At 37.7% G+C, this 72,089-nt stretch overlaps 4 protein-coding genes and 1 non-coding gene across 5 annotated transcripts; 2 read left to right on the top strand and 3 right to left on the bottom strand.

Moving 5' to 3' along the window:
- Positions 1–4,131: 4,131 nt before the first annotated feature.
- On the bottom strand, positions 4,132–22,193 carry LOC116010508 (protein virilizer homolog). The gene is made up of 28 exons (XM_031249943.1): positions 21,990–22,193; positions 21,293–21,381; positions 20,533–20,656; positions 16,998–17,654; positions 16,459–16,827; positions 16,160–16,264; positions 15,902–16,081; positions 14,953–15,094; positions 14,601–14,782; positions 14,304–14,407; positions 13,868–13,916; positions 13,538–13,604; positions 12,910–13,391; positions 12,720–12,819; positions 11,416–11,549; positions 10,885–10,952; positions 10,547–10,763; positions 10,208–10,423; positions 9,522–9,677; positions 9,314–9,367; positions 8,991–9,205; positions 8,842–8,911; positions 7,796–8,115; positions 7,446–7,623; positions 6,039–7,355; positions 5,052–5,894; positions 4,871–4,942; positions 4,132–4,577 (listed from the first exon to the last, which is right to left on the bottom strand). The coding sequence occupies exons 1-28, from the start codon at positions 22,062–22,064 to the stop codon at positions 4,557–4,559; spliced, it is 6,606 nt and encodes a 2,201-aa protein (XP_031105803.1). The 5' UTR covers positions 22,065–22,193; the 3' UTR covers positions 4,132–4,556.
- Positions 22,194–32,988: 10,795 nt separating this feature from the next.
- On the bottom strand, positions 32,989–33,062 carry TRNAI-UAU. The gene has a single exon. It is a non-coding gene; the product is annotated as a tRNA-Ile (tRNA).
- A 9,863-nt stretch (positions 33,063–42,925) lies between these two features.
- On the top strand, positions 42,926–45,800 carry LOC116006576 (protein SYS1 homolog). The gene is made up of 3 exons (XM_031247011.1): positions 42,926–43,462; positions 44,388–44,614; positions 45,356–45,800. The coding sequence occupies exons 1-3, from the start codon at positions 43,239–43,241 to the stop codon at positions 45,361–45,363; spliced, it is 459 nt and encodes a 152-aa protein (XP_031102871.1). The 5' UTR covers positions 42,926–43,238; the 3' UTR covers positions 45,364–45,800.
- LOC116006565 (probable sulfate transporter 3.4) lies at positions 45,664–49,112 on the bottom strand. Its single transcript, XM_031247000.1, has 9 exons — positions 48,637–49,112; positions 48,321–48,531; positions 47,741–47,912; positions 47,576–47,641; positions 47,344–47,457; positions 46,969–47,212; positions 46,612–46,898; positions 46,327–46,517; positions 45,664–46,214 (listed from the first exon to the last, which is right to left on the bottom strand). Exons 1-9 carry the CDS (start codon positions 49,043–49,045, stop codon positions 45,884–45,886), a joined length of 2,025 nt encoding a protein of 674 aa, XP_031102860.1. The 5' UTR covers positions 49,046–49,112; the 3' UTR covers positions 45,664–45,883.
- Positions 49,113–64,267: 15,155 nt separating this feature from the next.
- On the top strand, positions 64,268–65,935 carry LOC116010996. The gene has a single exon (XM_031250483.1). The coding sequence runs from the start codon at positions 64,268–64,270 to the stop codon at positions 65,933–65,935; it is 1,668 nt and encodes a 555-aa protein (XP_031106343.1).
- The last annotated feature ends 6,154 nt before the right edge of the window (positions 65,936–72,089 follow it).

The following is a 72,089-nucleotide window of genomic DNA, read 5'->3' as shown; positions in this document are numbered from 1 at the left end:
GTCCCCGGGCTCTGATACCAATTGAAATTGTATTGTGGGTCTTGAATGTACAATTTTGATAAAGGTTCCAACTTTATTTTAAAAGAAATATTTATCTGAAAGAAATCAAAGAATTAAACTATAAAAACAGATAAATAAACAACAAGAAAATAAAGCGATAAAAATGGAACCAGACACCAGAATTGATCACGCAGTTCGGAGCTCCACTCCTACGTCTGCGGGGCACTTCACGTCAACCCAATCCACTAGATGATCACAAGGGTTACAAGGAGTCTAACAACAACCATCCTACACTAATGGTTACAAAAATAATACTCCTAGCTAAGCCTTCCTCATCTTGGAGCTGACACTGTGCAATACATCACGATTCACCAACACGGCTGAATCTTCAAGCAACCAGAATAAGAACACGTGAAGAACTGTAGAAAAATCAATATGAAATCCTCTTATAGNCGATTTCGTCTGGATCTGGTACAGTACCCTGTTCGTCAGCTGTGAAGGCAACATTCTTTTGTTTTCTAGAATGGTCAGTCAATATTTCCATCTCATAAGTTTTGAGGTTCCCCATAAGTTGAGCCAAGCTTTGGTCTTCCCACCCGGAATGTTCTTGTATAGCAGTTACCTTCATCCTGAACCGAGGCGGGAGAGAACGGGGAACCTTTTTGATTAATTTTTGTTGTGAAAATGGTTCACCCAGAGTGACAGCACGGTTGGCAATCTCTTGGACTCTTTCGTTGAAGCTTACGATGTTTTCATCCTCATTCATACGTAGGTCTTCAAAATCACTCTGGACTAGTTGAAGTTTGGACTGCTTGACCGAAGTCGTGCCTTCATAAGTGGTCTCTAAAATTTCCCAAGCTTCTTTAGCAGTATCACAGTCTGTAATCAAATTAAATTGACTTTCATGTATTAAAGAAAATATAATATCCAAAGCTTTAGCGTTAAAGCTTGCTGTAATAGTCTCTGTAGCATCTCATTCAACTTCTGGTTTTAACACCTTTGGATCTCCTTCTTTTTCACCGTCTTTGGTAGGATGAACCCATCCAGATAGCACTGTTTTCCATACACCTTGGGCCCTCAGATGTGTTCTGGTGCGAGCTTTCCAGTACGCATAGTTTTCTCCGGTTAGTTCTGGAGGAGGTCGGTGCTTATCCATCCTGGAGTACTTAACACACAGTGAGATGAATAAAATAGCGTATAGCCAAAACAATAAAGCACTGTGAAATTGTAAGTTCAAGAAACACAATTTCTTAGCCAGATCGGTTAGACTAATAACTTAAGTCCCCGGGCTCTGATACCAATTGAAATTGTATTGTGGGTCTTGAATGTACAATTTTGATAAAGGTTCCAACTTTATTTTAAAAGAAATATTTATCTGAAAGAAATCAAAGAATTAAACTATAAAAACAGATAAATAAACAACAAGAAAATAAAGCGATAAAAATGGAACCAGACACCAGAATTGATCACGCAGTTCGGAGCTCCACTCCTACGTCTGCGGGGCACTTCACGTCAACCCAATCCACTAGATGATCACAAGGGTTACAAGGAGTCTAACAACAACCATCCTACACTAATGGTTACAAAAATAATACTCCTAGCTAAGCCTTCCTCATCTTGGAGCTGACACTGTGCAATACATCACGATTCACCAACACGGCTGAATCTTCAAGCAACCAGAATAAGAACACGTGAAGAACTGTAGAAAAATCAANTGAAGAACTGTAGAAAAATCAATATGAAATCCTCTTATAGAATCTGATTCGAAAGAATAATGGAAGTGGGATTTAGAATAGTAATTGGCGTGTTAAGAATCCCATGTGATTGAGCTATATTTATAGCCAAGCCATTAACCAATCTTCCTTTAATATTTGCAGCTGAAAACCACTCCAAATAAGGATCATCCATAAGATTAGATCTGAGTAAAATGAGGATCATGATGACTGAATTCTGATTTGAATAAATCCCGTCCACTAGACTGCTCGCTGGCGCTGCTCCAGAACTGTTCCAGCGAACTGACAAAACCACCTAATAAAATAACCTATGTTTTTGACTTATAATTAAGCCAATTAAAGGTGGTCCAAATGTGTATCATTTGTACACTTACAGATTTCATGCTTAATTATGGAAGGAAAATAAATTCCAAATTTCCCATGTTTATCAGTTACTTCATGTGAAGGTGTAACCCGCTTTTGGTTAGAGATTTATTTGGAGATCCTATCTCCCTCGTAAATTTTTCTTCATCACTTGGCTGGCGGCTCATCAAAGGCTTCCCACGAATGTTAGATTTGATTTTTTTTGTATTTTTATATTAACACTGATTGCTCTTTGTGCATTGGCGATAAAGAAACGACTAAACACCTCGTCTTTAATTGTCATTTTTCTTTACAAGTTTGGAATCAAGTTTGGGAATATTTTAGATTCCACAAAAGCACTATTGCAATTAATAGTTATATTAAGTGGATCAAGGGAATTCACGGGGGTGCAAGATTACACTCAAAGGTCATTTCCATTGCCTTGGTTTGTACTGTTTACCACTTATGGCGCAATCGAAATGCAACCCTGCGTGGGGAGGACAAGGCACTGATCTTGGGTCTTGTAAAAATCATTGCCCAAGATGTGTATAAGGAAATCTCTCTTTACCCACTTTTCTGATGGTGGTGCTTTTTAGCATTGCTTGGCATCCAATGTTGATATCTTTATGTCGACTTTTCGGTCTATGCATCATTTGTGTCAAAGCCGGATTTGTTGCCTACTTGCTTAACAGTAGGGATGGTAGTCTCACTACCCAAACCATGTGGGAACTAGGCACATGGTTTGGTTTTTGTTTTGCCTCCCCTAGTCTTTTGTTGACTCCCTTACGGATCTATTGCCCAATGTTTAATTCTCTCTTGGGTATTTTTCTTTGGTGCTTCTTAATTAGTCTACTTTCCCCTTTGGAACTTTTTGCGACTTCCTTTGAAGTTTGCGCTTCTTTGAATGTAGAGCTTAGCTTTGTTCATTCAATTCTCATACCTACTTCCTTCCCCATTCTGTGCCTTTAGCCCCACTTTTTCTTGGGCTTTTCCCCTTGGACATGCTTCTTACATAGGCCAACTTGTCGAAAGTTGGGGTGGTAGTATGCTACCCCGTATATACTGGCGGATTGCAGTATACTAGCCCAGCCTAATGGTGATCCGGTAAAGAGTTAAATCAAATCCATTTATAGTTGTCCACTGGCTAGTAGTGGGGATGGTAGTTCGGACTGCCCCTGTCCAAGTCATCCTGGGGACTTGGATTTGATTTACCGGAAATTTCTTGTTGGCTTTTTGGTGGTTCGACTAGGTGTTCCAGTTCAGTTTCTTGGGGCTTTGTTTTCCCAGTATGATCCAAGTTTGATTTTGCGCACAAAGTCAAGAAGGGTTGCTCGTGCTTTTGCTCTCTTTAAGCGGTCCAACCAACAAGGGACGTGAAATATTATGCATCCCATAGGTATTTCTTTTTGGCTACTCGGAGTGGATCACGTTTGGAAGGACCCCCATTTCTCATCTTGGATATGTTGGAAATGGCCTCCTTCCTCATGATCTTCAATTTGATCCTGATCTCCATTGCTCCTTTTTAATGTAGTTTCTCATTGTTTTTAGTTTTCTCTTGGTTTCAAACCAGCTCTTAGTATCCATTGTTGGAAATGGCCTCCTTCCTCATGATCTTCAATTTGATCCTGATCTCCATTGCTCCTTTTTATGTAGTTTCTCATTGTTTTTAGTTTTCTCTTGGTTTCAAACAAGCTCTTAGTATGTATTGTGCAGCTTGCTTTCTAAACTCTTTTTTATGAATTGGGGTGAAACTCGTTTATTTGTATATTTTTGGGTACATATATACCCTTTACATTTACCCGTAAGGTGTCTAAATGGCCAGAGATGTAGGAATTCGATCCAAGAGGTACTTTAGTTGAAGTTTCTTATTGTGAGCGAACCATTTTCTGGAAATATAATGGACTTCTTGATAGAATTGGCCAACTTACGCTAGTTTTAGGCAGACTAATGATTCAAAATTCCTGAACAGATACTATAGATAGGTTAAAGTGTATGGTCATAATAAGTATGGCAAAATATAATAAATATACTATGAATAATAAATTTTCAAAGAAGGTTTGTGTGGAAACTCGGTTAACCCAAAATACGTCTAACTTGTCCATCCATACTTGCCTTACAGACAGTAGTATTTAACAATGTTGAGAGATATCTCTACCTTACCTCTGATCTATTTTTAGTTGGCTCAAACTAAATCAGGCTAAGGTAAAGTGTGGAGAACACATGCTTTTGTGCAGAATGTCTAGGTAGTAGCTACCGAAAGTTAACAGTAATGTACATGCTACACAGAATTTACAGTACATTGAATCAAAACTTTAATACATCAATTAATATATGATAGATATTTGATACAACATGGTATAGACAACCCGCAGAGAGTTGAAACCAACAGGGGATTTGGCAGTGCTGAATTCGCTCCAATTTGAAGACTGCCCGCCCTTTGACATTCTCAAGGCTCTGAATTTGAGCAAATAAAACGTACGCCTACAATTGGCCTAATCTATCCTGAAAATTTCAGAGAATTACAGCACATCAATGAATTTAAGCAAACAAGGAAATCCCAGTAACAGGACCTTCCAGTCCTCTGAGATTCATGAATGAAGCATAAATTGAGCATCTCTATAAGCCAAAGAATACAGGCATGCAACTGACTACTTAAAAATGAATTTTATGAATCAATAACACAGTCATTAACAGTTTCTAGTAAAGGGAAGAACTTATTAAACACATTAAGCAAAACTAAACACGTGCACTTGCATATGTGAAGGAGAAAGAGAGATCTTAAACAGTGGTCAAACCTGAAGCATCTGCATCAGCTTTGGATGTTGTTCAAGCAACTGGCAGAGTTTGTCCCTGTCACTCAATAGAGACTGCAATAGATAACAACTATAATGATCAGTCTCTCATCTAAAAAGAAAATTCCAACTGCATGGAACTAGATTTTTCATGCTGATGCATTGACTGATTAGTGAGAAGTACCTGAATAGCTTCTGGGGATCTAAAGAAATCTTGTAATGACATCCCAGAATCTTGTTGCTGGGAATCACCTTGTTGACGTGAACCTTGTGGCAGAAGATGATCATGTTGTTGTTGTTGTTGCTGCTGCTGCTGCAGTTGCTGTTGCTGTAGAGAATGTGAAATATTCTCCTGTGGTTGGGGGGTCTGATAATATACATGACCTGGAGAAAGTTGGGGTTGATGTAACATCTGTAATGGTTGCATTTGCATGTGCATTCGGCTCTGTAACAATGAAACTCCCTGGTCTGACTGCAGTGAACCTGGCATGAATGGTCTGAGATGCTGTGATGGTGGACGAGGAAGTTGTGGTGGCTGCAATGGCTGCAATTGAGCAATAGATGGTAAAGAGTGAATGGAAGGCAAGGAAGCAGGAAGATTTTGTGCGTTACTGGGTAGGCTTTCTATATGGTGTGGAGCTGAGTTACTTCCATAGGGATTAACAGGGATTGAACTGGGTCTACTGAAAAGTAAGGGAGGTGCTAAAGGAGGGGGAGAGAAAGTGGTCAGTATGGGCCCAGAAGCTGCAAGATTAGCCAGTCGAGCATCGCTTGCTGAGGTCTGCTGAAGCTCAGTTGTACCAGAAACATTCTGATTATAGACCGGAGACTGTGAAGCGGAAGGTTTTAATGAGGAAAAGCTAGTAGGAACTGCAAAAGGAGGTGGTGTTGGTGGAAGTGGTGGAAAAGGTCTGGTGGATCCACCAGCTGAAGAGAGTGTTGTACGACCATACTTGGAATCTGGCAAAGGACTGGAGGTCGTAGAAGCAGAATTGCTGTTCCGTGCAGACAAATAGTCTGGTTGAACCTGAAAAAAAAAAGAAGGAAGGTCACGTATTAAGCTTCTTGTAAGTATGAACAGAAGAATATTTAATTTACACGAAAGCCAGGCAGCAGTCGAGGCTAAACATCTGCTGCAGAAATAGCAAATGGAGAAGATGGACGGTCATACAGTGTGATCTGCAGGATTTGAAAATACAGATGAGGTTGTTGCTAGAGGTGGCATTAGAGGTAAAGGGGCCTGACTTGGTGGTTGTGATTTCTGATCATAATATCCTTGAGAAGCAATAGCGGGATTTTGTCCTCCAGTAGTTCTCGTATAAATATTTGCTGTTGAGTGAGAGTCAACGGTTGTCTGTAGAGGTGAAGCAGAAGCCTTGGGAAATGCACCAGTACTAACAGCTTTTCCCAGAGAATCGAACCCATTGGAAGTTTTTACCGTGGAACTCCTTGGTTCCTCAGACTGGTCGCTGAACTTCCTATCCGAAGAAACACTTGGCTCTCGTGTCAATGCCATCTCAGGACGAGAAACTGACATCCGTGAAGAAGAAAATTCACTGTGTGTATTTTCATCGGCGGGGTTAGATACCTTGGAAGTACCCACACGAGAAAACTGTCTAGTCTCATTCACCTCACTCACAGTCTCTTCAACAATTGAACGAGGAGAATTTTGGTCAACAATGACAGATCCAGGTTGTTGTAGATGGTCATCTGGCTGAGGGAAAGGCAGTTTATCATCAGGTTCAGCCTCCTCAGCGTCAAAAACAATTTCTATTCCCTGAAGGTCATCATCAAGAACAGGTTTCAACTGGCGAGGCATAGTTGATTTCTCTACATCTGCTTTATTCTCAACAGGAGCCAGTTTCTCTTGTGCAGCAGCAACATCAGTAACTGGCAACCCCACACTATTCTGACGCTCCCTTTGTCGGGCCATGAATTCATCTACATGAATAGATGGTGGTCTCCCACTAGAAGATCCAATTCTTGGCACAGCAATGACATTAGAATTGTTGGACCCATCAGCATTTCTTTCTCTTGCAACATAGTCATCAACATGCATGGAAGGAGGTCTGCTAGTGTTGGGCTTTCGTTGTCTGAAAGTATCTCTTCGAGTAGGGCCAGAAACAACAACAGGGGGTACAGACCCCCTTGAGAATGCACCTGGTGCAGCAGTCTCGGCTGAGGAAGCATCTCCCCTGGCACGCCTATTTGACCCCTCCATTGAGGAGATTTTCCTTTTACTGGCAAGCCCAGTTTGCGTCAACCTATCTCGCAAATTTTCAGGACACTCCCACAGAAAATTGTCTCCATGTTCATCTAAGCTATCGTCCTCTATTCTTCCAACACTTCCATCTACAAGTTTATGAATCTTAGAACAAACTGTAGTATCAATAGGTGAAGTGGAAAGGATGCTGGCAATTTCATTTGCCTTCACAGTGCCAGTAGGTCCATGCAACAAAAGCATTAGTGACCTTGCTAACTCCTTGACCTGCAGACCCATAAAAACCATCAAAGATGTTCACAAAGAACTAAGGGATAAGAGATAAAATAAAGATATAAGGAGAAAACCGATTTGTACGTGGTCCAGATAAGCCTTGTCAAAACCCACAGAATACATATCATCATTTCCCATTGATCCAAACAAACTGGTATAGTTCTCAAAAGATTTCATGCTCTCCTCACAAAGTACCGGTGGGCTACTCCCATTCTTAAAACCAACAAGGTACTGCATTGCTTCAACCCTCTCCAGGTTCACACTGAGGAAGCAATAAATATCTAGGGTTAAAATCAAATTATACAAAATTTATTATGCTGTAATTCCCAGATTAAATGAGACCAAAAGAAGAATTAAGTCATAATGCAAATATATCTATTCATATTAAGAACCTAAAGAAGCCAGTTACATAAAATCCCCAAACGATGACAGACCTGTCTGCATCCATGCAGAAGTACAAAGAACCCAATGATAGTGTTCCAATAGCCTCAACAGTATATGCGAGAGAAACATTCTTTGAAGCAACTGAGCTCAACACCAAACGCCAGCAATATTCCAATGGAGGATAATCCTTCCAATCAAATGTGTTGATGATGTCATGAATATTTGCAAACCGACTCTCAGACTCACGATCCTCATTACTTAACAGAATATGCTGACAAATGGAAAGCAAAGAACTTTTTCCTCTTGCAGAACAACACAATTCTTTAAAAGCTGAGAGGCAGGCGAGCAATTCTTTTCCAACTGGCAGTATCTAAACACAGTGGTAAAAAGAAAAAGAAAAATTCTCCATTTAGATAAATGCAAAAGGATGCATAATCACATGATCCAGTTAAAACCAAAAAATTTGAAACCTCAGATCTTAGACACAAAATTAAGAGGGCTAAAAAGAGGAAAATAATAAAATAAAAGAGAAATAGCAAGATCGAATGATGAAACAGAAATAGCCTCAATTAAAACAGAATTAAGACACTCATCACACATTGGTAAACAATTATAAATGAACCTAAATACAGGATTTTTAAAATCACACACACAGACGTAACATGCAAGGAAAAGAATAGCACCAAACACAAAAATATTAATGCTTCAAAAGAGTATTCATTAGTTCTTGTGAAAAAAATAAAATAAAAATAGCAGCTGTACAAAATGTCAACGAATAACAAAAAGAGACTTAATATTGGACCTGTAAAAACACTGAACCAGGTAGAGATGCTAACAAGCAGTACTTCGATTGCATTATAACAAATAATGCAGTTTCAATCCCTTATTATGTGTTTGTTAGGCCCAGCTGGAAATTATTTTAAAAGAGGCTACTTTGAAAAGCCTCAACTTTGGAACTTATGGGTCTCCTATCTAGCCTTAAAAGAGTTTATCTTTTGAGAGTTCAGCCTACTTGTACTTTTTGGAGTGGATAAGTTCCGATAAGTCATAGGCCAAAGAAGCACCATCAAATTTATGCATATGAAGAAAAACGTACCTTACAAAATGTGAGAAGATATGTAAGGACTAAGATACATTCCTTAGCTGTAAAAGTTTCAGAGATGTGCCTGGAAGCAAACAATTTAGAAAATCAAAATCATAGGATGAGAAAGCAAATTGCTTATAATCTAGGGAAGAGTTGCTAACCTATCAGGAACTGAAATACTTTGTCCATGTGTTCTACTATCACAAATTAGTGAGATGGACTTGAAAACTGGGATGCACCAACTGACTACTGAAGTCACTTTGCCACTAACATTTCTGTTCTCTAGGAACACTTTGGGATCTAAACTGACAACAGCTAAACATTTCTGAAGCACTTCACTTAGCATCTGAACAGCACCATCCTTTAACATAATTTTCTGATGAATACAAAACAAGCAAGCAAGAAATTAATATGTTTTGCCATTTATTTCATAGATGAAGTTGGTGAAATATGTACAAAAACAAAATTTAAGCACAAGGAGCACCTTAGCTTGTGGATGCTCTAATAGAAGAGAGAGAAAAACAAGCAGGTGGTGAACCTGGAAAAACCAAAACAGCGAAATAAAGAGAATAAAATACAATGTCTAGGCATTGAACAAGTATTTATAAAACAAAAAAAAAAAAAAAAAACAAAACAAAAAAAAAAAAAAACGACTCATCTGGAGAAAAAGACTCACTGTAAGGGAAAAATACCTTGTAGGTATCCACTTCTGACAATATTGAGTGGTCAGAAAGATGATCATGGATCTTCAATATAATAGGCCGTACAAGTACTGAAGCATTATCAGTGCTTAAGTATGCGATACGAGTAATGAAGACTCGCAGCATGTCTTGCACCACGATCAATGTCTGGTAACAAGTGTTAAACCATCAGACCAACTGAAGGATTTAGAGTTGTGTCACTATCAATGCTCAGAAGAGAATATATATAACTACCATTTGAGATAAATGTAAAGAATTGGTGAATCCAAAGACTACAAGGCCTGTATTCTAAGAATTCAAGGACTGTCTAGCCATGTAACCAACCTGATATTTTTATACTATTTAATGTGGAATGACTTTTAAAACTAGTTGTCATTTGCATTATTATTAAACTGCAACTGAGTCTTCTTAAAGAATAAAAAATAAAGTGTCTATTTGCTTAACAAGAGCTACCAATAGCATCACTGCATCACATTTCAATTCATTAAGCCATCAAGACGATCATGACATGAGAAGTTTCCTTAGAGAGTGATAGAAAAATGGGAGTATATTAACAAAAACCAATTAGATAAAATCCAAAAAGGGCAGTTCTCAACCCAAATTTTCAATTGGTATAATGTCTGGAGATAATAAAAAAAATAAAGTGAAATAAAACATGTTGACCATGAGCCACATACACTAACACAACAATGCAGAATAATCTGAGCGATTTTGCCAAGTTGTGGTGTCAACTGGGCAAGTAGTTTCTCACTGTGTCCAGGCTGTAGGTACCAATTAACTTCTTCTTCCTTCTGAGGTCCTAACAGTGTCCTTACAGCCAATGCCCTAAGTGTAGCCAACATGGGTGTTCCATCTTTCCAAAGCCAGACACGTTCATCTGGAAACAGATCATTCTTGAAACAAGCATATGGCTCAGTAAGAATTGTAAGATCCCATACATACACCATGCCAAAATTAGATAACTTCCAACACACTCTGATTCCAGAAGAACAAAATGACACATGAAATTCACATACCAGAAGACACAAAAGGCTGCAGGTTTCCTTTGGACCAAGTGCTACAACTGAAGTTGCATTAAGACTGTCAAGGAGGAAATGGAAAAGGCCAGGAGTCCACCCATAAACAGACCAACAGGCTAATGCTGATGCAAGAAGATGGCAAACAGCTCCAAGACCAAGTGCCAATTTGGGACAAGGGCAAGATAGATCTGCTGCACAGGCAGCTAACTTTGGGCTGCAAATAATGAATTCAACAATTTACGAATTTTCTCTCACCAGAACAAACAGAATAAATAAATAAAGAGAAGGGAAGAGACTACTGATCCTGGGAGGAAGTTCTAAGATGCCTCCATTACCTCACTTCTCGATGCAACTGTACAAGGGAATTTATTAGTTTTGTATTTCTGTGCTGCTCCTTTGCTTCCTATAAGTAGAGTAATAAAAGAGGTCCAGCTTAGAAACTTGATGCAAAAAGGAATTTACTAATAAAGGATCCCAACAAAAGAAAAACAGCTAGCAGGCTGACACAGAAATAACTCTCAGACAAAGGCAGAGTTTAATCATCTTCTTCCATCTTTTGAGTGCTATGAAGCTAGCTTTACACTGGTGCAAAGCATCCCTGATAATACTATAAAGGTAACACCAAACATGTTAATTAGTTTTCCCCGTAAAGTTATTCCCATCAAACATATTCTTTGGAAACATTTTCCTGGGAATTTAATTGATGGGAAAGTACCAAATGGCCCCCAATAGTAACCAAAGCCAAAATTATTTCAAGGTAAAAGAACTATAAAATCCATGGCAGTCAGTTTCAAAACCATGGGAATAGGCAGTTATAGACAGGTGATGTCCAAAATGTAATAGACAACAGAATGGTCTCTGCAAACCTGTAACTTCTGCAAAAGATTAATCAGCAGCACCAAAGAAGGAATGAGTAGATCAATTAGGCTCTGTTCACGATTACGCTCAAGCAATATGTCCGAAGTTGAATTGCATTCCGTACTCTCATCAACAAGGTAATCTGGTCAAAATAGAAATCATACTATGGCATAAGCATACGCACTCCAAGAGGGTATAAATGCACAAAAGAACGTAACCAAATTTCAAGACCAGCATGGCCAATACGAAAAATTTTAAATGAAAATGACAAGGCATGAAATCGGGATATTCTAGAAACAACAGGATTTTAGAAGCTCAAATAGATAGGTTCAATTAAAGAAAAATGTTTTAAATGTTAAGTAAAACATGTTTGCTACAATTAGATATCATTGGGAGGTCAAGTTATGAACAACAAATCGTATGGCACATTGAAGTTGTATTCTCTTCAACACCTCATTATGAATATTTAAGGGAACCAGGGTATCAGCATAACAGCACTTCTCAGAATATAGCTCATGCACTACGTTCCTTAGAGAGTGATTTTAGCTTTAGGTATATTTGGAGCTACATGAAGTGCATCTTACAGGCAAAAACATAAAGAGTTTTTGGTGGAAATAGATGGCAATTTGCTAGTATAAAATTCAATTTTCACTTTTAAATGACCATGTATGACAGGAAAAATGTCTGGGGTCACAATACCTATAGTACTGCCTTGTGATGCCCCAGATTTTTTTATCATTAATGAGGTACCGAGGGGAGACCACCAAATGTACAGAAGATCTTAACATCAAACCATCAATCCACACACAACTAAACAAGTTTAACACTAATTGAATAATAACCAAAGAAAGAGCACTTCTAGGAAACTCTCAATTTATATGCTCTTATATAAGTTGTTAATATTTCCAAATTCCTACTTTTATCCAACCTAATTAATCCAATTTTGAATTTCCCAATACAAGACAGATTAAGGGAAATTGTGATCCTAAATGCTGTCAAAACTCCATAAAAAAAAAAGATAATTCTAGTTTTGGTCCCTCAACTATTGTGTTTTTTCACTTTTGGTCTCTGGCTTGAAATTTTAGACTTTAACGTTCCATTTGGTTCGTGGAAAATAATTGAGGAATGGAATTTAAATTTCATGGAAAAAAATTGCTATGAAAATTACTAGGAAAGAGTTTCCTGTCAGTCAGCAACCGGAAACCAACTTGAAACAATCTCCAGGAACAAGCTCAAATGAAAAGAAATAGTACAATATATTCAAGATAAAGTCAGCACAACACCACCTACAGCTGGTAACAAAAATACTTACCATAGACATTAGATGATCTCTCAAGCAAGAGCCTACAGTTTATCAAAATAGCATGAACAACCATCACAGCACCCTCATCATAAAGTGCAGCAGCAACAGTCTTCATCAATGAAATCACAGCTACTATCAAGTTTTCTCAACTATCATATGTTGTATGAATTAAAAAAATAAAAGTTCTCAGAAGTCATACCATGTTATCAGAAATGAATGCCAAAAGTCGGATTGCAGTTGTCAATTGAACAACAGATGAGTCACGAAGAATGACACCTGGAAAATCTTTTTCAGTGATGCGTTTTCCAAGAATATTGTCAATCAGATTACCATCAGAAGTACTTGAAGAATCGCCAATAAAATTATCAATATCCATCACATCAGATGATAAAACACTTGTTGAGGCCATATGTGCATCCCCTCCAGAAGCCAACACAGCAGCATACCGTAGAAGACCAATAGCTCCACTTCTATGGTAAACTACGCCAGCATCAATCCAGTCCAAGAGTCGTGCTGGAGCGTCCTTTTTGTTTGAACCAGGGGAGGAAGACAGTAATAGTTTATGCAGTTCCTTCACATGATCAATCCAAGATGCCAAAGAAGATGCAGTTGAATCGGAAACAATGATTTCAAATATTTCAGCAGCAGAGTGAAAGATTGCATGGTTTAATGGTGAAGCAACTGGAAATTGAGAATTATGGCAGCATAAGTATTATAGGGAAAACAAAACAGAAACTCAAAAACAAATATTTTCAGAAACACTACTTGAAAATGCATACTAAAAGCATATCAAAAATGCAGCTAGGAGCAAAATAATATAGATCTACCACTATTTACGGAGCTTGGATCCAATTCCTTTGCAGAGTGTAGTGTTGCCATTAAAACTGAAACTGCCTGCAGAAGCATAATATAATCAATAAGACTAAGTGACTAACGTTTTTTCAACAATTGTCAATAGGAAATGAGGAATAAAGCAGAGGGAGTATGAATCTGACTAAATTGAGATAGAAATGGGAAATATGAAATTATCATTATTTCTTATTAAAGAGCAGGCCCAATGGATAGCCATGAAAGTCTATGTTTGATTCCTCATAGCAGTATGATAAGAGAAGCCTCATTGCCCAACTCCAACCAAAATAAACAGGAGGTCAACTTACCTCAGGAAAATGCACCAAAGCTAACAAAGCTTCACGTCCACCATCAGAGCTGTAAAGCAAATCAAAAGAATTTGTCAAATAATCAGATACATACATGTGCGTTAGAACTTAGAATGCTTGCTTATACTCAAGTTAGGAATCTTAGAAGCATTAGAAATTTACTTGATTACTTTCGCTTATACTCAAGTTAGGAATCTTAGAAGCATTAGAAATGTAATTGATTACTTGTTTCCTATTAGTTTAGAAATCTCTAATACTAGGGAATTCTTGTGTATATGGTAGTAGGAAACAGAAGCCTTGTGCCCTTGTACTAGGAATACTATAAATATACAGCCCGCTTGAGATGATTTACCAAAAGTTTCTCCATCTAGGGTTTCTAAACTCTACAGCATATGCAAGTTTGACACTAAAAAGTTATAATTTACTTTATTCTTACCGGGAAAGACCACAAAGCTTCCATAATATCCATAAGAAGTCCTCAGAGTTGAGATTTGATGTTGAGTTCAAATTCGATGTTACTAAAAGATCAACAGCATTAATCTGCGTAGCATTCAAGCAAAAATAGAATTAATTCAGAAGGAAAAATAACTGACACAAAAGAAGAAAATATGGTGTACAAGAGTTAAAAACAAGGAAATAACATTTCTTCTTCCAGAGGAGGAAAAGTTGTAGACTGAAACTATGAAAGGAAGAAGTGAATAAAATCCAATTATCACAAAGTTGTATGTCTGACCGCCTTCAAATGCATCTCCACTATCATTGCAACTTCATGCGGGTGACGAAAGAAACCCTTGGAAATCAAGGCAGAGGCATAGCGAAGACAAACTGACTCTTCCTTCTTCCGGTTATAAGTACCCCTTAAGGCATGAATTATTGTGGTAGACAGTTCAGGATTGCTAGCAAGGAAAACTAGTCCTGGAAAAAAAAAAAAAAAAAAAAAAAAAAAAACAGTTAAACATACATTACATTTTTTAAAACAGAAGTAATGAAAGGCATTGCATTGGGAAGAGAGAGAGAGAGAGAGAGAGTGCATTGGAAAGAGAATCTAAAAGAATAAAAGACAAAGGAAAAAAAAAAGAAAAAACCTGAACGGCAAGAGATAAGTGAAAGAATTATGGCCTCTAAATATGACACAATATCCACGAAAATATCCAGCATGCCACCTTTATCAGATTGTAGAGCGGAAGATGACAACAAAGCAGCAGACAAAGGAAGGAAACCCCTCTCCTGCTCACAGAAAAAATGGAAGAGAATAAAATTAAGGAATGCAGAATGATAAGTGACAACACTAATCGTTAACATGATTAAATGAAGGTGGGAAAACAAAGAGTAATACCAGCTTGTCACAAATTGCAATTTCCCTAGAAGTGAAGATAAATACCATTGCCAAAATTTAATAAGCAAATGTGAAATGCAAACAAGTTGCTATGTAAATACCATCATCCTTATAACGTATGGCTTACCAATAATGTATTATGTCTCTCAGAGGACTTTTGGTTCACAGAACATTCGATTACCTTACGTTATCATAATACCCCCTAAAGCATTACCTTATCCATATTAACATGAATGTGCTTAATTTGTGTCTGATTAGGATTAGGGGGAATGTCATATTAACCTGTTTGGTTGACGGTTATCTTTTCAATTAAGGTCTTTTACTATAATGCCCTTAATATATATATATATATAGACACACACACACACATGTATTTTAAAGGCCAAGCATGGAAAATCATACGACATTACCAAGGGTATATTAATACTTAAGGTGGAGAAGATAATCATAATATCTTGATTTAACCCCAAAATCTTACATGATAATAATGTCACATTAACATGGGTTATCTCATAACTTGAACCAACACCCCTTTAACATTAAACCATTTTATAGCCACCTTTACTACCATTGGGAGAGTCATAATTTTTAAAAAAAATGGAAGGTGAAACGCAAAACCAGAAACCTAGGGATTAAGACAAATGAAACAGAGAAGGGCAATATCTAACTACTTTAATTAGGTTGATCCAACAACATACTTTTAGAAGAGAAAGCAAATGTGTATCGACATCCTTGTTAGGGTAGCAACAATTGGACAGTGAAACCAAGCCACTTGTAGATTTATATGACAGCTGTCCAGCATCACCAAGAAGCAAAGATCTACTCGCACAAGCAACCGGAGAAGGATCTTCAATAGGGCAACAGGAATTTAATAATTTCTGCAATAATACTTCTGTTAACAAAAACGAAAAGGGATGCAACTACTGAAGTCTCAAATGTTAAGAGAAACTTCTAACCAAGAGATTTTTGAGCTGGACTTTAGCATTGGCAAGCATGTCCAAAATGTCACTCTTAACCTGACTAACCACAGAGAGACCATCCAGTATGGATAATACAGCATGCTGTTTTTGAGAGAAGGAGAAATAACGAGAGAGTGAGAATTATAATTGCACTTTAAATTCAGACTCAGACATGATTTAGACTTTTTCTATTTAAAAACAAAAACAAAAACAAAACAAAACAAAACAAAACAAAAAACAAAAACAAAAACAAAAAAAAAAAAACAAAAAACAAAAACAAAAAACAGATCATGAACCTCATATCTGGAAGCCACTTCATAGAAGCGCATTCGATGAAGTATATATGTTGAGAGCAGAGCAACATCATGCCGCTGATTCTTCAACAATAACTTCAATAGTTGATTATAGCCATCACTAATACCAGAAGGGATATTCTCATCTTCACGAGGCCACCATCCGAGGAAACCTTCACAGCCAACTGAATGTTGAGTAGCCTGCTCAATAACTCCAAGAAGCATTAACTTCAGAGCAGTTGAATTCTGCATGTGGTGTCTAAAAGCATATCCAAGTTGCTGCATTCCACCATAGTTAACAAAGTGAAAGCAGCTTTCTCTGGTAGAACACAAGATAACAGCCAGAGCTAACCAAAGAATAGTATTCTCCTTCTGAAATAGAGAAACCAAAAATAAAATAAAATAAAATAAAATAAAATAAATAAACAATTATAATATTCATGTTAACTAAAAGTGGAAAAATATAATTAAACAAGAAAATTCATCACTTTTCTCTCAGTTCAAATAAGAATATGCCAGAGAATGAAACAAATCTCAGTCACCTTTGAAAGCCCAGAATTGCTGTCATTGCAAATACCTTGACCATCTTTGAAGTAATGACTGAGTGCATCAACAAGCTGTTCAGTACTAGCAATATCTGCCCCCAACACTGTATGCACACCCTCAGTAGAAAATTCTGATAACTCATTCCCAGATTGAGAATTAAGGTCCTTATATATCTCAGAAAGCTCTTTTCCGGCTTCAATAAGGACATTATGAACATCGCCATCACTCTTATCTGGTCTGAGTTGCTTATTGATGGTAACTGTAGAATGCAGGCAAGAAGTTGTGTAGACTGAGGCAACTGATAATATGGAACTAAGAAGTCTATCAGTTGCATGTCCAAGATTTTGACAGTCCAAAATTTTAAGTGCAAGTTGTAAGAACTGTTTGATCTCTATAGGAATATCAAGCCGGGGAACTTTTAAAGATAATGATTTCAATGGAGACAAATTCTCCAGCATAGTGACATTAGTTGGACGTAATGCAGGTGGAAGGTCATCAAGATTTCCTTCAACAGCACTAACAGTATTTGCTAAAGAGTTGTCCAGCTCAACTTCTATATTAAATTGGCCAAGATCTTCTGCAGTATTTCCATATATGACCAAGCTCAGGCTGCGATAGCTGCCCCTAACAACCAAATGATTGGTGACTACTGCCTATAAATGACAGATAACACTTTCAGAAATTTCAAAACCAATATTAAGCAATCTTACAACTCATTACAGAATCTATATAACTAGGAAAAAAAACTGAATGTCAAAATATAAAAATAAGCAATCATACAACCAGTTAAAAATTTTATGCACTTAATTTAAAAATCAATACTACTTCAATATCATTGAAAGCCCTTGTTTGGGTCTTTATAAATTACAATTCTAAAGATATGCAACACCCTCAAGGATTTCCCAATCTCATATTCTCATTCAGTACTTAAATTTCACTTGAAGTCCATAAAATTCTTATTTAGGACTGAATGAGATTGAGAAATCCTTAAAGATATGCAACACCCTCAAGGATTTCCCAATCTCATTCAGTGCTTACATTTCCCAATCTAAAGATATGCAACACCCTAAACCCTAAATACATTTAAAGCTGTTTTGAGCTTATTTTAAAGGAATATGAAAAATCACTTGTCATAAAATAACTTATTAAGCTATTTAAAGCAAATTGGATCTAAGTGCAGTTTAGTTCACAAGTACAATTTGACAGGATAAGAAAAGAGGCATATTAAGGAAACGTACAAACCATTCAGTAATTGGAAAATTATTCAATTTCTAAAAGATTGGAAAATAATAATAATAATAATAATAATAATAATAATAATAATAAAACCCAAAAAAAAAAATTGTGTTCTATATACATATTAGAAAACAATGCTTTCCAAATTCACAAAAGAATCTGGAAAACACTAAAAAGATGTTTTCTAAATTTTCTTCAGTAACCATCGCTGACCTACCACCCCCCCCCCCCAGGCTACCATTACTATTCATACCACCCTACCATAAGTATCCATCTACTTACTACAAAAATAACCCCATCCAACAAGGACCAACATCATTGTTTGTCTACCACTATCACTTCCTACAAGGCTACAACAGCTCAAAATAGATGGTGATCACTATGGCCAGCTGTATACCATCTGCCAAAAATGGGTCAAATGTGTATTACTCAAACAATATGAAATTCAACCCAAAAGTTATATAACATAAAATTCAATTTGAAATCCAACCAGAAATCTATATAACATAAAAATTTTCAATTCAAATTTCATAGTGAGTTAGTGACAGTTAGGTTGCCCAAAGTTCTAATAAAAAAATAAGAAGAAAATGGATTGCAAAGCTGACCAAAAATAATTCACATGTACAAAATATATATATCAATATATGAACTATATAAAACATAAAATAAAATTAAAAAACAGAAAAAAAAATTTAATATATATATATAGGCTAATTTTCAAGTGCATCCACTTGTTCCTGTGAGACCCTTCATAAATGCACACAAGCTACTACACGAATGCACACGGGTAGATTGTGTGCATTCATACGAATTGCACACAATCTAGTCTGTGTGCATTCGTGTAGTAGCTTGTGTGCATTTACGAAGGGTTTCACGGGACTCAAGGGAAGAGGTGGTCTCATTTGATTATTATTATTATTATATATATATATAATATATATATATATATATATATATATAGAAATCAGTTCTCGTGCAGTTGGAATGCTAGGTGCGGTTGTGCGGTGAGAGGAGAGCCATTGATCTTGCCAAAATCAACATCCAGGATTAACAACATTTAAAAAGAACGCAGTGGCAATTTGGTTATTGTCCATATGGGTCAGACTTAAGGTGCGTAGGGCTTGTGCATGTCTTGTGCTTAAGGTGCGTCGTGTTTCTTCTTCAAAACTGGAACAAACCTATCCACATAACTAGCAGGCTAGGGTGGCCCGTCACCCAGTACCTCAAGAAGAAGGGGGCAAAGGGTAACACCCAGTACCTCAAGAAGAAGGGGGCAAAGGGTAACGGGCATTCCTTGCCCGCCACCCTTCTCCCTTTTGAACTGAGTGAGGGGTCTGCCAGACCCCTAGCTTGAGCCCTCAAGAACAAAACTTTTGAACTGAGGGGTCTGCCAGACCCCTAGCTTAGACCCTCAAGAACAAAACTTAAGGTGCATCATTTTAACACTTAAGGTGCGTTGTTCTAACACTTAAGGTGCGTCTTTGTTATAAATTGAAGGTGCGCGATGTTAATACTTAAGGTGCATGATGTTAACACTTAAGGTGCGTTGTTCTAACACTTAAGGTGCGTGTTTCTATCACTTAAGGTGCACCATTTTTAGCTTATGCTTCTTTCTTCCAAACACGTATTTTTTTGCACCTGGGAGCATCCCCGCACCCGAACTCATCCCTATATATATACATACATATATATATAGACACACACACATATATATACGCCAAACTTCACTTTTGACATTAAAACCCAAAAAAATCCTAACTTTGTTTAAATTTAATTTTTAGGCCACCTAAAAATTTTGGATTATCCAAAAAAAAATTCAAACTGAGTGCCACAGGCCAATGCCATTAGCACCAGCTACTTGCATTTGTATTTTTATGATAAAAAAGAAATCAAATTTGAAGGTAAATTCATAGTTGTCTAATAGAAAATCAAATCTTGGAATTTTTATTTTTTTTTAACTAGAAATGGAGAATGGAATACATTTTATGTAACATAAGATGACCTTAAACTTTGAAAATATGATACCCAGCAGATAGTGAAATAAATATAATCTTTGTAACTAGCACTCTGAAAAGCAAAGAGCCATATAAAAGATCCAACTATCAAGAGCAAGACATTAAAATTGAAATTATTAAATGAAGAACACAGTTAAGTTCCAGTACATGGAATGAAAAATATAATTCAAAGGTAAAATTACTAATATTGAGAAGAAAGGAAAACCAAGCTAAATAAAAAATTCATGAGATCAATAATACTAATAATCAGAAAGGAAAAAAGCAAATCTTTGTTTAATACCTCAACTTCAAGAACATTTGATGAAGAATGAGAATACAAAAAAGGCTGGCATAATCGTCTAAACCTTGTCTCCCCTTCACACTGAACAAAAACCTCCATGGCAAATGAAGGAGGTGATGTTGCCCTGATTAGAAGAATTCATACAAAGCATTATCAAAATAGTGTATACAACGCATTCTCAAAAGACTTATGGACACTGTATTCTCTGAACTTTGCAACAAGCATAAGCACTAATATCTCTTCATGGAAAAATGCTTCCCTTCATGTCAAAATTAATATTTCTAACATCTAATAATTCATAATTTTTTGAAAATGCATTTAGGATATTAGAATAGAGAAGCTAAATACTCCAAATCTTCTAACCATATTTTTGTGCAAAATATCCTATATAATCCATTTCCCCTTGACAAGCAACATATAGGAAAAGTAAATCAATAATACTTTTATATCTTTAAGACAAACAGAGGTTAGATTCTCTCTAATTGATTCAGAAGGACTATACTAAAATAAAGAAATAAATCACAAAAACTGACGAAGGCAACCCAATCCTATAGATATTATTGACATGCAGCATAATCTAGTCTAGTATCCAATAAATCTGACTATATCTTCATAATTGATTTTCATCAAGGTTTTAACAATAACAAGTGTTTTTATCAATTTGGTAAACCAATACTCAGAAGAGTGGAAGAGATAAAACTTATAGTTTCAAGTAACAGGCCAGCCCTTCATATGATATGAACATAACAAGTTAACATACCCAACAAGTGGCACTGCTGAACATGCAGATGATGCATTCTGTTCAAGAAACTCACAGGCAGAAATGACAACAGGCTCTGAAAATAACACCTGGGCCAAAGACCAAAATTAAAAAGCTAGATAATTAAATGGAATATCCTTATAAATTAAATAGCAACTAGAATACTTTAGCAGTTGCAACATATATGTATATATTATATATTTATACTAAAACAAACATGAACATTTTTTCTTAATTTAGTTTGAAGCAATCTTCTGATACATTCAAGATACAACACATTGTGAATTATATGAAAACCAATACGCATATATTGTAATCAGCGACCTCCCAGAGCTCATCTAATGCACCCATACAATATATGACATGCACAAAATCCCTAACCCCAATAAAGACTGCACCGTTAAGCCAAACTGAATTAAATGAATTTCTAGAACAATTTAAAAAATCAAGAAAAAAAAAAAAGCATTGTGAATACCAAAATGCCAGTTTGAATTAACATAATAGTAAAACGAAATTCAGAAAATATAATTTTAACATTTCATAATCAATTCCCGAATACTTCCAGCATTAATTTAAATAACATTCTGAAAATTATATACAAAAGATGTAGAAAACTAAGTGACGTCGAGTCCCAATGAAACCCAAACCTAGAATTACAACAAACAAAAGCCATCGCCAAAAGAGAGTAGGGAAAAACCTCGTCAACGTATTCATCCAGTAGGGGATGAACGAATGTCTGGGCGAAGAGCACACACGGTTCGGGTCGACCCATTTTCCTTCTACTTCTCAGTTGAATTAGCGGAGTCGGGTCGAATCTTTGTTAGGGTTTTAGTATGTACATCTTGTAGGAAGGAGCATATACGCAGAAGAGCTGAACATCCCCGGTTAAACCCCGACGCCGATGTTCAGATTAATTTAAGAGGTAAAATGACCAAAATAGTGCTGTATTCCGGGATTTGTTGCTGTTGCAGTGAGGTTAATCTGGTCATTGGGATTTATTTGAAGATCTACGTCTACCGCCATCCTAGATTCGTGTTTATTAAAAAAATTAGTTTTATCCGCGCCGAATGGTTAATGCCCAATGTTTATATTTAAATAAATATTTGAAAGTATATCAATGTAAGATTATATAGTAGAAGTTTAATTTATACATGGGTAATTAAATGTCGAATTTTTTTTATTTAAATATATAACTCAAAGTATATGAATCCAAGATAATATAGAAAATTCATTATAATTATTACTAAAATAAATGTTTGCAACCTTGTAAAATCGATAGTCTAAATATTTGGTCTAAAAATGCTAGTCTAAATAAATACTACTTTTAATTTAAATTTTTCTAAGTGTTCTTAATTCTCTTTTGAGTAACATTGCCATTGTCTTCATCTTTACTATTTGTTCTCTTCCTTTTTGTTGGTAGTGTGTTATTTGCAATTCGGTTATTGTTCGTAGCATAGATGACAACGTCATGCAATAAGATTATGATATAGGAGCTATGGGTGGACTTTCTTTTAATTAGGTGTTCTGCTTGGGGTTTATTTTGTTCAACCATTATTTTTGAATGAGGTATTGTAGATAAAGAAATCCCTAGTTTAAGAAAAAAGAATAAATAAATTAATAACAATTTGAAAATTTAAAATATTATGTATTCCAAAGATATTAAAAGGTAGTTTCTCGCTTCAATTTGCTGGGTAATAGTTATTTGAGTACTTTCATTGTTAACAAATCCCCCAAGTAGTTAATATGATTGGTTTCAAACTATTTTTTTATGGTATTAAAGAAATACATATGTATCATTTTTTGGTGTAACTACTAATTTATTTAATTAAATAAGAGTAAAATAGAGTGATTCTGCTTCAATTTGTTGGGTTATTATTTGAGTACTCTCTTTGTCAACCAATCCCCAAGTAGTTAATATAATTAGCTTCAAATTATTTTAAAATTTTTTTTCATAGTGTTAATAAAATACTTGGTAAATAAATATATAACATTATTTTGTACTATAACTTTGAAATTTAATTACAAGATATTGTAAAAATAAGATAATAGACAATATAATGAATATCAATTAATAAATTCGAATGTAAAGAATCGAGAAAATAAAGACAATATAACTAATGAAATTATTTTCTCTTAATTAATTTAATTTTTCATAATGAATATTTTTTCAAATAAAGATATTTTAGACACATAATTCTAAATTAAATAAATACATATGTATCATTTTTTGTTGTAGCTACTAATTTATTTAATTTAATAAGAGTAAAGTAGACTAAGAAACTTAATTATGTCAAATTTGATTGAGATGAGGTTCGAACCTAAGACCTTTCTTATAGAAATTAATGGGTAACTTAAAAGTTAACGGAATATTAACGGAGAAGAGAATATTTAACGGAAAACTTAACGGATAATCATAAAAGTAAGGTTAAATTAGGTAATCTCTATTAATAATATTAATCTGAATTATCTTAACCATCTATTTGATTAAATAATTCATCTGAACCATCCATTTGATTAAATATAATAATTTGACTGCCATTTTTTCTACCCATTTTAGGCCTAACTCTCTTTGGCTCTTATTAGTATAGTAGAAATTATATTTGTATGCGCATTGCTAGGATAATGCTCAATAATTATTTTGAAATAAGTATTTAACTCAAAATGTTTGTAAAATACGTGTTTGCAACTTTATACTAACTCTAGTTTAAATACTTAATTTAAAAATGATTGTCTAAATAAATAATACTTTTTGTTTGAATTTTTCTAAGTCTTCACTAAATCTCTTTTGGGTAGCATTGTCATGGTCCAGTACTTGTCATCTTATTTTTTATTGGTGATGTGTCATGTGCAATTAGGTTACTGGTGGTAATATAGATGGCAGCGTCATACAATGAAATTATGGTGTAAGAAGTTGTAGATTTGCCTTGTTGTGTATATGACTGGATCTTAGTTGCACTATGAACTCTTTATCTTGCAAACGTCTGTTGATAGTGATAGTTTTTTCCTCACATATTACATGTGTTGTGAGTTGTGTGTAGTAGATTCTTATGTGAAAGTATTAAACAAAATATTACGGAGTAATATTTATTATATTTGTAAAAAGTTTATGAGTAGTACATCTTGTTCTAGTCTCGTAACTTGTTTACTTGATTGTAACAACAATGACTCTGCAAGTAATCCAAATACTAAGTATACCATCCATCACAATACATTCATTTTAACTCTTTGACTAGTCAAACAACTAAAGTTTATCAAAAAAGTCAGACTTTGGCTGATAAGCCATTTTATAAATACCTCTTATAGCAACCTCATTAGTGAGGTTTTTGGATTGAATTTTGTCATAGCCATGTAGGAGAGAGAATATGAGGAAAGAGGTGGGAAAAAGAAGACAAAATCATTAAAAAAAAACACGAATCACACACCATGTTGGGGGTATAAGTGCGCAGAACGCGTGGGATCAACAGTATTTCTCTCATCATGTAGGGCCCACAAAAAAACTAATCTTGCAGGTAGGGGTGTGCTAAATTTTGGTTAACCGTAATTAATTGCTCTGTATCTCTCGGCTCTCATTCTCAAATCTCGACTCTCAAGTCTCATTCTGATTTGATTTTTTCATGCCTCACTCGCTGTCTCCCTTCCCAAGCAGTCGAGCAGACCTCTACGCCTCAACGGCGACCAGCCTTCAGCCCACCACGAGGATATGCTCCAGGCCACCGTTGCGTCCACCATCTTCTCCGTCGCCTGCATTAATCCTGCTCCAACCTCCAATATCGTCTCTATCGACTGTCCACCACCTTCTCCGGCCACCAGTCCACCACTAGGTTCACTATCCATGAGAATCTGCTCCACCGTTGTGCTACGTTTATAGCCTTCACTCCGTGTTGTGTCTCCACTATTGTGTTACGAGACTACGACTTCCACGCGACCACACTCCAGACCTGCCTGCCTTTCATTTTGACATTTTCTTTTACCATTTTTTCATTACAAAGTATAGACTATACAAAAGACTTGGGAAAACACACCAATAATTTTCTATGTATCAAAATTTGTTTTAAAACTTCGGTTAAAACGGTTAACCGACCGATTAACCGAAACAATTTCGGTTCGGTTAATTCGGTAATAGAAACTTCAGTTCCCTTAACGGTTAAAGGGTTTGAAAAGTTTGGTTAATTCGATTCGTTTAATCGAACGGTTAACTTAATACACACCCCTACTTGCAGGTGCAAAACAAACCAAAAACCTCCCTCCTCGTTTGTGTACAAACTCCACTCTAATTTTTTTGGCCTGCAAAAACTTGAGAAAAAATCGCAATTATGGTTCCTCTTAACGAATATTTGGTTCACACACACACATATAACATAAGTTCTTTCTCACGAAAAATACAATGTTTTAAATTTTGAAACTAGTATTTGCACCCGTGCGATGCACAGCCAAACATATTATATATATAATTTATAGTACAATATAATAAAAAATAGATGATGAAGAGAAATAATAAATTCATAACGCTAATGAAAGTGCAGTTTTGCGTGAGTTGTGTGTGGAGTGGTGTTGTGATGTGATAGATGGATGGTAATGGAAATGGAATGGATGAGTGTAAACGAGGACAGAATCTCCGAGTGTTAATCTCACGAGGATGACAACTTGGAGCCAAATAGAGTGCATGACATCATATGTGTGTGTTAGCAAGAGTTACTAGGAGAAAAGAATTGTCATGAAAGGCATCGAAAGCAAGGAATGGAGAGATAACAAGCATGAAAATACAAACAACAAAACAATTAAAACAGGGAGTTGGATTGAATCTCTAGATCTTATGCATGCATTTGACTACGGTGGACTTAATGTAATGCAATCATGACTCACTTTTGGTAGCCATTATGCATACAATAGGCCATCCCGTACCTATACTCTTAGATCGTCCCGGGCCTTGCCTTCTCGAATCGAAGGACGGGGAATGCAAATATGTAAGACTACATAGAATTGCAATCTCTGGCCAATTTTACTCTCTCAAACTCCTTACTCATCCCGACCAACAATGAGAAAATGATCAACACACAAAATCATTCACAACAAAAGCATTCAAGACATAATTGCAAACATTTCATCTCTACAACGTTGAAAGATCAAACATGCATAATCTCTAGATCATCAATTTCAACTCCTATGTATTCTAGCCACAATTCATCATGCAATTGATACACAATAGTAGAAAATCAAGTCTAGCAATATAAGATGGAATGGAAAGATCAATACATGAAATTAAAAGATGAAATAAGAGAATTACCAAACTTTAGTCTGCAATTGCAAGATCAATAACACAAATTTGAGAGAAGATCTTCCACAATCGAGAGAGTTGTCAATTCTCCTCACTCTAGATCACCCCTCTCTCTTAGGAATTGAAGAATTGAAAGTAGCTAGTTGAATCTAATCTAACATAGAGAGAGAAAATATCTAAGCTAAGCTAAGAGCTCTGCCAAAATGAAAAATGAAAGAATGAAAAGTTATATCAAAATCCCGCCATCAAGCTCCATTTATAGCTCCTGAATTCTGCCTAGCGTATGTGGGTCATACGAGCGTACGCGTACCAGGCTACTACGATTGTTTTTACTATTTTGCCCTTGCTTTTCTCCAAATTGCCTTCAAACCACTCAATTTCCTGCAATATTCAATATTGGTCCCAAAATATAATTTGTTTGAAAATATATCAATTAGGCACACAATACATAGCAAAAGGACTCAAATAATGCAATTTAGATCACATAAACACCCCATAAAAGTAGCACATTTTGGCACTTATCAGCTAAACATTGCAAGTTTATTACACATTATTGAATACTTCTTTGTATACGACATTTTTAGTCATACTTACAAATTGCCATTTTCGCTACAAATCAAAATTTTTAATCCCTTAGGATTACTAACTGTTGACAATGTTACATATATTTGACCATGATTAAAAATTGGTCTTTTAAAAAATAAACCCACGTTTGATAGTATTTGACATTGACTTTTATTTATTGTCATCGCATATGATAACATCAAAGGAAATTGTTTTCGTTGGAACTTAAAAGGCAATCTTTGATCAGAAGGTGTTAATGACCTTCATGGAATTAAGACCTTGTTCCTACATTTGTTCCGCACATAATTTGAGCTTCCAAGTCAGCCAACTTGGTAAGAATAAGCCTTGTACCATTAATCTGCAAATAATGAATACATGGATATGTGAAACCCAACAAAGAATATAATACCATAATTCAAGCCCAATTAAATGTCCATTGAGAAACCCAAAACTCGACTCATTTAAGATGTGATAAAACCGTTATGTGCTTCCCTCCTCCATGATGATTGCCTCTTCTTCGCATTCTCTCATCGGTTCTAGATTATCTCTTAGTCTGTCCGAATTCATGCGTTGAATCCTACTGTCTAACTTTAAACTTTGAGTTCATTCTTAAAATTCACCAAGATTTGGACCTCAATTACGATTAAAGATGTGTAGTCAAACCGTAGTTGACGTCTATATTTGGTGGAAGTATTGTGGTTTAAAATTCCATTTCTGGAACTGTATTTTGCCGATCTTCGTGTTCAAGCCTAAAGGTTAGCCAAGATTTTCGATTCTGATGTGTAAAGATGATCTTGATGATGATTTGAGCACCAAGTCGCCAAATCGTAGATGAGCTAAGTTAACCTATACGTATACTATTTATATTCATTTAACTACAAAACTATTTCTAGATTTATATAGTAGTTTATGCATTTGTTTATCTAATTGCTTGTTAGTCATATGATTAAAAAAAACTTAGGGTTTTATTAATTGCTTACGTTTTCAATTTTAGGCAAGAAGTTTTGAGATATATATATTATTCAACCGCAGGTTCATATAATGGAAAATAGAGTTAAGATTATTGCTATGAAGACAACATAATCAGGTAATATTTAAGTTTACATTTTGAATGTTGTTATGATACCTTTGTTGTCGATGACATGCTTCATCTTGCTCCCTATAATTGTAGAACCAAGTATTTTCCTCATATCTTTGATCTGATTGCCAGAAGAGCTGGTTTTCTGCTCATATTGTTATGGAAATGATATTTTTTTTATTTGTAGTTTTATTGTTTGTAAAGCATTAATGATTGGATTCAAAATAGCATGATTATAATTATTAGCATGACTATTCATTTTTATTGAAATGGACAATGTAAGCTACTTTTAATCTTATTTAATAATGTTGTTCCCCCTTTTTTTCATTACTTTTTTATTTGGAGATGTATTACCAGTAACTAACAATTTTTTTTCAAGATTTTGGTAAATGATGAAGGTGTAATTCTGATGCCCTATGTTTATTTTAATTTCTATTTATTTGTACTCTTTTAATGGGAATTTACAGTAGCAACTTGCTAAACTTGTTTGTACAATTACTACTTGATAAATTTTGACCAAGCTCTTGGCAAATCAGTCAAATGTAATTCTGATGTCATATTTGTTTTTAAATTTCACTTTTATTTGTATTCTACTACATGGAGTTTACAGTAGCAATTTGATAAATTTCTTACAATTTGTTGGAAAATAATTCAGTTTTAATTTTGGTGCACTATTTTTGTTAAAAAAAATTCAAGTCAAATTTGACAAAGGGGTTAGCAAATCCTATATTATGGGTTTTTTTGAAAAACTCAATATTTTTATTCCACATCTTTTTTATATTTTGATGTTAGTGTTTTAGAAGTAGTCCTGGTAGGCTCTTAAAGTCTGAATGATTTCAATCTTAGACTCAATAATGTCTAGTTTGTTTAGAACTATTTTACTTTGTAACCTTTACTATTTTTTTTCACAATTTATGTGTTTGTGTTACAATTGTTTTGTGCTATGTGCTATATGATCTGTGTCAATATCTAAGTTGTTTTATATATGATAGTGTTTGACCATGTCTGCATTGTGCATATGTATTATTAGAGGAAAACAATACATTTTAGTTGTTCAGAATATAACACCAAATATGGTTGATGGATACCCTCGATTGGGGTACCCGACCCGAAGAACTTGTTATCTGGAACCCAACGATTGACCAGCCTGTCGCGATATGTGGTCCGGGTTGAATGACTTGCGTGGCCCAGTCTGCGCAAGCAGTCGAGACTCGGGAGGTGGCGCCCGACTGGGTGCGTCCAGAAAAACGGAGATCGTGCGGAATTGGCACCTGCTGCAAATTTTTAGGCATTATTTACTATTCCTAGTTTTGGCAATTACAATGGCAGTTTGGTAGCCCAAAACAACTTTCCTAAAGTTATTTTTGTTAAGATTCTTCCGTATTTCCTTACTTAAGCCAATTATTCATGTATAAATCCCCCCCCCCCCCCCCCGGATCACATAGTTGAGGGTCTAATTTTGAATACAAGCTTAAGCCTTCTCCTTTGTCCTATTAGTATTTTTCCTTCAAGCAATTTTCTTAAGGTTCTACGGTAGTGTTACCAGCCGTAACGGTTGTAGCGTAGCCGTAAAACCAACATTGGCGCCGTCTGTGGAGACTGGTACACAAAGTCTCGTCTCTAAACTGTCTACATGGCACAAACTCGACGTAGTCGTCGCTCAGGCAACGCAAACCCGAACACTAATGCTACTGCAAATGCACCCGCAAACGGAACGCGAACGGAACCATAAATGGAAATGCCAACGGCAATGTGGTCGTAATCGTTTCTCAGAAAGTCGACCACGCTTTAGTGGGCGACCTACAACAGTAGTTAAGTCGTTTACCACCCGATTTACAGTAGCAGCTCAGTCACCGAAACTCGGCTAAGCGATCGCTAGCTGGTAATGAACAACCAGTTGTCCCTCTAGCAGTAGTGTTGGTCGCAACGCCTAACCCTCCAACAGCTCCCGTGTAAGGTATCGCTGAGGTAATAGCCCAAGTAGTCATGGCTTGTGGGAGAACAGGCGTCTTACCCTTACCGCCTGAGTAGCAAGCGTCACCCCAAATCGCCCCAGTTGAGCAGAGTAGGCATGTGCCCTCTCAGGATACTAATCACTCCGATCATTCAGACGGTCGTGCTGTTAGCTGAAGTCAGACTCGCGCGACCAGTTCAATCGTGCCGGGATCCTGTAGCTCTCGCTCGGTCAGTCAGGGATCAGCTGAGCAGTCGAGTTGGATGTTTCTCGCCCAACTTAACAAAGGTATACATACATAACGCATAATGACTGGTTTTCATGCAATAGATTAAAATACAAAAATACAATAATTACCTTGATACAAGTGATACTATACAATTATGCATCCCCTGAGGTGAAAATACAGAAAATTATGTCAATAGTTATCAATCCATGAGACTTCCATTATGCTATTAACTTGGAAGCAAAAAAATAGTGAAAAAAATTGTGCAATCAAGCCAGTTTGATCAAATCTTTTGATTATTTTCACTCAAACCAATATGTGACCTAAATCTATTAGATAAAAATAGAGTTGGACCACAGCAATGCAGCAGTATTTAATAACAAGAGAGTAATAACATCTGATTTCATTACCTTTATAAGCTCATTTACTGGTTAACATGTTGAAAATTTTTTATAATATTTGTATGCACCTTTATATGGGGTTTTTTCTTCTTCTTTTTTTTTTCATTTTATTAAATTAAAACCATAGTATATCGTTGCAATTGCTTTCATATCTGAATTTATCTCCTTGTGTTTACTTGATAAATCAGACTAATAAGTTGGGAAAAAAGTAAGGCTGAACAAACTCTAGTATGAACTATGAAAGATACAAGAAATTAATAACTACAAATTAGTAAAATTCAAAATATTAGGTATAACAACAAAAAATAACTACAAATTAATAAAATTCGAAATAAAATTTTTTAAAAATCAACAAATATGATATTTATCACAATAATAATTTAAAAGAATATTTTTAACAAAAAAAAAAAACTTACTTCAGTCACGACAGCTGGCGGCGGTCGCGGTCGCGGAAGCAGGCATCGGTGGCAACTGGTGAGAATAGTGGTGGTGGCTACATCGGTGGGAGGCGTCTGGACTAGCGGAGACATCATTGTCGTGGGTGGCTGAGGAGAGAGGATCTGAGGTCGTTGGTGTCGGTGGCATCTTTTGCGGCTGAGAGGAGCTGATTCATCGGCGTCGTCTTGGCAACTGTGTTGACGGCGGAAGCAGTTTTTTTCGTTTGGTTTCGGTGACTGAGAGGAGCTGGTTTTTTCATCGGCATCATAAGCAGATGAGAGGAGAGGGTAATGAGATCTGGTTTCGATCGCGTGCTGCGTTGGTACTCCTGGTAGTAGATCTAGTTTTTTTTTTTTTCTCCGCTGAAATTTAGTATTGTTTTTTTTTTTAAGAAACCGCTACCTTTTTGTTTAAAAAGGGTAGCGGTTTCTTGTTCATTTATTTACAATTATGCCACCGTCTTTTTTTTTTTTTTTAACAAGACACTACCCTTGTTTGAAGAAGGGTAGTCTAAAGTCATATTTCTTTGCTCCTTTTTGTACTAGTGAGACTATATATATATATATAATATATATATATATATATAGGGAAAATGACACTTTTCCCCCTATGTTATGTGCTTATAGCACTTTTTCCCCCGTGTTATTAAAGTGGTAGTTTTTCCCCCTCAGTTATTTTAAAAGTGGTAGTTTTCTCCCTTGTAATGTTAAATTGACATTTTTACCCTTAAAAATAATTATTTCATTTATTTTTATTCTCCAACCAATTATTACTAATATGTATGGAAGATCACGGTTCAATAAGAACCTAATCGAACATTGTAGCAATTGAACTTAAATAGTATAGACGGTTACGGTTACAATTCATAACCGAAAAAATAAAATAAAATAATTGTTGAATTTAGACTATTTTTAAATACGAAATAAAATTATAAAAATAAATAAATAAGTTTTGATTGGCGGTTCAAAATCGAAATTGGAACTGAACCGTACCGATTTATCAAAATAAGTGTTTGATCATTTTCATTATATATGACTGTGGTTAAGTTCCGGTTCGCAGTTCAACAATTATTTAATTTTATTTTTCGGTTCTAAATCGTAACCAGAACTATCCATACTATTTCGGTATGATTGCTACAGTGTTTGGTTAGATCGAATCGAATCATGATCGTCCATACATATAAGTAATAATTTGTTGGAGAAGAAAAATAAATGAAATAATTATATTTAAGGGTAACAATGTCAATTTAACATTTCAGGGGGAGAAACTGTTACTTTAATAACACAGGGGGAAAAAGTGCTATAAACACATAACGTAGGGGGAAAAAGTGTCATTTTCCCTATATATATACACACACACAATGTATTTAAGGAATGCAATAATAGTAAATAATTACATAATTGTTACAAACGTTACAAAACTAAATTATAATGTCCACAATAAAAATTAAAATAATATTTATAACATTTTTCAAATAGTTTGGGGCTTAATATTTGTATTCAAAAATTTTGGTCAACATGTAAGGTGTACAATACTACGTTTTTAGAGCTGGCTCATTGTAACGTGTATTGTGTTTAAATAATTAAATTAAACTGGTCCCGGAGCTGGCTCATTGTAACGTGTATTGTGTTTAAATAATTAAATTAAACTGGTCCCGGAGCTGGCTCATTGGGTTGAATTCTAAGTGCGCAAGGTGTATTGTGTTAAAATAGAGATCAAATTCTAAGGGCCCAAGGTGTATTGTGCTAAAATAATACATTTGGTCCCGGCGGGGCTCGAACCCGCGACCTTCGGCTCATAAGACCAACGCTCTAACCAACTGAGCTACGGGACCTCTTGTTAAAATATTAACATTTTTTGTTTATATATGAACGTCTCTAGGGCACTTTTAAGCTAGAGACAAAACACCAATTTAAGCAATTTGAAATGTTGTAATTTTATATAAACATTTTAATTTAGATTTTCATAATTTCAAAATTATAAAATAATTACTAGGGCGCTCAGTTTAGTTAAAAAAATTATATGTTAAAATTATTAACTAAAAATCAAAATATTTCAATTGAAAAATAAATAATTAAGGATAATATCCTTTATCCTTGTAATGCTCTCTCACTTTCAAATATGGTCCTAGCTACTTCCATATAATCATATTTGCAATTCCCATGCTAGTTTCTCTACATCTCTACAATTTTTACTCACTATCAAAAGTAGTCATAATTTCACATCCCTATAATTTCAACTTAATTTTAATAATAAATAAATAAAAGAAAACGTAAAACAAGGACAAAAGATGTACGCGTGAGTGTGAAGGATTATATGCGAATGGGTGCCACTAGGTTGATCAAGAGTTGAAATTAAAACAAAACGCAATGACACTTTCGATTTTCGAAATTGTTACAATCCATTTGAAAAATGCTTGATAGTGCATATGCGCATAACTGATAGTACGCTCAGGATCTATAATAATGCATTCACATGTGTGAACTATTAGTTATTTGCGAATAAACTATCAAGTGTTTCTAAATGTATTGTTATAATTATAAAACTGTCACCAAATTTTAATTTTAATTTTTTAATTTACGCCCCTTGATCAACCCAATTGAATGTATGATATTAATCTACACTTTTTATCATATGGCTCATGTTCTAACACACACACACACGCGCGCGCGCGCGCGCACACACACACACATATATATATATAGGACACTGGTCCCATTAGCAGGGTCGATGCGTTAAAAATATGGGTCATATATAAACATATAATAATTCAACTTGAACCCATTTCTTAAAAAAAAATAATTATTATATAAGTACAAATATAATGTAAAATGTAATAGAAAATATGTTAGATCTCAGTGCTACACTATGTTTACTTTCCAAGGGTCACCCATCCCATGACTGTTGGAAGTCAAGCACGCTTCGAGTCACCCATCCCGTGATCGTGGGAAGTCAAGCATGCTTAACCACAAAGTTCCTTGGCTATTTGAGTATTTGGTTGTCATATCCTACTTAAAACCAATTGGTGATAAGTAGGTTGACATTAATCATTTAACCACATCCTTCCATGGTAAGCCACAACGCCACGTCTCGAATCGAGCAGGAGCTGAACTCGACCAACCCGATTGACGCCCAACAAAATATAATGCATACAAAATCTACAAAGAAAAAATAAAGCATACAAACTTAAAGGTGGTGTTTGGCAAATGGTTGATAGGTGATAGCTGATTGGGTTAGCTAGTTTGACCAGCTGATAGTATTAGTTTATTGTAAAAAGTGTTTGGTAAATTAACTGTTTACTTTTAGCTTGTTAGATGTAAAATGACTTATAAGGGCATAAATATATTATGCTAATTTATTAACTCTTAAATTACTTTTGCAATTTTTATTTATTTATTTATTTATTATCATGATGATGATAACGACGACGATGATGATGAAGAAGAATTACAAGGATGAGTTAAATCAAAAACAAAGAAAAAATATTATTATTGTTGTTACAAAAATAGAAAGAAAAATGGCAAGACAGATGAACAACAATAAGAAAGGTATAAATGTAAGGGATGACAATGGTAAAATGATCATTTCATAATTAACGCCAATCAGCTAACAAAAAACTCTTACCTTCTCAACTTTTTCAGATTTTGACTTATTGTCAATAAGTTAATGCAATAAGTCATTTTACCAAACACTTAAAGGGCTTGTTTGGTTATCAGTGGTTAGCAGTTATCGGTAACGGATTGTGTTAGCGGTTATCAAACATCGGATTGTATTAGCGGGTTTGACCAACGGATTGTATTAGCGGTTTGTAAAAAGATGTTTGGTAAAATTAGATGTTTAGATTAGCGGTTAATATGCAAAATGACCTAAAATGACATTCATATTATTATTATTATTATTTAATAATAAAATAAAATTTACAATAACAATTACAACAATATTTACAACAACAACAACAACAACAATAATAATACAAATATATATATAACAAAATAATAATAATAATAACAATAACAATAACAATAACAATAACAATAACAATAATAATAATAATAATAATAATAATAATAATAATAATAATAATAAGACAAAGTGGAGCCGCGTGACCACATCGAAAATATTTGGAAGAGGAGCACTTGAGCTCTTCTATATAAGAGGAGCAATGCTCCTATTCCAAATGTAAATGCATGTAACATGCTCCCCTTGAGAAGCCAAAAGGCTCTCATTTAAGAAGCCTAAAGGCTAGAAGCCTTTCGCCTTCTCAGTTTTTTTTTTTTTTTTAATAATTAGAAGTAAGTGCATTTTGGAAAAAATATATATTTTCCTCAAACGCTGCTAATAGCAGCATTTGAGTTTTCAGCAGTTTGGAGCAATTCGCAAACATTTACTTTGGCGTTTTGACCTTGGTTGGTCAACATGCCAAAGTTGGCGAATCCGTCAAAATTTAACAGATCCGCTAATAAGTAATAACCAAACATCCCAAAGTAGCCTATTGACCAGTCAAATCAATTGATGGATTCAAAATATACTTATAAAAACAATGCATTATATATAAAATGTTTTTTTTTAAGATTAAGCCCTAGAAATTGAGGGTCCTGCAAGGCTGACTCTGTTACAATGAGGAAGCACAAGGAGTTCCACTGAGGAACGAACCTATTCCCATCATTCATGTGGGGGTGTAAATCGGGACACCGGGTGCCACTAGACCACAAGGTCTTTGGCAGATCTAGTATATCTAAAAGTTAGAAAATAAAGAAAAATAAGGGGAAAAAAAGATGGTCAATTTCATAAATATTATAAACTTTAAAATTTGTTATATTTATGAAAATTGATCCCATTTTTTCTCTATTATTTTTAGTCATTGATCATCTTAGATGGATGTATTAGATTAGTCCATACTTATCACATGAAACATAATTCACATTTGATCATGAGTTAATATATAGGAAAATGATTTGTTCCCTTCAAAATTGTTCTCTCATAAAATCTCTCTTGACATGACTTATAACAATTGGGTGCCGTAAATTGGAATCTCACTAACTTATTATCAAATACTAAACAATTCATTGTATATATGTATGTATGTATGTATGTAACTTTAACGTTGTAAGAGAAAATTTGTCTGTTAAAAAATAATAGTACAATATTTGAAAGGTAATATACAATTGTATCATTATAGAAATATAAATAAAAATTATGAATAACATAATGACCTAAATCATTCCCAATAATGAAATGAAAAACCATAAATAGAATATTGATTTTTTTCTAAATAATAAAAAGAAGATTAATTAAATGAAGATAAAAAAAACGTAACCTAGTTTTGTTATAAAAAAATTAGAAAATGATTTTAAAGTTTCTTTATTTTTAATATTTGGTGCTCAACTTGAATGCTATGTATATAATCATGCTAATTAATTGACCAAAGATCACATTAAATTTTATATTATTGATTATTAAGTTTTGTAACTTCTGTTAGTAACATTATGAGAAAAATAAACAAGGATAAGGATAACTGTGGGAAGATTTTATAATTGTGTATATGTATGTATGTATGGAAATTTAACGATTTAAGAAAAATTTTGTCTGATAAACAATTATAGTACAATATTTGAAAGGTAATGTACAATTTTACTATGAGTTTATTACCGATTTTGTCCCTCGACTATAAGGATTTCACCGATTTGGTCATTGACTACCAAAATTCCTCAATTTAGTCTCCAACTATGTTTTTTTTACACGATTTGGTCTTAAGTCTATTTGTCCGGTCAAACTAGAAGGGTAAAATCGGGATTTAAAAAAAAAAGCATCTTCTCCTTCCCTAAATCACGTTTCTTTCTTTGCTATTCGCGTATCTTTTACTGGGAGCGTATATATGTATATATAAGCGTTGAAATGAGCATCTCATCTTGATAAGTGAGGGTATGGTGCTTGTACTTCGCTTCCAATAAGAAGCTTCCGACGACGATTGTTTCTCTGACTCGTCGAAGAACTAAACAACTTTTGAACCTCCGACAACGTAAGTTTCTTACATGGCAAACCCAATTCTTCAAAGCAAAGCAACATGGAAACACATGTATTTGTCATGTTAACATAGTAAAGCTGGATTTTCAAGTATCCACAAAGCTACAAAGTTTCTTGTAAAACAGAAAAGCAGTATGGTTTACATGCATGAAATTATGCAAAAACAAGGTAGCTAAGCTAGCAGGAAAACCCGATTCCATAAACCTTCATCAACACCATACTCTGAACTATCCTAGAGGGGTTGAAGAAAAAGCTGCATTTGGCCGACCGCAGTTGGGCAAACGAACTACCCTACATCCTCTGGACGTACCAGACGACTCCACGCGAGGCTACGAATGAGACTCCGTTTGCCCTAGTCTACGGGGCTGAGGCTCGGTTACCTATGGAGGCCTGGATCCCTACCTCTCAAGAAAAAGCTTTCGATGAAGAGGAGAACAATGCCTTGTTGGTTTCCGACCTAGATTGTCTGGAAGAACGAAGAGAGTTGGCGGCCAAAAGGATTGAGGAATACCAGATGCTCAAAACCGACCTCGATACTTCCAGGTCGGAGACTATGTCCTTCGGGAGAAGAAGGCTAGTCGACCACTCGACAGAGGAAAGCTGGCTCAGAGTTGGGAAGGCCCGTACGTCATCTCGGTGGTCATAAGGTTGGGGACGTACAAATTAGAAACCACTACTTGCAGGCCGGTTGACAGGATCTGGAATTCTCAACACCTAGTTCATTTGTACCATTAGAGTTAGTATGTTTGTAATTGTAAAACAAGTGGGTCACGTTCCTAAGTTATGTGCAGGACACTAACGACCTGAGTTGTAATCCCCATTCTGTTGATGTAATGAAGTGTGTTATTGAGAAAAGAGTGTCCTAGTGCCCGGTCACGACGGTCCTTGGACCTTTAATTGATGGGAACAAGGTGCCCATCCTGGGAGCAAGGTGCCCAGTCATAACGGTCCTCGGACTTTAAATTGATGGGAGCAAGGTGCCCATCCTAGGAGTAAGGTGCCCGGTCATAACGGTCCTTGGACCTTAAATTGATGGGAGCAAAGTGCCCATCCCGGGAGCAAGGTTCTCGGTCATAACGGTCATCAGACCTTAAATTGATGGGAGCAAGGTGTCCATTCCAGGAGCAAGGTACCCGGTCATAACGGTCCTTGGACCTTTAATTGATGGGAGCAAGGTGCCTATCCCGGGAGCAAGGTGCTCGCTCATAACGGTCCTAGGACCTTTAATTGATTGGAGCAAGGTACCTATCCCAAGAGCAAGGTGCCTGGTCATAACGATCCTTGGACCTTAAATTGATGGGAGCAAGGTGCCCGGTCATAATGGTCCTCAAACCTTTGCAAAAACAAAGGGGGGGGGGGGAGCTATAGCGGAAATCAAGGCAAAATTATTCATAAAATAACAAAAAAGCCTGAGGGCTGAAGTTAGTTGGTTTCCTTAGTTTTACCCGGCACATCGGGGTCGGGCTCCCACAACTAGCAAAGGAATCTACTCGGCACCCTTTGGCTACCCAGAGACTTGTTCCGAGGCCCGCCCGAGGTCTGGAACGTCTTCTGGCAGTACGCCCAAGACCTTGGGAAAGTCATCTTCTTCAACGGCCGCCTCTAGTGTAGCCCGGACTTCACCCTGCATAGCCCGACGCCTGCCATTGAAAGCCCAAGTCCCGTAGGTATACATTAAACCCTCGCCAACCTGGGTCTTCGAGAATGCACTAAAATAATCCTCTGTCGTCCTCAGGTCCTTGCAGACATGGTCATCCAAAGAACGGGATCCGTGAGCATGAGCTCAGCATTCTCAGCACGGAGGTTGGCCGCCTTCACCGCCTCATCGGCCGTCTTCAGCTGAAGTTCCTGGTCTTTCAGCTTCGCGTCCGATCCCTCTTGGCCAGAGCTTTCTTAAGCGGGGTGACCTTCTTCCGATGGATCTTGTCCCCTTCTCGAGCCCAAACAAAAATATCGGCCGAGTAGGCCATCTGAGACAAGAGCAAAAAGGGTTACGACTGCTAGCATACAAGTCCTTAGCAAGAACAAGCGGAGTGCGAGTTACCTGCATCAAGTCCCGGGCGATACGCTCGCCGACCAAGTTAGTCGACCATCCGTTTGTAAGCTCATGTGGTGGAGCAACTGCACAGATTTTACTCAGTAGCGCGACAGGATGATCGTCCTCGTGCTTTAGGAGGACGTCGATGACAAGAGTCATCGAGGCCGGGCTGTTCCGGCGATGCCGCTTGAGAGGAGCAACCTCATCGACATCGTCCTCTAAGACCTTTTCCTTGCTCCGCTTGGCTGTTACCCACGTGGTCTCCACCTCGGTCCCGCGGCTAACTGGACGGGTGGTCGTGAGAGGCAGGCCGGATGGAACGGATTGCTCGGCCTATTTGACTCCCGGTTTCGAGGAGTCGTCCTTCTTTGAGCCCAAGCTGATCTTGGTCGCTGGGGTAGGATGGCGCGCTGGAACCGCGAAGCTCCTCGTAGCTGCAAAGAAAAAATAATTCGGTTAGACTCAAGAAGCAATGATCGGACGGTTCCATCCTACGAGTTTGACTCGTGCGTAAGATGACCAACTGCCATAGTGATGATGGCCTTCTTGGAAATGTACTTATCGTCGAGATCGTACCGGGGGGGATCGAGATTGGCCGTGACATACTCCGCAATAGTGCGAAAGATTTTATAGTCATATGTCTTGGCCGATATTTTAACAGCCGCATCACCGAAGGCCCGAGTCTTGATAGGGCGGATGTGGTCTGTAGCATGGGTCGGCCATGTGCGTGGAATCGGAAGCGGCCATGGATACTTGATCGACAAGACCTGATCTTTCCACCCTTTATTGTTGTCTGAAATGTCGGCAATGGTGCATAAGTGACCCCGAGACTGAATGCACAAGAAACCACCCTCGTGCTTAGGGGACAAGAGCCGGACTAAAAAGACAAAGCGGAATAGCTCCATGGTGCATAGAAGGCCGTGCCGTTTGCAGATCTGAGGGTAACAGGCCAAGATCCGATGGCCATTGGGGCTGATATGCCCTGGCATAACCCCATAGTATTTGATAAAACCCAATACAAAGGTTTGGAAAAGGAAGGTGAGCGGAGCTTTGAGGGAGTCCAAGTGGATTCCGAACCAATCTCCTTGCGTCCTTTCGATTATGCTCCCTAATGACCTACATACGTTATATTCAACCTGACCGGTCAACAGGGTGGCCACCTCATCAATCTCGACCCGGGTAAGGAGACTAGTATGCTGGCCCAGCCCGTCGCTATTCAAAATTTTTCTCCTAACCGACGCAGGGGAGAGAAATCTGGCGGTAGATCATTTAGCCATGCCCTGGCCCGGGATAATTTACCTCGACCTAAAGTCCCCACATCTTCGTGTGTTAGAGGGGCAATAACAGGCCGGGACTCGGCTTCTACAGTAGCGGAGGTCGGCTGGTCGCCCGGGCTATCATCAGCGGGTTGGGAAGGCCCAACCGGTTCATCCAAGTACGTCTCGACCGCGTAGATGACCGAGTCGTAGGAAGAAACCGTGAAAGAGCCTATCTTCTGACTGTAAGAGTCGTAGGAAGAAACCGTGAAGAAACCTACCTCGACCAAACCGCCGTAATCCTGAACGGAAATATTCTGACCGTCAGAGTTTGACATATCTTCACCTTAAAGGTAAGGGAATGCGTCTCAATTTAAGGTAGTCTAGAAATTAAAGCCTGCGCATGAGCCTACTCTAAATTAACAAACTAAAGGGTTGAGGGTTAGGTGAGGCATACCTATGAAGGTCGGTGTTCGCTAATCGAAAGAATAGGCAAAACGGGAGTAAACTGACACAGCGGCTGGCAAGTAGATCGGGATGCTCCGGTCTGCAATAGCATGAAATCGTAAAAAGAATTTCGTTGTGAGGCCCACAATTTATAGAGGGCACGAGGCAAGCGTGATGTTTCGATTCCCAAACCCTAGCGCCGGTCTCGAGGAGCTCCCTACGCTCGACACGTGTCCGTGAGCTAAAGGTCATCGATACGTCACTCTAATGTCATCCCCCGCATTGATGCTATGGCGCATCTGCGGCCGGGCCTGATAAAGTGGGTAAACATCCCTGACCCCTCCTTCCGAGTATCGTTGGAGACCGGGCTAGGAGGGCTAGTTGATAGGGATTGTTACCCCCCAATCTGCATCGTTGACTGATCTTCTTTGGCCGATCTATCCGACCTTTATTCCCTGGTCTATGGCCCGCAGGGTAGTCCAGCCAGGCCCTTTTTAGGGCAGACTCGGATAGACCGGGCCGAGTATAGGTCATTGGCTTGTTCCTTCTAAGGTCTAGGCTAGTGACCTCACAACACTTGGCCTTTGAGTACGCGACCTGCCTTTAGGCCGGTGCATGTCCACCACGCGACCGTCAAGCCGTAGGGCCAGTACCTGTCCCCTAACAACCTATAAATACAACATTGTTATGAGGAGGACTCTTGGTTATTTTCTATATAATAGTCAAGTAGCTCGGAAGCCTCTAACCCACTGTCACGTTAGCCGAGCTACCCTAGGGTATAAACTTATTGTACCTGTTCATTCATCAATAAGAGTACTTTGACCGTATCCGATTACGAGCATTACTGTTACGTATTCGCGTATTTATCCTATCAATAATTTTATTGAAACTCACAGAATGAAGATAATTAATAATCAATTATCACATTAAGTAGTAAAAGTGAGAAAATATAAATAAAATTTACATGTAGTAAAACTCATTTTCATTACAATCAAAAGCACTTGTAAAGCCAATGACTTTGTGGTTTAATGGCATGAACATATACTATATTATAACAACCAGTGTAGTACTAAAAAAAAAAGGCATTCGTAGAAGTTGGCAAAAATTACACTTTTTGTCCCTACGTTATTGGTAATTGTAGAATTTGTTTCTAAGTGTTGATCATGCTCACTTTTTGTCCTTAAGTTATCATTGGCGTTGCATTTTTCATCATTTTGTGATCACTTTTCGTCCCTGGGTTATACTAAAATTACAAATTTCGTCCCTAATGTTTTATTAGTAAATAGACGAAAAATGCAATGTCAATGATAACTTAAGGACGAAAAGTGAGTACGACCAACACTTAGGGACGAATTCTACAATTATCTTATAACTTAGGGATGAAAAATACAATTTTCAATATAAGTTGTTAGTACGGAGTAAATTTAATAATGAGTTAATTCTATTTTTGGTCCTAGATTTATACGTGACAATCTACTTTTAGTCCTTTTTTATTAAAACATACTCATTTGATCCAAGTATTATTGCGGCATGATCATATTTAGTCCTTCATCAACAAAATTGTCGAAATATCGTTAAATGCAAAGGCATTTCAATCTTTTTTTTTAATAAAGTATTTTGAACCGCTATATTTTTTGTATTTATTTTAAAAAAAATATTCATAATTGAAGACCGAAACGTCCTTAAATTTAATAATATTTAACCTGTTTTGTTGATAAAGGACCAACAATGGTCATGTCACAATAATATTAGGACCAAAAGTGAATGTTCTAATAAAAAAAGACTTAAGGTGAACTGCCTATTATAAATTTAGGACAAAAAATGTAATTAATTCAATTAATAATTTATTAATGGTTTGACACAATTATGTAGTCCGTATATTTGAATTATTATTTCAAGTAGAGAGTAAAAAGTGAAAATAACAACAAAATTAAAAAGAGTTTCTGCGGTGATGTGAAACCGGAGGCCGTCGATGCGATCCATCGGTTGCCATTAGCTGTCATCTTCACATCTTTGTATTTCTTTTTGATTTTTCTGTGCCAATATTCTTCCTTCGTCGGTTAAATCTCACTAACTGCGCAATCTATTTGTGGAAGGCTTCTAAAATTCACATTTCCATCAGCTTCTTCAATTCTCTGTTAGGGTTTCCGTTTCATGTGATCTCAATTTCCAATTTCGATTCAATTTTGTGAAGAACTAGGTTTCCTAATATTTAGGGGATAAATTTTTGAGTTGTTGAGTAGAGATGTTCTATGGATCGGTGGTGTGGGATCCTTGGCTCATTGTTGCACAAATCGTGTGCCTTCAGTGCCTCTACTACTTGATTCTGGGGATATTCATGGGTGTTCTAGTCGGAACTCGAGTCTCCCGAATGAGTCTTGTGTATTTCTTTGATTACGCCAGTATTACTGCCGCCACTGTCACCGGCTGGTGTGTCATTGCTTCGTTTATTCTAAGCTCAATTGTGGGGTAAGCTTTCGACTTTATCTAGTGTTGGACCATTTGAAGAGTCGTGTTGTGTGCTTAATTTAAGTTTTTTGATTGATATAATGGCGGCTGCAGTTATAGATTTAATGTACTGTGACTTATTTATGATGTTCTAGAGCTTCTCCTCTAGGTTCACATATAAGTTGAGCTAGTCATGATATTAGTAAACTGGAAATAATCACTCAAAATATGATGCTTTTAGAGAATTCTGTACAATTGAGTATGGTTTTATGTGGAAAAGGCACATTTTAGTTTTGATGCTTTATTTGATTGGATCTATGACTTGATCACTCTATCTTTTCCCTTTGCTTTAACATTTTTCTCCTTATTTGATAACTTCTTCCTTAGCTTTGCTTATTAGCATTCCAACTAGAGAGAAAAATGTGTCCATGAGAGGCTAGGGTAGGCTATTAGTGTACTCCTGATATATGTGGTTGTAATGAGAAGTTGAGAACTAATTATTCTTGTCTGTGAGGAATTAGGCCTTTAGATTTCCCTTTCTTCATTTGAATATTTCTCAGATGCTTTGCATTAGATGAGATGGCAATGAGAAGTTGTGTGTTGTGAGTTTTATCTGTTCGAGTCTCACACATTTATTTGAGCTCTCTTGATTTGATTTCTTATTTATCCCTCCTTTATCTCTCTCTCTTCTTTTATTTTTGGGTTTCTCTGTGCAAGTGTTTGAGTTGGAATTTGCTAAAAGTTACTAGGAAGCCAACTTAGTTGTTTGATACCTGGTTAAATTCTCTTTTCTTTTAATCATGCATCTTATACTTGTTTGATTTTACAAACTTTTAAGGTATTATAGTTCATACTGAATTTTAAACTGGAGTATGTTAAATGATAATGTTTTTAAAACTAATGTCTTAACCTTCATAATTCATTCCTTTCCTCTTCCCCAAAGCAGGGCTGGCTTCTTAGTTTATCTGATTGAGAGAGCAAAGAAGTGCTTGGATTTTTCTGCCACCTTATACATCCTTCATCTTTTTATATGCATTGTGTATGGGGGTTGGCCTTCCTCATTAGCATGGTGGGTTGTGAATGTTACTGGGTTTGCAATAATGGCCTTGTTAGGTGAATACCTGTGCATAAAGCGTGAATTGCGAGAAATTCCAATATCAAGATACCGTCCAAGTAAGGGCCTTTTTTGTACTCATGCATACAACTACACATTTTGTGAGATTATTTTATGTTTTCACTTCAATTGATATAAACAAGATGAACATCAAGATGACCTCCCAACCCTGCCTCAAAAGAAAAATGTTGCAATACCAGCATATCTATCTAATTTCCCTTCAGAAATATGTACTTGGGTAATGCTTTTGTTCTTACTGATTTGGCAGGAGTTTGAATGGTAGTGCTTTAGTGTTGAGAATATTTCAATCTGCAGTTATACTTTGTCTTTAACTATGAGATAAATACAGAGTACTATATAAAGTAAAAAATTTTCCCCCTCTTTGGAGACTGATGAACTTAAGGAATTTATCAAGTAAAATATCTATAGAGATAATAATAGCTAATAGTAAGCACATTTGAGGCAATATCTGGTACACTCAATAGTGTGGTATGCCCTGTAATAAACCTCAATGACAATTTGAATGTGTTCTGTCATCTTACTTTGTAACCATTCAAAGGCAAAACTCTTTATAGTAACAACTTTCCATTGACCAAATATTTAAATAAAATTCGACATCTTTGGTGGTGTTATAACTAAGTATTCAGTATTCACCATCACTGGAATGGCTTGTCTTTAAAGCTTGTGCATTTCAGTAGAAGGTTGGTTGGATGTGAATGATGTGTAACCATGAGTTGGTGAAATGTAGTACTCCGTATTATTTTCCTAGCTCTGATGTCTAACTTTTTGAATCCATGCAGACGTTTGATTCCATAGGTGTTCACTCACAGGCAATGAACAAATTACATGTTTAGTTTGTGCTGGCAGCTTTTGTTTCCAATGGAGATGATCCTGCATGAAGCTTGTGAAATGTTTTGCAGCTTTTGTACATGATATGTTTTCCACACTGCACCGGAAGGCTGTGTCAAAGCATAAGACCACACTTGGTTAAAGAGGAGGAAAAAGAAAGTGTGTGCGACGAATTAGAGAATAGACATTTGAATACAGTTAGAGAATGTTGGGAAAGGTTTATTTTAAAGTAGCACTATTCTTTCCTGCAAACTGTGGATAGATTTCAAGTACTTAGGAAGTATTATATGTTTTTTGATGCCTTGCTGCAAGTTTTGGAGTTATGTGTTGTAAACTCCAATTGGCAATTGCCCTTTGCTCAGAATTACATATTACTTTCATTGTCAACAGTTACAACTTGTCTAGTTCTTCTAAACATCAAAACCTCTTCTCTTATATGAAGATCAGAGCTTTAGGAAGGATTTATAACTCTTATCCAACTAAAATTCGTCCGAAGGTTCAGGTTGATAAGGCTTCCCATTAGAGTTAGAGATGTCAGCGATAGCCTCTGCAACTGTCAAATATAATCCGCTAAAGCCAAGCTCTTCCAGAACGTTGGACCTATGCAATTTTTCCATAACACTCGCCAAAGGGTTTACCAATACAAGCTTAAGCGACCTCCTCTCCAACACTTTTCTCAGTTCACGAACTGTATCTATACCACTTGTGTCTATGGCTGTCACAGCTGACATGTCTATGACTACGCATTTGATTGCACTTTCGTTATTGTCTATGGCCCTCTCTTCCTCTTCCCGGATCCATCTCAGTAGTCTGCAGTCATTTGATTATCAATTATCATCATACTAGCTTGTACTTGTACACTCACTCACTCATCAATTATATATATTATATTACTCGCTCGAAGATTTAAACCTAAACTTACCTTTCTTGCAAGTAGGTTGAATTTGCAAAATAGATAGGAGCCTCCACTGAGAGTACAATAAAAGAGGGAATCCTAGTTGCTGTTCTGTATCTGTTTAGGCTTTGATATACTTGAGTTCCAGGAATGTTTCCCAGAACACAAGTGTTTGGTCTTGTAACATTCAACAGAATCTTGAACACTGAAACTCCAACCTAAAAGAAAAAAATATTATTCTTATTATAAGAATCCTAGTGATTCGTGTTGGGGATTGAGATTTGAGAGTATAGAGGAGGAGGAGAAGTTTACTGCAATGGCTAGCCCAAGAGGCACTGAGATGAAAAGAACACCAAAAAAGGAGCACATGCAAGCCAGGAAATCAAGTTTGTCTACTTTCCAAAGCCGAAAAGCAGCCTGATAATCAATTAGCCCAATCACGGCAGTGATGATAATCGCTGCTAAGATGAGGTTGGGGGTGTAATAGAACAGCGGCATGAGAAACAACAGGGTGATGAGCACAGCTGTTGCCATAATTATGTTGGACACCACTGTCTGTGCTCCAGCATTGTAGTTGACAGCAGAGCGCGAAAATGATCCTGCGGGCAAATAAGTTAGAGTGAGTAAGTTGTGAATATCTGTGTGTGGTGAAGTGTGAATTTGAGGTACCTGTTGTAACATAGCAGGAAGAACATGAACCAGCGATGTTCATGAGACCAATAGCCATCATTTCTTTGTTGCCATCAACTTGGTAGTTTTTCAAAGAGGCAAATGTCCTGCCTACTGCAATTCCTTCAGTGAGAGATAAGATTCCAGTTACAATGCCAGTCTTGATGGCAAGCGCCAGATAAGAGCCATGGAAGTACAACATATTCGCGGAAGGTGGATTCAGACCCTTTGCCAGGTGCCCAATCTGCACAAATTAAAGCAAATAACCTTTGTATCACAGGCTAGCATGCATTAAAGGCCAAAGCTAGCTAGCTAGCTAAGGGTGTTTCTGTTTCTGTAGCAAGCTAAGCATATATATATATATATATTGCTTACAGTCTGAATCCCGTGCGCCTTTGACTTGAGAATTGCAACTATGGCAGTTGACAGCATAACTGATGCTAGCGGTGCAGCTGCTGAAATCCAAAACAATTTCGGTTTCCTCATGCTCTGCATTATATATATTAATTAATTAATTAAAACCATATATGTATATACATAAGCAAGCTAGCTAGCTGAGTAATGTATTAGTTTAGGAAGAAGCTAGGGGATTTGCAGATGGACTCACAGTGTGCCTTGCTATCAACAGGAAGATGAGAAAAAACAAACCCATCACAATAGTTTGCCAAGACCACTGAAATTATATTAAACAAACATCCTATCATCAATACCAACTAACTAACTAACATTAGTAAGTAGTATACAAATTAATCCAATCATGATATTTATTTACCTCATGTGTGTGATGGAAAACAGAGGACAAAACAGGAAGAATTTGCATCTTGTTAGTGAAGTGGACAATCCCAAGCAACCCTTTCAGTTGTTGCAAAGAAACAATAACTGCTGCTCCACCCATGAACCCAACCAGAGTTGCCTTTGATAGAAAATCTATTATGAATCCTAACCTGCATGCGCCCACAAAATTCCATTCCAGTCCATAAATTTTTATTTTTAAAATTAAAACCCTGATCGGATCGATGGTATATATGTTAGTGGAATTATCTTCATCACCTTTCTATACCACTACCTTTACAAAAATATAAAATATAAAAGGAATTTTATGGTTCTTGCTGCAAGTAAAAGCGTAGTGTATTCACTATTGATGTGCAACAGCTTGTTGACTCTAGCTAATAAAAGACTATAGTACAAGAGGTTAATAAGTTATTCCTACTCAGAGTTGAATTTAATTAGAACTTTGTAGTTATTATCAAGTTAATATCTCATCAACTTGGGTTGTCCCATGATTTGTTAAAGATATAATAAAGAGAGGATTGGAGAGTATAGATTTTATAATAAATATAAAAAAAAAATACCTGAAGAAACCCAAAGAAGCTTGAAAAATTCCGGCGACAAATGTGGCAGTGAAAGCCAATTGAAGGTAAAGGGTGGGGTGTTGAGCGTAAGGAACATCCGCCTCGCTAAGCATTGTGCCCATCACAAGAGAAGCTATGGATACCGGCCCCACCGCCAGATGTCGGGAACTCCCAAGAACTGAATATATCAACGGCGGGACAAAACTGGAATCTGCGCGCCGCCCATACATGTATCCGGGTGACCACCAAACATATATATATATATAAAAAATGAAAAATATATACTTACAGATCAGAGTAAATGATTAATACTTACAGAGTCCGATAATAGGCGGCAAATTTGCGAGTTTAGCGTAGCTGATGCCCTGAGGGATAGCGAGGCTAGCGATGGTGAGACCGGACACGAGGTCTGCCCGGAGAAGGGTAAGGCTGTAATTTGGGCCCCACTCCAGAACCGGGAACAAAAACTGCACACAAAGAACCAACTTCTTAACCCACGTTTGGTTCTTGAACCTGTGGACAGGATTATCCGGGAAGAAGATCTCTCCCACTCTCTGCCGCAGTTTCTGGACGGTGCTTCTGTGCGGCGGCATGCAAACTTTGTGCATTTCCAGCGGTTGCGCCACGACGTCGTTGGGGATGCTTAAGACGGCGTCGTTGCATGCATTTGCATTTGCATGCTCCTCGCAAAAATCCTCCACCCTGTTATTAGAGTTTATCCCCATATATGGCTACCTGCCCGGGTGTATGTATGTAAAGTGAATATATAATGGTTTCAAGAAAGAAGAAAGAAGAAAGGGTTTTCAGGTTGTCGTTGGATGGAATTGATCGAAGGAGGTTCTTCCCATTTATAGGCCAAACCCCAACACTACGTACTATTCCTCTCCCTCTCTCTCTCTCTCCTCTTTCTTTTCTTTTCTATTATAGAATATCATTTACTTTTTACTATATTGGACTTGTAATGTCTCATCATCTCTTCTTCAATTACCGAGGTTTGACTTATATTATTTTTTATAATATTATATTAGTATATAGAATTTATATATTTAAATTTTACGTCAAAAGTACTATTAAATATTTAAAAATAATTATTGAAAAGATATTAAACACTAGGTTCAATCATGTAATCACCTATTTAAAAATGTGTCATCACACTATGTAGTAGTTGTTACCCATTATATTTATTACTTTACTATTTATTACAAACTTAATCCTTCTTTCTTTAGTTATTTTTAAAAAACATTTTTCATAATTTTTGTATTTAATATTACTTTTGATGTTTTAATTATTTATACCTTAATACTAAATTAAATGTTACAAAAAAATTGAATTATAAATAATTTTAGTCAAGTTTTTTAATTAAATTACACAAACAAAATGAGACATGGATCGGAATAATTTGATATATATATATATATATTTTTTTAAATAGAAAATTAAGGAATGAAAAATGTTACTTACACCGTTTCCATTTTTAAAAATTGAAAAATTATTCCAAATAAATTGTTCTCTATTTGGATAATACTTTTTCAAATAAACTTCATAAAAATTTTGAAAAACATTTTTTTTTCTTATTTCCTAAATAAGAAACACACATAATTTCATCCATAATTGTAGAAGAATATTTTATATATCAATTATGTATATATTTAGTTATATTATTTCCAAACTATTAGAGTATATTTTAGGTAAATAGCTTTATTATATATATTCCTACCTTTTCTATTTATTTTACCGTTAAACTAATGTGTATATATATACTATGTAATCCTTTGTTTACAGCAAGTCAATATACATGTACATCAGTTAATATATTATTCTTACTTCATAGCCATGTATTCATACGTATAGATCAAATCTTACATGGTATCAGAAGGTTTTCATTGATCAATGCTTCTTCATCTTTGATGATTTTCTTTTGGCACTACATTCCATTCTACAAAGATGGCTACAACAACACCTACAGACCCTCTCCATGCATCTAGTAATCAGGATGAATCCATCATCAACACTGGTCATGGTTCTGCCATTCAACGACAGTCCTTCACCGTCCCTTTTGATGCCGAAAATCCATACTATCTCCACTCTTCTGATGGTACGGGCACCGCGCTTGTTGGAAATGTTCTCACGGGCATTGATAACTACAATCCTTGGGCACGGGTAATGACAATGGCCCTTAAAGGCCGCAACAAGTTTTGCTTTGTTGACGGATCCCTTCCCATGCCAGATGTTGCCCATCCCGATCACGCTCGTTGGCACCGGGTGAACAACATGGTGATGTCATGGATCCTAAATTCAATACACTCGTCCCTGGCTAACACAGTCCTATATGCCACTGATGCGGCCTCCGCTTGGACAGATTTACAAGAACGTTTTTCTACCGCGAATGGACCTCGCATCTATGAAATTGAAAAACGTATAGCAACTTTTTCCCAACGTGATGCATCCATAGCAGACTACCATAATCATTTGAGTGCACTTTGGGACGAATTAAACTTGCTGGATCCTCCACCTAAATGTTCGTGCTCCGCTCGCCAGGAATACGTTGCACAAATGGAGCGTCGCCGACTGATGCAATTTCTCATGGGCCTCCGAGAAACTTTCGCTCAACCACGGAGCCAACTATTGCTTAATGGTAAACTTCCTACTGTTAAAAATGCTTACTCATTGTTGCTGCAAGATGAATCACAACGTGTACAAACCGAAAGTTACGGACATCCACTGGATCATTCGGCTCTTCAGGCAGCCCGAATTGATATTAATACACCAGCCTCGTTGCAATCTCATACATCCTATGTGCCTCAGTTTATTGCCGCTGCCAATCAATCTTCTACAAACAAGGCACATGCATCATTCTCCACATCTCGTCCAGGTAACAATCGACCACGACCCCGGTGTGCTCATTGCGGGACGCTTGGTCATACTCAACAAGTTTGCTACAAGCTTCACGGGTATCCTCCCGGGCACAAATTCTACAAAAAGGGAAATACTAATAGTCAACATGTGACGGCACAGTCAAGCTCGCCTATTCCATCTGAATCACTTCAACAATTACTCCGATTGCTACAAGAGGTAAAGGAGCCTAAAGCAAACCTTGTTGGTAAGTCTATAGCTTTAACTTCTATTTTAAATATTTCAAATGAATGGGTTATTGACACAGGTGCTACTGATCATGTTTGTTTCAATCTTTCTATTTTTACTGAATTGCCTAAATATAATAATATTGTGACAAATATATCTGTTCCTACTGGTAATGCAATTCCTGTATGTGGTATTGGACATGCTCGTATATCCCCTAATATTAATCTGAGTGATGTTTTATATGTCCCTACTTTTAAATTTAATTTGCTATCTGTGCAAAAATTGACAAAAGATTCAAATTGCACTGTCATTTTCTTTCCTAATTATTGCGTGTTTCAGGACCTTTCAACGAAGATGGAGATTGGTCGGGGCCATGAACGCAATGGCTTATATTTCTTTAGTGATACATCGCAATCCACTGCATTAACCACCATCACTTCCAATACATGGCATTCTCGTTTTGGTCATCCATCTCATTCAGTTTTTAAATATTTAATTTCTACACTAGGTTGTTCTGATTTTAAAGATCCTTGTGATATTTGTCATATGTCCAAACAGACACGTTTATCTTTTCCTATAAGTCATACTTCAACTAACGCTTGTTTTGATTTAATTCATGTTGACATTTGGGGTAAGTATTCTATTCCCACCCGGACTGGACATCATTATTTTTTAACTATCGTTGATGATTATTCTAGAGCTACTTGGATTTTTATGATGAAATATAAATCTGATGTTTTTTTGTTGCTTGTTCGTTTCTTAGCATATGTTAAGAATCATTTTAATACATGCGTTAAAACTTTTCGTTCTGACAATGGTTCTGAGTTCACAAAAATAGATTTTCAAAATATCTTACTTCAATATGGAATTTTGCAACAATCCAGTTGTCCTAGCACACCCCAACAAAATGGGGTTGTTGAACGCAAGCACCGTCATCTTCTTAATGTGGCACGTGCTCTGCGCTTTCAAGCAGGACTACCCCTTAAATTTTGGGGTGATTGTGTTTTAACTGCTACTTATCTTATCAATCGTACCCCTACCCCTGTCTTGCAAAATAAAACTCCTTTTGAAGTCCTGTTTGGACATTCCCCTGATTTTACTACCTTACGTGCTTTTGGTTGCCTATGTTATGCATCTACCATACAAAATCACCCTAATAAGTTTGATCCTAGAGCAAAGCGTTGCATTTTCCTTGGTTATCCTCAAGGTCAAAAGGCCTATAGGTTATATGACCTTAGCTCTCATAAAGTTTTTGTGAGTCGAGATGTTATATTTTATGAGAATATTTTTCCTTTAAAAGATGAACCTGTTTTAGCTACACAATCAACTCCTAACCCCATATTACCACTACCTATACCATCCATTGAAGCACCAAACACACCAGTTCCTGTACACCTTAATGAACACACTACTCCTACCACACATATACCTACTGTTCCAGAAACACCTTTCCCTGAAAGCAATCATTCCATAACTAACTCACCCATACATGCACAACCATGCTCCAATTCTCCACCACCAATCCCTCTTCGACGGTCTCAAAGGCAACATAAACCTCCCAATTACCTTTCTAGCTATATATGCAACATGTCTACAACACCACAATATCCCATTTCTCATTTTCTTGACTCCAAAGCATGCAATCCCAGTCACATTTGCTTCATTAACAATATCACCAAAGAATCTGAGCCATCATCTTTCTCTGCTGCACAAACTGACCCTAAGTGGAAAATAGCTATGCAAGAAGAAATACGTGCTCTAGAAGCTAACAATACTTGGTCTTTGACAACTCTACCGCCTGGTAAGTCTGCTATTGGATGCCGATGGGTTTACCGTATCAAATACAAACCTGATGGTTCTGTTGAGCGATACAAAGCCCGCTTGGTAGCAAAAGGATACTCTCAGCTAGAAGGATTTGATTTTACCGATGTCTTTGCTCCTGTCACAAAGCTTGTCACAGTCCGTACAGTTCTTAGCATCGCAGCCATCCGAGGATGGGCTACTCATCAACTTGACGTCTCTAATGCCTTCCTTCATGGAACACTTCATGAAGAAGTCTATATGCAAGTCCCTCCAGGTTTTAGGAGAAAGGGGGAGAATCGAGTTTGTCGTCTCCATAAATCTCTTTACGGGCTCAAACAAGCATCACGATCATGGTTCACGACCTTTTCTACATCCCTCACCAGCGTCGATTTCATACAATCTAAAGCAGATTATTCCATGTTCACTTACAAACGTGGAAATTTTCTAACTATCTTGCTTGTTTATGTTGATGATATTGTTATCACAGGTAATGATCCGACCATCATTTCTATCCTCAAGCAATACCTAGCGAACAAATTTCAACTCAAGGACTTGGGATCATTAAAGTACTTCCTTGGGATAGAAGTTGCACGTTCCTCTGCTGGAATTTTTTTGAATCAAAGGAAATATGCCCTTGAAATTCTCGCAGATACGGGAATGTTAGCTTGTAAACCCGCTTCAACTCCTATAGAGGTTAGTCATCAACTCACTCCGAACACAGGTGAACTTCTTGCAGACCCTTCCATATATAGACGACTCGTTGGTCGCCTCCTCTATCTCACAGTCACTCGGCCAGGCATCACTTATGCAGTTAATCTCCTTTCGCAATTTATGTCTGCACCACGTGACATGCATTGGCAAGCTGCGCTTAGGGTTGTACGTTATATCAAAAGATCACCAGATCTTGGCATTCTGTTATCGACACATAGCTCTTTAAAGTTACATGTCTACTGTGATGCCGATTGGGCTTCATGTCCAACCACACGACGCTCAACTACGGGGTATTGCACTTTTCTAGGAACAAGTCCCCTATCTTGGCGAACAAAGAAACAAACAACAGTATCACGATCCTCTGCTGAAGCAGAATACCGTGCCATGGCAAATGCAGCTAGTGAAATCACTTGGCTTCAATTACTCCTATCAGAATTAGATATACCAGTTCATCCTGCACAATTGCATTGTGACAATCAAGCGTCTCTCCACATTGCCAACAATCCTGTCTTTCATGAAAGGACTAAACATGTGGAAATCGATTGTCATTTCGTACGAGAGAAAATCAATGATGGCACACTACGCACTATTTTCGTTCCATCCAATCAACAACTAGCCGACATATTTACGAAGAGCCTCCTTCCTCAACCGTTCGATGCCATCTCTTCCAAGCTCATGTACCGTCCTTGAGCTTGAGGGGGAATGTAGAAGAATATTTTATATATCAATTATGTATATATTTAGTTATATTATTTCCAAACTATTAGAGTATATTTTAGGTAAATAGCTTTATTATATATATTCCTACCTTTTCTATTTATTTTACCGTTAAACTAATGTGTATATATATACTATGTAATCCTTTGTTTACAGCAAGTCAATATACATGTACATCAGTTAATATATTATTCTCACTTCATAGCCATGTATTCATACGTATAGATCAAATCTTACAATAATCATCATTAATTATTATCTACAAATTTCTATATCTATATGATAATTTTATCTAATCTTACCACCAAGTGGCCAACGGTAAATTATTTTGTGGACTCCGGCCAACCTTGCAAGGTGGATCCGGGTTTAAAATATACAATTTACATACTGAATGATGTAAATTGTGAAATGTAAATTGTGATGATCCATGGTATAACGTACTATTGGTCACCAACCCACTCTTATCACTTGCCTAGCTACATATTTATCTACCTTATCGCGCATTTACCTTTATCTATTTACTTATCTACCTACCACTATATATGAATAAATTCGTTGCTATATTTTCTTACTTTATTGAGTTTATTCTTAGGCCAGCCAGAATCTATTTTTTTTTTCTATTTATGATATATTTATCCTAATATAACATATTTTCTTAATTAAACTTAATTAGGATTAGACATTATTCATATTATATATACTAGTTTTATACGCGCATTGCGCGAATGGGTTAATGCCCAATGTTTATATTTAAATAAATATTTGAAAGTATATCAATACAAGATTATATATGAGAAGTTTATACATGGGTAATTGAATGTCGAATTTTTTTATTTAAATATCTAACTCAAAGTATATGAATCCAAGATAATATAGAAAATTCATTATAATTATTACTAAAATAAATGTTTGCAACCTTGTAAAATCGATAGTCTAAATATTTGGTCTAAAAATGATAGTCTAAATAAATACTACTTTTAATTTGAATTTTTCTAAGTGTTCTTATTAATTCTCTTCTGAGTAACATTGTCATTCTCTTCATCTTTACTATTTGTTCTCTTCCTTTTTGTTGGTAGTGTGTTATTTGAAATTCGGTTATTGTTGGTAGCATAGATGACAACGTCATGCAATGAGATTATGATATAGGAGCTATGGACTTTCCTTTAAGTGTTCTGCTTGGGGTTCATTTGGTTCAACCATTATTGTTGAATGAGTTATTGTGAATAAAGAAATTCCTAGTTTAAGAAGAAAGATTAAATAAATTAATAAAAATTTGAAAATTTAAAATATTATGTATTCCAAAGATATTAAAATGTAGTTTCTCGCTTCAATTTGCTGGGTTATATGTTATTTGAGTACTTTCATTGTCAACAAATCCCCCAAGTAGTTAATATGAGTGGTTCCAAACTATTCTTTTTTATTTTGTTTCATGGTATTAAAGAAATACATATGTATCATTTTTTTATGTAACTACTAATTTATTTAATTTAATAAGAGTAAAATAGAGTGATTCCGCTTCAATTTGTTGGGTTATTATTTGAGTACTCTCTTTGTCAACCAATCCCCAAGTAGTTAATATAATTAGCTTCAAATTATTTAAAAAAAAATTCATAGTATTAATAAAATACTTGGTAAATAAATATATTAAATTATTTTGTACTATAACTTTGATATTTAATTACAATATATTGTAAAAATATGATAATGGACAATGTAATGAATATCAATTGATAAATTTGAATGTAAAGAATCTTTGCATGAGAGAAAATAAAGACATTATAACTAATGAAATTATTTCTCTTATTTAATTTAATTTTTTGATAATGAATAATTTTTTCAAATAAAGGTATTGTAGACACATAATTCTAAATTAAAGAAATACATATGTATCATTTTTTGTTGTAGCTACTAATTTATTTAATTTAATAAGAGTAAAATAGAGTGAGAAACTTAATTATGTCAAATTTGATTGAGATGAGGTTCGAACCTATGACCTTTCTTATAGAAATTAATGGGTAAGTTAAAAGTTAACGGAATATTAACGGAGAAGAGAATATTTAACGGAAAACTTAACGGATAATCATAAAAGTAATGTTAAATTAGGTAATCTCTATTAATAATATTAATCTGAATTATCTTAACCATCTATTTGATTAAATAATTCATCTAAACCATCCATTTGATTAAATAATTTGACCGCCATTTTTTCTACCCATTTTAGGCCTAACTTTCTTTGGCTCTTATTAGTATAGTAGATAATTAAAACTTGAAGTTTGAACCGATTTTAAAAGTTTGAGAGAACATCATAGGTTATTAATTTGAGTATATATTCACTCAAACTGAACATATATATATATATATTTGAATACCGTGTCTTACAAAATGTAATTATATGAGGGCTAAAGTGGTAAGGATTGGAAGGTGTATGAAATGAAGTTAGTGGTTGATCGAATGGACAACACAAATAGTCTGACATGCCTGAAACCAAACAAATTAAAGCTAGCTAAGATAACATGCATTCCATATAACACCCAATATATACAACACTTATATGGCGTGTTTGGTTCAATCACAAATTTTGTCTGCAAGAATATAATATAAATATATTATTGTAATTATTCCGATCCTCTACCTATTTGGTTCCTTTTAAAACTTACAAACACATTATTATTATTCAGCTTTGATAATTTAGTTACACCCCAAACAAATTAAACGGACGGAACCAATCAAAATGAAGCTAAGGTTGTTATGTTGACACTACTTGGACAAGACATTAAGATGGAGAAATAAGCTAATTAAGAGCAGTGTTATTAATGGAAGGGAATTGAAGTAGTCGTCTGAGTTTGAGAGGAGCGGAGGGAAGTTAACTGGGCGGGGATGGAAGCAATGGCCACCATTAGCTAGCGTGATGCCATCATTTCAGGCCAGTCAATTAGATGCCTTTGCAACTGTCACTCCCGGCCCTTAGCTTCAAATTCCGTTTTCAAATTCTATGTCTTCTATCTACTTTTTAGCCTTAGATTTTGCTTTATTGATCCATATTTAATTTACGGGAAATTAAAGTCCACAATTACTACCCGAAATATATGTATGCTTTTCTTAAAGATTTTATATATTGTGACCTTATCCGGCAAAGACCACTATGAGGTAATTAATCAATATATATATATATATATAGGTTGCATATATATAGTTGATGTACCGGAGACTAATAGCTAAACAACTCCCTACAGACAACTCCAAAGGGAGTTGGATTTAAAATCTTGTATGTAATTATCAAGCCAACTGTTTAACCAACTTTGTTGTGTTGCAACAATATATGCATTGGACGGGTGTTTGGTTAGCAGGAAAAAAAAGATTTTGATTATATTATTTGAAATATGTGAGAAATTGGGGGGGTAATAACTTGGGCACAAAATTAAAGGTGATAGTACAAAGAGGGTATAGTAGTACGTGTCTAGTTAGTTGCTTTTGTGTTGAATTGTGCTGGCTGTTCAGTTCCTCCGATCCTACCTTTTAGAAGAGAATGTGCCATGGCATAAACCTCCCATGCATTCAACTAATATACAACCGTATGTTAAAAAGGAAACCCAAAAAAAAAGTGTCCCATGTTACTAGCTGCTTTATATTTAATTTGCATTGTTTCATATTGAAACTCTTCCCGTGATTAATTAATCACTTTGCTCTGATCTGATCAACTGCTGATCGAGTACATCCATACTAATTCAAACAACGTAACTAACAAATGGATCAATTTGTTTTGCTAAAATATTTCTCGTTTAATATAAACAATTTATGATTTGTGTTTTTAACACATGACATACCAGATGAGATCAATCAATTCATGATTATTAATAAATAAAAAAATTATTGCCACTTCAATGTTTTGGTGGAAACAATTGGTCCCGGTAGTTTTACCTCTAACTAAAACATTATTGAATGTGTATTACATATATAAAGACTTAAAATTTTTGTAAACATTTAATTTAAATGACTCTTAAGCAGAGGGATAGATGGATTTCAATTGAGAAAGCATATAACTACAAATGTCAAAAAAGGCTTATAAAAATTCATGACTTTATGACCCTGTTTGGTAACATAGTTAGCTTATCAGTCAATTTCGACTATTTGACCATTATTAATTGTTTAACTTGTTTAAACGTTCAACATAAGTGTTTGATTAATTAGCTTTTCGTAATAGCTTATTGCTCCAAAATGTTAAATTTTAGAAAGCGGCTCAAAGCAACTTTTTCAATAAGCTTTTTGAGAAAATCATTTAGCATGTATCAACTATCAGCTAATAACTAATTTACCAAACATCTTTCTACAATCAGCTAATGCTATCAACTAGTCAAATACACTAACCAATCAGCTAGATAACAACTATTATCTAACTTTTAAAACCTTTCTAAAAATTTAAATTGATTACCTTTGAACTTTAAAAATTTATAAAGGGCTCCCGGCCCCTTACTCAACTTTAAAACCTAACTTAAATTAAAGTTCAGATGTCTTAATTCCAAGATTTTAGCAACTAAACAAGTTAGGGTTATGCAATTGCTTCAATTCACTAAAACATTAATTATTCGAAAAAAAATGAGAAGAAAAAGGAACGTGAGGAGGAAAGAAAGAACATATAAGTTGAAGGAGTTATATATATACTGAGAGGGAGTTAATAAAGAAAAAGAATGCAAATAATATATATATATATATATATATATATATATATATATATATATATATATATATATATAGAATCCTAATCATATGAAAACTATGCCCCCAAGTGAGAACGTGAGGACAAATCCAAACCATTGATTTGCAAGATCTGACAGATGAGAAATCAAGTAAAAAATGAGCGGGGTCATTTTCATAAATATTACAAAATTTTGTTTATTTCAACCGTTAGATCTATTAGATCAATGGTTTGGATTTGTCCTTACGTTCTCACCTAGGACATGGTTCTCACCTGATTAAGGACCTATATATATATATATATATATATATATATGGTTATGATCAGGTGTGGTGGCTCCTTAACGTGCGGTCACACCACTATGTATACAAATATACACCACTCGATGTTAGAAATACACCACACAAATGTGCATCATTAGGTACGCATCATAAAAAAACACACCACTAGGTATGTAAATGCACATCACATAGTGTTAGCAAATGCACCATTAGGGGCATGGGAGTTATGGTGCATTATTTTGGGTGTGTGGTGTGTTTTATGGTGTTTTTGTGTATTTTCATTGTGGTGCGTTTTTTTTAACATTGAGTGGTGCATTTTTTAATATTGAGTTGTGTGAACCGCACGGGAAGGCGCGACCACATTTGAACATATTTCTATAATCTTGCCTAAATCAACAACGTCCAGGATTAACAATGATTAAAAAATGTGGTGGCAATTTGGTCTTTTTGCGTCTAGATCAATGCACTAGTAGATCTAATGGTTCAAAATAAACAAAAAATTTATGTACATTTATGAAGGGTTTTACGGGAGAATTGGTGAATGCACTTGAACATTAACCTATATATTGATGGTTAGGATTTACCTATAGTAAAATAATAATAAGAAAATGGAGTCAATTAAATTCTATATATGGGGCAGGCAGGCTATGTAGCTAGACCCTTCTTTTGTTGTTGGAAGCTAAGTGGGGATGGAATCAAATATATATAATCAAATTCAAGTCAAAAGTTTTTCACTCCTATATATAATATTCTTTTCTCTTAATCTTTAATTTTTCTCAAAAAAAATAATAAATGATCGGCGGGCGAGAAGCCTCATAAATTTTGACACATAAAAAATCTATCATATAATTTAATTAATTCGCAGAGGAATATATGTTGTATATTGACAATGAAACAAATGATAGATATTTATGTTCCTTAAATTAATTCAAATTCATTAAGGATGGGAACATGATATCCAAGCTAAGAATCGAATTAATAAAGGTAGGCATCAGCAGGTAGGGGGCAGGGATGGTGACACATATACATATACAAATATATACATGTATATCCGTCTTTAGTTTGCGGCGAATGGTGGGCGTTGGGTGCCCATGGCTAAGCGATGGTAGTGTTTCAATTCTCCAACAGTCATGAATCATAAGCACTGTACAAGGAATCCACCTTGGATGGACAAAATTAATTCATCCCTCCCAGGCCGACCACATTAGCTACCATACCTAGCTTAATAATATCATCCATCATCTCCTCCTCCTCCTCCTCCTCTCATCACTATGTATGTATGTGTGCATACCTGACCAAACTTTGGTGCAACTCCGTTGACGCCCACCCACACACTCACACTCAATGGAAATCCACACACTCCCTCTCATTCCATGCATTCAATTTAATTTAAATTCTAAATCTTTAATTATGTATATGTTCATTTATTAACCTAAGTTAAATATATATGATTTTAATTTATTCATTATCGACTTATTAAATTCATATCTTTAGACTGTATAATCAACACTATAATATAATGCATTAAGAAGACATTTTATTCAAATTATATAAAATATAATAATCAGCGCAATATGAGTATAATAGTCTTACTCAGGTGCGAACCATTTTATAGGTGAGAACGTGTAGTTTAATTTGGGACATTGAAATCAAACAATCAACGATTGTAATCAAATCATCCTAATCGTGCTGATTAAGGACCGAAAAAATTACTCTGAAGGACAATTTGGTCAGTCAACAGGTTCCACAACGGGTTCAAACCAATGGGACTATTCAACATGTCTATTGAACGCGTTGATATGCCCATGTGAACGTTGAGTAGTATGGAGTATTTGATTATTTGCTCGACGCTTTTCGTGCATTGCTATATAGGATGTCGTGCAATTCATATACTAAATGCCATACATCGATAACTCTCTAGTTTGATTATTAGCTTGGCCTAGGCCATGCATACATATTACTTTGATCGTGGATTTCTATACAGAGTGTTGTACATTGATAGAATGGTTGAGATTAATCCTAAATTTTTACTTGAAAGGGTTATTCTTATTTGAACTCACTCATATATATATAGTAACACTCATACATACTATACGTGTATAAATATTTATTTATAATTTATATTTATTTGTATAAATAGAATAAGCACATCCTTGGTAATATGCACAAGCTAAGGTAATGTTATACGATTTGCATACTGCATACAATACACTCATAATATTTTCATTTGATCATGCATATAAGATCGAATGTGAGGATCTATGACGATAGATTTCGCCTTGGCCAAAAATATTAATTGCATGGGAAATACTATACAAGAGGATAGGACGGACATGATCGAAATTAAATGTACATTGTTTGGAGCTTAGCTAGCATGCATCATGTATGTGAAATTGAATATAATAATACCCGGCCCGGCCCGTTTATAATATAATATATTATAAGTATAATTATGTTGTTCTAGAAGAAATGCCATCTATCATCTTTTGCTGAAGCAGATCTGATCAGTCTATCTTGTTGGGTGTACTGTAGCAGTATTCATCTGAAATTCCAATTTTGCCATGTATGTATTCACAGCAATAAAAGATATCTATATGTATATATAGTTTGGTAAGCTTCGATCTGAGTAGTATATATGTTGTTAAATTTGTGTATTCATATATTTATATATCCTTTCAACTGTGCATGTTTGGGACTGGGCCATTCATGCCACCAACATATGTCTGATTGACTATTTTTACTATCTCGCATCAATTTTCAATATCTTAATTGTTATTAAATGGAACGACAATTCTTTTGATTTATACAAGTGTTTGACTTATTTGATCTCGTTAAAATTTATTTAATAAATAAAATTTCATCATCAGCATTACAATATCATAACATAACCATCTTCCACTTCAATTCAATTACAACATAAGTAGTTTTTTTTTTTTTTTGAAAACCAACATAAGTAGTTTAATTTCATGGTTTTTGACTACTTTTTATTCTCCTAGCTACAAGATAATCATTACACTCAAAGCAAAATGCATATATATTAAATTGGGGAAACACATATTAACCTTATATATAGGTATAGTAGGTAGCTTCTAAGATAGTTACTGATGAAATTAAAGAGGTGGGAAGGTTGTTGGATCTTATTGGAGAAGTTTATTCTTGGAATATACCTATCTACTCAATTAGTGCCATGGAGATGCTAACTTTAGTGCGTAATCATACTCATTGCTGAAGATTTTATTGATGAGTTAATAAAGTTATAAATTTTTATTTCATTAAAAAACGTTATTTTATATATTAATTCATTAGTTTACGTACTCATTATGGTATCAAATTAAATAATAATAATTTATTTTATTAGTTTATCTTTTTTTTTGTACTCATTATTTTTTTTATTGTGCTGATAAGGCAATAACCTTATGGTTTAGTGGTACGAAGTGACTTAAAAAATTAATATTTAATTATGCTCTATTATAAACTCCGTCTGATGGATAAATCATACCCGGACCCGCCACGGAGCACGGGTCAAGGATCACCCGACCCGGGAGCATGACCTGGGCCCTTTCGGCCCATGGCCGTCCTCCACGAGGTCAGCTGGGCCGACCTCTCCAGAGGTCGGCTGGGCCGAGCTCTGGGCTCGGCCTAGGGGGCCCGGGTCGTGGTTTGACGCGGTCTTATCGGCGTGGGACGCGGTCCAGGCCCGCTCGAGGGGTTTTCTCCAGGTTGTTGGACCTACAGCTAGTATATAAACATGTAACATTGTCTAAACAAGACATCTTCCACTTCTTTGTCCTAACGACATCTTTGTCCTGTTATTACCAATCCTGTAATAGCTTTATTATTCGTTCAATATATACAAGTACCTCCGAGGTACGCTTTGATCCATACTTGTCGTACCCCCTATAATCTATTCGGGTTTATTGATTCGGGCTACCCGGGTTAATTAAATCCATCATTGGTGCTTTCATTGAGAGCTCGACGTACAGGCTCGAGCGTGCTATTCACTAGCTATGGCAAGATCAGGATCCAACTCCGGTAACTCCCACGGCTCGCGGGGTAACCGCGCTCCCTCCCGTGCCGGTGAACCTAACGGGACGGCGAGTCACCAAACCCTGCCCGCGAGGTCGGCCGGTGACCTCTGGGACGTCCTCAACAACAACCGACACGCCGGGCCGACCCCGCCCCCTCCACCTCCAGCCCCGGGCTTTCAGGAGGGGATGACCGCGCTCCGGCAAGCCACCACCGTGTTGACGCAGATCTTGGATGGGCTTCAAGGCAACCTCGTGGCTCTTCCCCCCGGCCCATCACGGCGGGAGGAGGGTCCGAGCACCCGCCGACCTCGCACACCCGAGGAGGTCAATTCACCTCGGCCCTCAGCAGGGAGGGGAGGAGACGAGGCCCCTCGAGGTCGGCCTACACAACGCGAGACAAGAGGAGACCGCCCGGTTCGGGCTACCAAGTCCGCTCTCGGACGATTGGGCACACGGGTCCCAATCCACGAATGCCTCGACTTCGGATCTCCTAACGAGGCGCCCGCCGAGGGGTCGGCCTCACGAAGGGCCCCGAGCCTTGAGCCCCGCGCTCAACCTCGGCGGGAGCAAGCCTCGCGTATAGAGCAATCCGGGGAGACTCGTGAACGGCCCTCGAGCTCCCATAGCAGTGAGATGGAGCAGTTACGTAGGCGGATGGACGAGCTTCAGCGTAAGTTGGAAGCACGAGAAGGGTCCCCGGAGCCTCAGGAGGTGTTGACCTCCCCCTTCACCGATGATGTCATGGCGGAGCCGCTACCGAGGGATTTTCGATTCCCAACCATCAAGGCTTATACAGGGTCGGCCGATCCCCGGTCCCACCTCCACAGGTATCGGGCCGCCATCATGATGACAGGTGCGAGTGACGCCGTCATGTGTCGGGGTTTTTTCGCAACCCTCGACGGCCAAGCGCAAGATTGGTTCACGTCGTTGCCCGAGAAATCCATCTCGACCTTTGCGGATCTCTCGGTGAAATTATTGTCGTACTACGCCTGCAGCATACCGAAGAAGAAGCAGTTTGCTAGTATGTGCAAGTTAGAACAGTGGAGTACGGAGACATTGACCGACTACCTCACCAGATGGAAGAAGGAGGCGAGATCGGTCGAAAACTTCGACGAGAAAGCAGCCATACCGATCTTTACCAGCAACGTCAGATCAGGTCCTTTCCACCGCGACCTCATCCAAAACCGTCCCAAGACATACGCCGCGTTGCTGGACCGAGCGGCGAGGTTCGCGGAGGCGGAGGAGGCCGAGAGAAAGAAGAAGGAGGAGGAGCGAGGTCGGCGAGACAAGGCACCCCAAGACGAACGCCGTGCGCCGAGGCCCCCACGCCAGGCCGGGCCGCGGCTGGCCCCGTTGCGCTACCTCACTCCCTTAACGCATCCGGTGAGTGCTATCCTAGAGCACGCCGAGGTCATGGGCATCGTATCATACCCAGAAGAATGTATGAAGGTGTCGCCCAACGCGGACCTCAACAAATATTGCCGTTTCCACAAGCAGCAACGGCACGACACGGACGAGTGCATGGTTCTCAAGAGACAGATCGAGGAGCTCATTCAGAGGGGCTACCTCGGTCAATACGTTAAAAGGTCGGGGCAAGGCCGACCTTTGGCCAATGTGTGGAAAAAGAAGGGTGGTTCTGAGCCACCCGCCTCCGGGTCGTGCAAGAGAGAGCTCGACCAATTCACCGAGGAGGAGGAGAAGGAGTTGGACGAGTCCCACCCCCTAAAAAAACAGGTCATCCATGTCATCTTTGGTAGTCCCGAAGGAGGGGACACACAATCAGAAAGGAAGAAATGGGCTCGGAACCTCTACGTAGGGGAGGTCATCCGCCAACCGCAAGAGAAGAAGCAAAGGAGGGAACCTATCATCTTCACAGACGACGACCTCCCAGATGGACCCCTACCCCACCGGGATGCCTTGGTGATCACCTTGGACATCAACAACACTATCATTCACCGGGTGTTGGTGAACACGTGGAGCTCCGTGAACGTCATGTATTATGACATGTTCACTAAGCTCGGCCTGACAAGGAAGCAGTTGGCACCAGTAAGAACCCCACTGTCCGGGTTCACAGGAGACTCGATCGAGACGGAGGGCTCCATTAACCTCGAGGTTGAGATAGGCACCGCGCCACACGTTAAGAGGTGGGAGGTCAAGTTTGTAGTCACCAAGATCGAGTGTGCCCACAACATCATTCTCGGCCGGCCCGCCTTGGAGGACCTCCAGAGCGTCATATCCATGGAGCACCTATGTCTGAAGTTCCCCACCCCCACCGGGGTCGGCGTGGCAAGGGGGGATTAGAAGGTCAGCCAGAGTTGCTACCTGAAGGCATGTCGCCAGATCGGCAAAAGGGACCTCCAGGTGCATACCATCGGCGAGAAGGCGCTACAAGGCGAAGAGGGTCGGCCCCGCGCCGAACCTATAGTCGAGACCGAGGAGGTCGTGTTGGACCTCGGCCGACCCGAGCGAGTTGTCAAGGTCAGAACGGGGCTGCCGGCCGACCTCCGAGGTCGGATAGTCGAGGTCATCCGACAATTCAAGGACGTGTTTGCGTGGGGCCCCGAGGACATGCCGGGCCTCGACCGCGAGGTCATCACCCACAAATTGGCGGTAGACCCCACCATCAAGCCGGTACAACAAAAGAAGAGGTACCTCTTGGCGGAGAGGCGCGATTTCGTAAAAAAGGAGGTCGACACCCTCCTCGAGATAGGACACATTCGGGAAGTGCTGTACCCCGAGTGGCTCGCAAACGTGGTCCTCGCACCTAAGCCGTCGACCTAGAGAATGTGCGTGGGCTACACCGACCTCAACAAGGTGTGCCCCATGGATCCGTTCCCGCTGCCCAACATTGACCAGCTGGTAGACGAGACGGCGGGGTGCGCGCTGATGAGCTTCCTCGATGCATTTCGAGGTTATCATTAGATTTTCATGCACGAGGCCGACGAGGAGAAGACGACCTTCACCACCCCGGAGGGGGTCTTCTGCTACCGGGTAATGGCATTCGGACTCAAGAACTCCGGGGCAACCTACACGAGGATGGTCGCCAAGGTCTTCAAGAAGGTCCTCGGTCGGAACCTCCAAGCCTACGTCGACGACATGATTGTGAAGAGTGCCGAGGCCAACCTCCACATGGACGACCTAACAGAGGTATTTTCAATAATGCGGAAGTTTGATTTGCGACTGAACCCTAAGAAGTGTACCTTCGGGGTGCACGGGGGAAAATTTTTGGGTTATATGGTCTCCAAGAGGGGCATAGAGCCCAACCCCGATAAGGTCAAGGCCATTCTGGAGATGGAACCTCCGAGGTCCCTCCGCGAGGTCCAGCGCCTCAATGGTCGGCTGGCCGCCCTCGGCCGCTTCCTCTCGAGGTCGGCCGAGAGGTCTCTACCCTTCTTTGGGGTCCTCAAGAAAAGCAATGGCTTTGAATGGTCGGCTACATGTCAGAAAGCTTTCGACGAACTCAAGGCCTATCTCATCCGGCTCATCTCCATCGGTGTCTTCACCTGACGACGAGACCAACTCAGTCACCACCGCCCTAGGAGGAGGTGGAGCGGCGTGCCGCGTGAAACCAAGGTCGGACAAAGCCCTCTCCGTCACAAGCGCCGTGGTATCCGTCAACCCGTCAACGCTCTGTGGATTTAGAAGTAAGTAGCCCCGATCGGCGAGCTCGTCCGTGACTGGGGGGAGGGGGCGCTTATAGAAGAAGCCACCCCAAGGCACATGGAAAGGAAGGGAAGGGCCGGTAGACACAAAGACAAATTTGGGCTTCCAAAATTTGTTCGAAGATTTAGGCTCGTGGAAGAGTTTCTTATTGGATCGGGCAGCGAAAGACGCAAACCCCTTACTCAGGAGGGCAGGAGCACAAGTGATGTGGAAGTGGGCATGAAAGAGATCCAACGTGGGCGAGATACCGACCTGGGCACATCTAACCATGAAGGCGGCTAGAAGGCGGTGGGAGTTGGGCACTAGCTGCCCAGGAGCAATACCATGTGAGTTTAGGATGTCCACCACAAAGGATTTAAGCGGAAAACGAAGGCCCATCTCAAGGGACCGGAGGTGGACACCGAAATAGTTCGGAGAGGGAGGTTCAAGGATACTGCTCCCCGGGGAAGGAACCACGACCTCCACGGTTGGTCCTAACAAGGACCGGGCACACGCGATGTCGTAGTCACTAAGCGACACGGTGGCCTCGCGGGGGGTGGTCGAATCAAGCTCAGTGTGTAATCTAGAGCGGGAAGGGTTTGGAAGCGCGGTAGGCACAAGGGCACGAAGAGGGCGGGCCGCGACGGCGGGTCGCCCAAGTGCCATGTCAACCTCAAGAGGAGGAGAGGGAAATTAATCTAGGGGGACGCGCTCACCGTCATCCATGGGCAAATCTAGAATATTTATAGAGTCCAACAAGCTCACATAAGGGTCTTGAGGAGTCAATGGCATGCACGACATGAATCAAGTAGAACTCTAAAAGGAGAACGCGAAACTACTCACCCGGTTCTAAGGAGAGATGAGTTGACACTTGGGATGACAAGAGAGCGATTTGGGCCGAAGGGTAGAGGTCGGCTTGGACGAGCTCGGTGGTCGGAGGGGAGTGACGGAGACGGACGGAGTGGGCGACGCAGCTCGGCGACGGCGGTGGCGGTGCGACGCGTGGCCGGCGGTTAGCACTCGCGGTCACGAAGTACGCCGACGTCGACGGTTAGCGGTCCTCGACGGTGGGCTCGGCGGCTCGGACTACTCGGAGTCGGCGGTAGCACGGCCCAACTTCGGCGGCAACGTTGCTCGGAGCCGGCGGCGATGACGCGTTGGGAGTTTCTCGCTGTCGACGACGGTACTACCGACGGTGGTGGTTCACGGCGATTTTTGGGGGATTTTTGGCTGCGGAGCAGCGGCTGTCGGCCACTGTGGAACTCCACGGCAGCAGTCGCTGGCGGCGGGCGTCGGCGAGCTTCGGTAGGAGGGCTTTCGGCGGTTGGCGTCGACGGGCTTCAGCGAGGATCGGGGGGCTCGCGGCAGCTGACGTCGACGGGCCTCGACGAGGATCACCGGCAGCAGTGGCGGCTAATGTGGGCGAGGCTTGGCGGGGTTCACCGGCGGCGGCGGAATCACCCTCTCTTGGCCGGTTTTCTTTTTCGGATTTTGTAGGAGTATGGATGGTGTGAAAATCCAAATGGAAGGTTGAGGGAGGTTATATAGGTGGAGGGGGAGAGGAGAATGGGGGGAAAGTAGATGACATTTTGAAAAAATTTGACCTTTTGTTGGGAAGAGGGAAAGTCAAAAGGTTAAAAAGGTGATGGTGATGGTTGAGTGTAGAAAGGGAAAAGTTGGTGATGTGAGGGTGAAAGGTTGGTGACAAGATCTTTTATAGAGGTTGGGGTGGAAGAATTGTGGTAGGAGAAGACTTGTAAGGGATAAGGATGACTTCAAATTCCGAAATTCATCTGTGTGTGCACTTCTATCGCGATAAAACTTCTGTTTTGCCGAGGATTCTTGGAGATTTATTTTTAACCAAGGGTGGGAGTAATATTTCGTAAATAGTTGTAGGAGTGGTACGGCGTTCGTGCAGCGCGGTTTTACGAGTCTACTTTCTTTCGCTGACGACTTATCGCAGCTTAGAGAGTGGGGGACTGATGATGGATAAATCATACTTGGACCTGCCACGAAGCACGGGTCAAGGATCACCCGACCCGGGAGCATGACCTGGGCTCTTTCGGCCCATGGTCGTCCTCCACGAGGTCAGCTGGGCCAACCTCTCCAGAGGTCGGCTGGGCCGAGCTCTGGGCTCGGCCTAGGGGGCCCGGGTCGTGGTTTGACGCGGTCTTATCGGCGTGGGACGCGGTCCAGGCCCGCTCGAGGGGTTTTCTCCAGGTTGTTGGACCTACAACTAGTATATAAACATGTAACATTGTCTAAACAAGACATCTTCCACTTCTTTGTCCTAATGACATCTTTGTCCTGTTATTACCAATCTTGTAATAGCTTTATTATTCGTTCAATATATAAAAGTACCTCTGAGGTACGCTTTGATCCATACTTGTCGTACCCCCTATAATCTATTCGGGTTTATTGATTCGGGCTACCCGGGTTAATTAAATCCATCACCGTCAGTGAATTATTATTTCTTTAGTTATCTTCAAATAGATAGTTTTTTTTTTGGGAATTCAAATAGATAGTTTTAATCATGTCATTGTGAAATTCATCATATTTACCAACAAGTATTATATTAAACATATTTGAACTTATAGTTTGATGTCGTATAATCGTACCAATCCGAAACAATCTCTTACTTGTAATTTTTGTTGGTAGTGAATAAGTTGATTAATCAAAATAATATATATATATCGATAAAGGTTTTATAATCTGAGGTTGTAAACCCAACAGAGAGTGCTAGGAGCGATGTAGCATTAGTCTCCCAGGATATAACGGATTACGACCTTAGTGTTTGAGCACCCAAACATAAAGTCCAACGAACTAGAACAAAGATTGATCGATCACTCCATCTTTTTTAGGAAGTGTTGGCAGCACTTTACTTAGGAAAAAAGATTTTGAGAGAGCAAGAGAGAAAAGAAAAAACACATTTACTAATGGAAACGGTTTTCTGTTTTTTTTTCTAATATTTCAGTTTTCATTCTCTATTTTCTATTTAGAAAAATTGTTTACTAACATTTATTTTTTTCAAATTTATTTTTTTAGATTAACGCTATAAAATTAACACAAATTTAATTTCGAGTGATTTTTAGACCTTATATTTAAAATATTTTTTTAAAGAGAATAAATATAATTTTTACTTTTAAGTCCAATATATGTAATATTTTTACATTTGATATTTGAACCAAATTTATATTTGTATATAACATAACTAAAAATATATTTGAACCAATAACCTATTAAGTTCACCTAAACATATTCATTTGAATGTCATGTATATAAATATATATAATTTTTACTTTGAATTTTAATATAGTAATATATGTGATCGAAATTTCAATATCTGATATCTAGACTAAACTTGTATTACGATATAACATAACTAAAAATATCCAAACTAATAATCAGTTGAGTTCAATCAAAATATAAAACTTGGTAAGTATAGAGTTCAATTTCTAACTTTAAGCATAAGAAAATAAGTCATGTTTAAATAAGTAATGCAAGTAGGCTAGAAAAAATAGAAAATGGTGATAAGTAAAAGAATATGATAATGACACAAAGCTGGCTATGGATGTTGGCAGACCTTTTTGGCGCTTCACGGGGATATTATGGCTTCCTAGAGAGACAACGAAGAAGAGATGCGTGGCAAATGCTACGAACACTTGCGACACAAAGTACTTTGCCCTGGGTTGTGATGGGACATTACAATGATATTCTACATCAATTTGAGAAAAGAGGGCGTGCTCCCCACATGGAATGGTTGATAACAGGGTTTCGAGAGATAGTGGCTGGTTGTGGTTTACAAGATTTTCCTTTCAGCGGTAATCAGTTCACGTGGGAACGATCGCGAGACACTAATAATATGATTGAGGAGAAACTTGACAGAATCCTCACTACTAATACCTGGCTGACAATGTTTGAAAGAGCCAACGCAATTTCACTACTATGTCCTTACAATGATCATCTACTATTAATGCTCACACTGGTCATTTCAATGCAAGGCAGTGCACGTAAGCGTTTATGCTTTGATAATACGTGGCTATGAGAAGACAAGCGCCGTGAAATTGTCTCCCAAAGCTGGTGTCAGTCGGCAGGTTTAGACGTCTTAAACAAAATTGAGTGTTGTAGTAAAGATATTTGGCAATGGGGTCGAACTTATAACAAGGACTTCCAACGGAAAATTGATCAGTGTAAATCTCGTATGGAAGTGTTGCGGTATTGTCGTGACGATGATGGTTTCTTGGAATATTCTCACAGAGAATGAGCTTTTAATTCTTCTTGAACAACAACACACTTTCTGGAAACAAAGGGCTAAGGAGCATTGATGTGAACAACAGATTCTTCCATAACTCAGTGAAGTTTGGAAGGCGTAGAAATAAAATTCAGAAACTAAAGAATGCTGAAGGGGAGTGGATTGAAGGAAAGGATGCGATAGGAGAGGCAATGCTTGACTATTTTGGGAATCTTTTTAAATCTGAACAAGGGGAGATGCAAGATGTAATTGATAGTTTTCCTACAAAGGTTACAACCCAGGATAATGCCAAGTTGCTACGGCCACTCAGTGCAGATGAGGTGTGTACGACTCTTTTTCAAATGCAACCTAATAAGTCTCTAGGCCTAGATGGGATGGGTTCGGGCTTCTTTCATCACTTTTGGGATATTGTCGGAGGAGAGGTGACGGTGTTCTGTAGAAGTTTTATCAAGTCAAGCAAATTGCCCGCAAAGGCGAATGATACCTTTATAGTGCTGATACTAAAGAAGGCTAGGCTAGAATCCATGACGGACTTGCGTCATATTGCTCTTTGTAACATGT

This window comes from Ipomoea triloba, chromosome 2 (assembly GCF_003576645.1).
Source record: "Ipomoea triloba cultivar NCNSP0323 chromosome 2, ASM357664v1".
Taxonomy (NCBI): domain Eukaryota; kingdom Viridiplantae; phylum Streptophyta; class Magnoliopsida; order Solanales; family Convolvulaceae; genus Ipomoea; species Ipomoea triloba.
The sequence above is the reverse complement of the archived record's forward strand: the minus strand, read 5'-3'. Positions and strand labels throughout refer to the sequence as shown.

Coding starts and splice junctions, on each gene's coding strand:
- LOC116006576 (XM_031247011.1), top strand. CDS start 43,239: ATGTTCTATGGATCGGTGGTGTGGGATCCTTGGCTCATTGTTGCACAA. Junction 43,463..44,387: donor ATTCTAAGCTCAATTGTGGG/GTAAGCTTTCGA, acceptor TCCCCAAAGCAG/GGCTGGCTTCTTAGTTTATC.
- LOC116006565 (XM_031247000.1), bottom strand. CDS start 49,045: ATGGGGATAAACTCTAATAACAGGGTGGAGGATTTTTGCGAGGAGCAT. Junction 47,458..47,575: donor TGTTGATAGCAAGGCACACT/GTGAGTCCATCT, acceptor TATATAATGCAG/AGCATGAGGAAACCGAAATT. Junction 46,518..46,611: donor CTCTTGGGCTAGCCATTGCA/GTAAACTTCTCC, acceptor TTTTTCTTTTAG/GTTGGAGTTTCAGTGTTCAA.
- LOC116010508 (XM_031249943.1), bottom strand. CDS start 22,064: ATGGGTCGACCCGAACCGTGTGTGCTCTTCGCCCAGACATTCGTTCAT. Junction 15,095..15,901: donor ATTTGCTTTCTCTTCTAAAA/GTATGTTGTTGG, acceptor TTCTGTGAGCAG/GAGAGGGGTTTCCTTCCTTT. Junction 9,678..10,207: donor TTCTGCATTGTTGTGTTAGT/GTATGTGGCTCA, acceptor ACTTGTTACCAG/ACATTGATCGTGGTGCAAGA.
- LOC116010996 (XM_031250483.1), top strand. CDS start 64,268: ATGGAGCAGTTACGTAGGCGGATGGACGAGCTTCAGCGTAAGTTGGAA.